This window comes from Grammomys surdaster, unplaced genomic scaffold (assembly GCF_004785775.1).
Source record: "Grammomys surdaster isolate TR1022 unplaced genomic scaffold, NIH_TR_1.0 126153, whole genome shotgun sequence".
In the NCBI taxonomy this organism is placed as follows: domain Eukaryota; kingdom Metazoa; phylum Chordata; class Mammalia; order Rodentia; family Muridae; genus Grammomys; species Grammomys surdaster.
In genome coordinates this window covers 4,352,041-4,407,317 of record NW_021620961.1, presented here as the reverse complement: position 1 = coordinate 4,407,317, position 55,277 = coordinate 4,352,041, and the positions used below count along the sequence as shown (strand labels likewise).

General features: G+C 36.0%; 1 pseudogene; it reads right to left on the bottom strand.

The window, feature by feature from the left end:
- Positions 1–22,430: 22,430 nt before the first annotated feature.
- On the bottom strand, positions 22,431–23,845 carry LOC114612281 (annotated as a pseudogene).
- Between the last annotated feature and the right edge of the window lie 31,432 nt (positions 23,846–55,277).

The window sequence follows — 55,277 nt, the reverse complement described above, 5'->3', positions numbered from 1 at the left end:
AGGGAGGGAGGGAGGGAGGGAGGGAGGGAGGGAGGGAGGGAATTTAAAAGCCTTCTTTGAAAGTTGCCTCTGTGCTTATAATCTTTCTTTTTTTAACAATTATTTTTTATTATTATTTAGTTTTTTTTTCCTTATCTGTTTACATCCTGTTCACTGCCCCCCTCCCTCCCAGGCACTCCCTCCCATAATCCTTCCCCTATCCCCTTCTCTTCTGAGCTGGTGGGATCTCCCTAGGTATCATCCTCCCCACCCTGACACTTCAAGCCTCTAGGACACTAGGTGATTCCTCTCCGACTAAGGCTAGACAAGGCAGCCCAGCTAGAAGAACCTATTCCACGTACAGGCAACAGCTTTTGAAATTGCCCCTGTCCAGTTGTTTGGGACCCAGATGCTGCACATCTGCTACATATGTGGGGGGAGGCCTAGGTCCAGTTCATGTATGTTCTTTGCTTGGTGGTTCAGATTCTAAGAGCCGTAAGGGTCCAGGTTAGTTGACTCTGTTGGTCTTCCTGTGGAGTTCTTATTCCCTTCGGGCTTGAAATCCTTTCTCCTATTCTTCCCTAAGAGTACCCAAGCTCCATCTATTGTTTGGCTTTGGGGATCTGCATGAGTCAGCAGCAGGGTGGATCCTCTCAGAGGAGAACATGCACTTGTACTCGCGTATAAGTGGATATTAGCCATAAAATACAGGAACCATGTTATACTCCACAGACCCGAAAAAGCTAAACAAGAAGGCCCAAGTGAGGAAGCTTGAATCTCGCTCAGAAGGGGGAATAGTCATCAGGCAGATGGAGGGAGGGAACTGGGAAGGAGAGGGAATGGGAAAGGACAGGATATATGGCTAGATGGCCATGAAAATTAATGGAAATCTGCAACTAACTGGGTTGAGGAGGTGGGGCAGGGGGAGGGCATCTCCAGGACTAGGCAGAGACCTGGGACCCTTCGGTCCTCAGGCTTTCATGACACCTAAATAAACACAACACAGACAATTCTAACCCATCACCACATTTGACTATAAACTTGAGGTACTGCCTAGGTACCTTCTTGACTACAACTTCGGTGTACTGATACTGAGGTTTCATCTCAACTATGATAGTTTCTTATTAAGCGTAGCTGATCTTTCAACTTTAGCTAACTACCTTCTATTGCCCCAGAGAACCAAAAATTTCCATCCAATGATGTTACTTCTTGTAAATCAAAATTGAATTTTCAGCCTCGAAATAACCACAATTTAAGAATATAGAGTCTTGTTTAACAGTTCTTATGGTAACAAGAACGGCCATGTTGTAGTCATTATAGAACCCTTCTACTTACCACTAAAACTTCACAAGCCAGGCCTCAATTGTCTGTGAATATTTCACTATTGTCTTCTAAATAACTAGAAAATCTCATTAAGTTCTGAGCGTAAAATGGAATTTCCAATTCAAAGTTCCAAAATACCCCACCTTTGACCCCAATATACCTCCAAAATACTCTTTGACCCCAATATAGCCCATGGCATGAAAATACCATGGTCAGGTCCATTCATGATAGCAGCGTCTATATTCCCCATAACCATTTTGTTGTAGTTTTCCTCTCTGTTGCTGTGGTAAACATCATGACCAAATCAAACTGGAAGAGGAAAAGTGTTATGCAGCTTAGAGATTCAGTTCATCATTAAGAAAAGTCACCCCAATACCTGGAGGCAGGAACTGAAGCAGAGAAGTTCTTTGTTTTTTTTTTTTTTTTTTAAAAATACTGTGTTTTTCTTAATAAAGAAAAAAGTTGAAGGGGTACGTTATTTTTAGTGCACTTCTTGAGAGTAATGGAATTTCTTTCAACAAATGTTGTTGAGTATTATTATTTGCAACTCAAACCCTGTTACCAATGATAATACAACAGCATAAAATTGAATTACATATAATAGTTTGTACTTGGCATCCTACAATAAAAATCACCCACTTTAAAATAATAATGAATATTCCTGAATATAATATTAGCTTTATGTTCATAATGTATGAATTTTAGAACTGAATATATTTCCATATTCTAAACTGTAATATAAATTGATAATTAATATTTTATTATATTTTATTCAACCCAAAATATGATAAATTTATAAATCAATACTTATTACCATATGAGTATATTTGCACATCCAAGTGGGAAACTTTGATTGGTCAATGGCATTTCTCTGTACATATTAATATTTTGCTTCAGTGACAGACACTTTACTGTACTGCTACTTGCCCCTAGTTCTTTTATGATTATGTTTTAAATTTTCCTTATTAATGTGAAGTGTGCAGATAATTGAGAGAAAGAAGACACTTTTAAACTTTCATCAAGAGAAGAAAAAATTTTGGAAGAGGATCTAGGGCTTTAACCTAGGGAGGTAGATAAAGTGTTTCTTGGCAAGCAGTAAGTACAAGATCCTATGTGCTATCCTGATAAATTCATAAACTATGTATAGTGGAGACACCCTCACATTTCAGCACATTGATGCAGAAGGATCAGAAGTTCAAAGTCATCCTTGTATGTATAGTAAATGCAAAGGAAGTCTGGGTTACCTAAGGCTCTGTCTCAAAGGCAAGGTTAAGAATAATGCACGCGATATTTACATTTATCAATGAAAGGGGCTCCTTGGAATCAGCAGTTTCATTTCTATATTAGCCTGCTAACTTTGACAGTGGAGGAATAATTCTTTTGTTTCATACTATTCACATGGCTTCAGGCAAACTCTGAACAACCTTGTGAAGGTTGTCAGTGTTGAAAAGAGATTATGAATGCAAAAATAAGAACAAAGATATCTAGTTAGTAAGAAACCTTGTTGTATTTGGTAGACAATGCTAAGTTATGACAATGGTTAGTTATTAAAACATTCATGGCCATTAAAGCCACGGTCTTTAAAAAAAAAAAACAAGAAGCAAACATGGATCTTGTAGTTAGATTTTTTTTTTATTCAGCATAACTATTCAATTTGTTTCCTCACTATCATTTACTGTCTATGTCAGTAGAGTTATAAATTCTATTTTCACATACATAAATAACCTCAAACCATAGGATGGTGGTACTTATTTCATTTCATAATCAAATACAATTTTATATTAAAATATATGCTGGCTTATACTGTTGGAATGATGGCAGTTCAAACCTAAAAGTTGTTATAATACATTTAACTAAAGTGTTCTTTTGTTAGATGAGATAGAAGAACACTTTCAGGATAATTTCATTGCTAGTACTGACACTGGACAATCTTGAGAACTCTAAGAATATGTACACATATATAATGTACACATATACACATACATACATCACACATACACACACACACACATACACACACACACACGTACACATACACTATTCTACATCTATTTCTTTGGTAACAGTACAATTCGAAAGGATATCTTTTTGCTAAGAAAATCTTCAGAATAAACAAGTCATAAATAAATATAGCACATAAAGAATGATAAAATTATTTAAAATCACTGTACCAGTTCTTAGCAATAATTACTAGAAGAGGTTCTAGATAGAAGTAAGACAAGAAAGCCTATGAACCTGGATTAAGGATCTCTCTAAATATTAGATGTATTAAAAGTGTTGCCTCTAGGGTCATGTAGAATATATAAATAACTTTTATCAAAAAACACTGGAAATGAACACTAGACATACAATAGATGTCTTGTGGTGATTAAGATATTAAGAATGTGGATCTATGCAATGACAGACAGTAAATGTTAACGAAAAACAAATCCAATGTTAATGCTGGAGAAAAAAGAAAAGAAAAACTAACTATAGGTCATTGTTTGGTCCTTATTTTCTTAAAACAAACCATGATTTTAATGATCATGAATGCTGAGCTACATCTGTAGTTTCTATAGATTGGCACATAAATAATAAAGAAAATTCAAAAGAAAGGGAGCTGTATAGGACATAACCCAAGTGAGGGGCCCAATTAAGGAGGTAGAACGTCTTGGAGATAGATACTTTAAGGACCCATGTAAGGAGATGAAGATAAAAATGACAGGATGCTGTACAACTGAGAAATTTGAGAAAATGTATTTCCAACAATACCTCCAGGATATCAAGAGTCCCATGCACACAAAGTGTACATACAAAATAAAAGGGAATTCTGTTACAGAGATCTTAGTTTACTTATGTGTTTAGAAATTTATGTATTACATTGCATACAAAAATTTGCTTTTATTCAAGTTGTTGGCCACAAATTTTTAGTAATAATGGCAACACTGTAGGAATGTTCAGACAATATTTTATAAGTGAATTTTCAGAAAGTACTTAAAGAGAAGAATAATGTTGCAATGGATAAATAAAAGTAAGTAGTACTCTTACCTGTAAAAGTTGTAGTGAAGGTGGTGCCCATAAATATGTTGGAAAATTTCTGTAATGTTATGAATATATAAGTCAAGGGAATATAATGTGACACATAAAGCATAGGAGATATTTTTACAATTAAAAATTTAAAAGTCATTACCTAAAAATGATATTTAAAGTAGAGAAGGTGACTTTTTCAAACTTATTAAAACATCTAAAAATTTAACGAACTGATTCATATGAGAAGTTGGGGATTCTCTCAAAAGGTTTAAAATCAAGAGACATTCAGTACTAAGTTGAAGCTTTTTGGCAGATGTCTGTGAGAGAGAGGGGACAGTGATTATGGAAATTGACACAGTACTGTCCTTTAAGGTGCACTTGGCAGTTCCTGGAATCACTTAGCACATAAAAGAGACATGATAAAATGTTCCCTAGCTCTTGTATTAATGCTATTCTTGTGTTAGGAAGGAGAAAAAACTGGCAAAATGAAGTGCTAAAATTGCTCATAGTCACAGAAAAATTAACCTGTTTGGCAATTCTACTACATGGTAAATTAGCAGCCATGGACCTGTAATGAATCAGATTCATGTCAAGAGGAAGATATAAATGAAACATTAATTGACATAAACCATTAGCATTTGCATATATAATGTATGACTATTTTTCAACCTAACATGAACTATCATTACATAGCAGATGCCAAGAAGAATGACTTGATGTGAAGCTTAGAATAGTTACCTTTGCCTCAGATGAGCTTGTCTGGTCTCTATGACTCTATACTTCCTTGCTTCTTTGTATGCAAAACTGCTCTGCACTGCCAGCCCACATCTGGTCTCCCATAAATAGGAATCTCTTACTTTAAAATATATGAGATTTCTTGTTAGGCTTCATATGGTCTATGAGTTGTATCATGGGTATTCTGAACTTGTTGGATAATGTCTAATTGTCAGTGGGTACATACCATGTATGTCCTTTTGGGACTGGACTACCTCACTCAGGAAGGTATTTTCTAGTTTCATCCATTTGCATGCAAAATTCATGATGCCCTCATTTTTAATAGCTGGATAGTATTCCATTGCGGAAATAAAATCATATTTTCTATATCCTTTCTTTGGTTGAGGGACATCTGGATTGTTTCTAGTTTCTGGTTATTATAAGTACGGCTGCTATGAACATAGTGGAACATGTATCCTTGTTATATGTTGGAGTATCTTTTGGTTATAGGCCCAGGAGTGGTAAAGCTGGTTTTTTTAGGTAGATCTAATTCAGATTTTCTGAGGAACCACCAGATTGCTTTCCAGATTGGTTGTACCACTTTGCAATTCCACCAGCAATGGAGGAGAGTTCCTCTTTCTCCACATCCTCAACCAACATCTGCTGTCACCTGCGTTTTTGATCTTACCCATTCTGATTGGTGTAAGTGGAATCTCAGCGTCATTTTGATTTGCATTTCTCTGATGACTAAGGACTTTGAACATTGCTTTAAGTACTTCTCAACCATTTGAGATTTCTCAGTTGAGAATTCTCTGTTAAGCTCTGTAGCCCATTTTTAAAATGGGTTATTTGGTTTTCTGGAGTCTAACTTCTTGAGCTCTTTGTATATTTAGGATTTTAGCCATTTATCAGATGTAGGGTTAGTGAAGATTTTTTTTTCCAATCTGTAGTTTGCTGTTTTGTCCTATTGACAATGTCCTTTGTCTTACAGAAGCTTTTCAGTTTCATGATGTCCCATTTGTCAATTTTTGATCTTAGAGCCTGAGCCATTTGTATTCTGTTCGAGAAATTTCCCCCTGTGCCAATGAGTTTGATACTCTTTCTCACTTTCTCTTCTATTAGATTCAGTGTGTCTGGTTTTATGTGTCGGTCATTGATCCACTTGGACTTGAGCTTGGTTCAAAGAGATAAATGTGGAGCTATTTGCATTCTTCTACAAGCCAACAATAAATTATACCAGGATTCTTCAATCGCACTTAGAAGGGGGAACAAAATAATCATGGGAACAAGGGTGAGAGAGGATCCTGGGTGAGAGAGGGGAGAAAGAGGGAAAAGGGGGAATAAGAACAGGTATGAGGAGGAAACAGGAGAGAATCTCAGAGGGCCAGGAGAATTGATAGAAATATACAGTAGTGTGGGGTGGAGAACTCGAGAACCTCTAGAAAGTCCCAGAGAGCAGAGATGCAGGAGATTCCCAGGACCCAACGAGAATGATATTAGCCAAAAAGCAGTGTAATAGAACCTGAAGAGACCATCTCCAGTAGAAAGACATGAACCCCAGTTGAGGGATAGGAGTCACCTACCCATCTCAAAAGTTTTAACATAGAATTTTTCCTGTCTAAAGGAAATGCAGTGACAAAAAAATGGAGCAGAGACTGAAGGAAAGGTCATCCAGAGACTACCCCTTCTTCAGACCCATACCATGGACAGACACCAAACCCCAACACTATTCCAGATCTCAAGATGTGTTTACAGATAGGAGCCTGGTATGGCTGTCTTCTGAGAGGCTCTGCCAGCACCTGACTAAGACAGATGGAGATACTTAGAGAAAACCATTGAACTTAGCCTGGGGACCACTATGGAAGAGTTAGTGGAAGGATGGAAGGATCTGAAAGGGATTGCAAACACACAGGAAGAACAACAGTATCAATTAACTGGAACCTTCAGAGTTGCCAGGGACTAAGCCACCATCCAAAGAATACATACGGTCTGATCCATTGCCCCTGCTATATGTGTAGCAGAGGACTGCCTTTTCCGGCCTTATTGGGAGTGGATGTGCTTTGCTTCCAGTAGCTTAATGTTCCAGAGAAGGAGAATGCTAGTGCAGTAAGGGAGGAATGGGTGTGGCAGCACCTTCTTAGATGTGAAGGGGATGGGGGAGGTGGAGGATGCTCATCCAGGGGGTACCAGGAAGGGAGACAATATTTGAAATATAAATAAAATAATTAATAAAACTAAATAGAAACTAAAAAGCCAAAAAAAATGCATGAGACTTCACACTCCACAAAAAGTCAGAAATTAGAAATAGGCATAGATTTAAGAGATTGTCCTAAACATATAGTCTGTCAATGATAAGAGATGCTAGGCATGGAATATGCAGATAAAAAGAGCCAGATATATCCAGATGATTCCCATGTATCCATGCCATGTATGAACACATGTCTAAGTCATCATTCTATGATACAAATGGTTTGGTCACTTTCTGATATGTACAGAGATCACTTCCCAGAGTGCAGACCATCTTTGTGATATGAGTACCAACATGTTGTCCTATTCTGAAAGATATTAGTAAGATGGCTAATTATTTTTACAAATAGCTTGAACAGTGGTCTTTTGTGTATGTGTGTGTGTGTATGTGTGTATGAATTCACATGAGTATGTGTGTTGTGATGCAGGTGTGTGTGCATGTGCCTGTATGTGTGCCTGAAAGAGAGAGAGAGAGAGAGAGAGAGAGAGAGAGAGAGAGAGAGAGAGAGAGAGAGAGAGAGAGAGAGAAAGAGAGAAGACTGGGGCCTGAACCTAGAGCCTCATGAATACTTGACAATTTTCTTACCTCTAAGATATATCCCAACTCTTTTGTATCACAGATGGACCAAAACCCTTTTGATGTGAGTATAAGTAGCTTGCTTGAGGCCTATTCTGTAAATAAGAAAAGAATTCTTGTGATCTTATGGTTATTCTTTGTTAGTTTATTGTTCATTTTGGAACTTAAAGACAGTGTCTCTCATTGAAGCCCATACCAGCCCAGAACTCAAGACAAAGACCTAGATAGCCCTGAACTGAACTAATAGCAATTCTCCTGGCTCAAAGGCCTGACATTTCATGTCTACTAAGAATACAGATCTGAGTCATCATACCTGTTTTGAGAAAAAAAATCCCACATTAAAATGTAAAGAAATCAGCCTAAAGCCAGATTTTGAAAGAAAATAATACACAACTAAGATGATACAAAAATAGTCAGGTTAGATATGCCTGTACTGAGATCAGAACTTACACATATCAAAGCCTTTCCCCATAAGTAACTATGTATTGATGCTCATAGTTAAGCCTGCTGGCTTCCTGAGATCTATAATTCAGGAATCATATCTTTTTCTCTACTCCCCTATTTATTTCCTTACCAAGAGGGAATTGTTTACCATATTCTACAGTTATGTCTGCCTATTTTCTTGATCTTACTTCAGAAACTGTAACTTTCTCTGAAATAGGAATTGTTCAGCTCCCCTGTCATTTTTTAAATGTTTCTTAACATATTTTCTGAAGTGATTTGAAAAATTAGATCCATGTGGACAAATTTTAAACCACATTGTCTAGAGGAGAAAATATCTTTCTCTTTTAAATAATTTATTTATTTTTTCTCAAATCATAATTCATTCACACAGGGGTTATAAACACAGAAAGGCAAGATGTGGGGAAGGGGATGACACTGGAGTGTGGGTGTTCAGTGGGAATACAGGTATCTTTCAGAACCGGGTATCTTCTGGGTGAAGGTTCAGGGGACAAGTCACTATGACTCTGCCTATGACTCACTTGTCCTTATCTAAATTGGTATTGTCTGCCAAGGCTACCTATTTACAAGTTCTATGACTACTCAGGCTTGTAAATTTCCACAAAAGGTGCCTGTTTACAATAGCTTATAGCCATCTGTTTCAATGTTTTTCCATTGAGACCCAAGACTTGGTGTTAGTATACATGTATGACAGGCCTATGGCCGAGTTTAGGCCTTCAGTGTGTAAGCAAGGCTGCCCCTGACATCTGCTCCCTTCTCAAGTATAGAAGGGCTGTGGCAATTCTAATCTTGCGAAGGCGGGGATAGAGGCCTGACCTCCAGTACTTGAAGGGAACCTTGTAATGACTCTGGTCTCCCTGTCATTGTCCAGTGAGGCATGAGGGCCATACCCATCCTGATGTCTTTTTCCTGGAGAGGAGATACTTTTGACATCAACCCCTATGCAGTCAGGCTTGTCCCTCAGGGAACCCAGAGAGATATCATCATCTTTTATTTATATTCCCTTGCAGTGCTTAGCCTCACAGCCTAAGCAAGAATTCAGATCGCCAATCAGAGGGGGTTCTGGGTGGCCCCTCTCTGCTTGGCCTAGGGGCAGAATTCCCCCCTTTTAGGTTGGGTAGAGATGGGTTTTGGGAACACCCTGTATAAAGTAACAACCTCATCTTGAGTCTCATGGTCCTCCATAGCTAACTTCTGATAGTGTATCTGAATAGGTTTTGCTACCAGATTATTTATCTGTTGCTTCAGAGTTAGTCAGCCTGTTAGAGGCACAGGGACCAGCAGAAATAAGCAAAAAGAACCCAAATAAGGAAGTAGGGTTGACAATCTTGGAAAGGGTGAAAACCAATTCTTGTACCAGCATTCATCTGTCTCTTTCTCTCTCTGATTTATCTCAGGGCCTTCATTGACCTATTTCATGCTCTCTTTAACCTTCCCTGTCTTGTCTATGTAAAGGCAACATTCTTCTTTAAGGGCTGTACACAGTCAAGAGCTGTACACAGCCTTTTCTATTGTAAGAGAGAAAATCAAGCCCAATAAGGATCTTTGCGATTTTAGGAGATCTCTTCAGACAGTGAAACGAGGGATTTCTCCAGATTAGTGATGTCAATTTCTAGCTGTTTGATGTTCTTGTCAGTGCCCCTTCAAAGGTCCAAGTAGTATAAGTTCAGAGGCCAGCTTCTGGATTAGAACTTCTAACAGCAGACATCATGGGTGATTCATTCTTACCTGGAAAGGAAAAAGAAGGGCATTCTCAGGGAGATTTCTCTTCCCTGGATGTCAATTGTTATTCATCTTATTTAAGATTGAGCCTGGCTTTGTGGGGGTATCTATTTATTTCATTAATCTTTTTGGTAGCCAGTTAGCTGTGCCTTCTATGGTATCAAACAGGCATATCAATCCTCGGCCCTGTAAGGGAATTGGGTCTGGGCCATTCCAAGAGAGTCCTTCCCCATAAATGTAGTAAAGTTTTTGCTGGTCTCGGTGGTGCCAGAGGTAGTCAGCAGCAGATTTGCCATGAGCTCTCAGTTTTAGAGAGTTAAAAGTGAACAAGGCATGATGGAGAGTATTTCAGGAGGACTCCTTCTGGGGGGGAACTGTTCACCCTCTTTTGTTTTTAAAGCCAATTTTTCAGAGTTCTTGTAAAATCAGGTCAGAAGGGCCAACAGTTGTTCCTTCCACACTCAAAGAGTCATGAAGACCCTATTTAAAGAAATATAAATCTTTATTAATAATCTTTTGTCAAAGGACTGTTATAGCACCGCCGACAACTAATCAGACTATGTAATATATCGATTAGTAATAGCTTCTTTTACTTTTTGTGAGATTACTTCTCTTTTGTCAATTAATTGTTGAGGAAAATTAGGATTTACATCTCTCTTGAGAATATTGAACAGAGATTTAAATTCTTTTGTGGAGAGCTTAAAATAGGATCTTAGCCAATTAGCAACTCCTAGAAACTTTTGAAAATAATTTAAAATGAGTAAACTCTCTCTCTCTCTCTTTTTTAGAGTCTTTATCTGTGTTTTTATTTTTTGAATATTATACATATTTACCTTTCAATGTTATCTCCTCTCCCATTCTCCCCCAAATCCCCTTATCCAATACCCCCTCCTCCTATTTTTATGAGGGTGTGCTCCAAACATCCTCCCAGTCCTATCTCCCTGCTCTCGAATTCCCATACAGTAGGGGATCCAAACTTTCAGGGACCATGGCACCCCACTTCGACTGAAGTCTGACAAGGTTAGCCTCAATTACCTATACAGGTGGAGACATGAGTCCCTCCCTTTGTGCTTTCTGGCTGGGGGTTTAGACTTTGGGAGCTCTGGTTGAAACTTTTGATACTCCTTTTAGAAAGGACCAAAGCACCCACACTTTGGTCTTCCTTCTTCTATGTGAGTTTTATGTGGTCTATACATTGTGTCTTAGATATCATGAGCTTTTGGGCTAATATCCACTTATCAGTGAGTGCATACCATGTATGTTCTTTTGAGATTGGGTCACCTTACTCAAGATGATACTTTTCAGCTCCATCCATTTGCCTAAGAATTTCATGAACCCATTGTTTTTAATAGCTGAGTAGTACTCCATTGTATAAATGTACCACATTTTCTGCATCCATTCTTCTGTTGAAGGGCATTTAGGTTCTTTCCAACTTCTGGCTATTATAAATAAGGCTGCTGTGAACATAGTGGAGCATGTGTCCCTGTTGTATGTTGAAACATCTTTTGGGTATATGCCCAGGAGTGGTATAGCTGGGTCCTCAGGTAACACTATGTTCAGTTTTCTGAGATACTGCCAGACTGCTTTCAATAGTGGTTGTACCAGTTTACATTCCCACCATCAGTGGAGGAGTGTTCCTCTTTCTCCACATCCTTACCAACATCTGCTGTCACCTGTGTTTTTCATCTTAGCCATTCTGACTGGTGTCAGGTGGAATCTCAGTGTTGTTTTCATTTGCACTTCCCTGATGACTAGGGATGCCGAACACTTCTTTAGGTGCTTCTCAACCATTCGAGCTTCCTCAGTTGAGAATTCTTTGTTCAGCTCTGTGCTCTGTTTTTTAATAGGGTTCTTTGATTGTCTAGAGTCTAATTTCTTCAGTTATTTGTATACCTTGGATATTAGCCCTTTGTCAGATGTAGGGTTGGTGAAGATCTTTTTCCAATCTGTTGGTTGCTGCTTTGTCCTATTGACTGTGTCCTTTGCTTTAAAGAAGCTTTGCAGTTTTATGAAGTCCCATTTGTCAATTCTTGGTCTTAGAGCACAGGCCATTGGTGTTCTGTTCAGGAACTTTTCTCCTGTGCCCATGTGTTCCAGGCTTTTCCCCAGTTTCTCTTCTATTAGTTTCAGTGTAGCTGGTTTTAGGTGGAGGTCCTTGATCCACTTGGAATTGAGCTTTGTACAAGGAGATAAGTATGGATCAATTTGCATTCTTCTACATGCTGACCTCCAGTTGGACCAGTGCCATTTGTTGAAAATGCTGTTTTTTTTCCACTGGATGGTTTTAGCTCCTTTGTCAAAGATCAAGTGACCATAGGTATGGGGGGTTCATTTCTGGGTCTTCTATTCTATTCCATTGATCCTCCTGCCTGTCTCTGTTCCAATACCACACAGTCTTTATCACTATTGCTTTGTAGTACAGCTTGAAGTCAGGGATGGTGATTCCCCCAGAAGTTCTTTTATTGCTGAGAGTAGTTTTTGCTATCCTGGGTTTTTTGTTATTCCAAATGAATTTTAAGATTGCTCTCTCTATCTCTGTGAAGAATTGAGTAGGAATTTTGATGGGGATTGCATTAAATCTGTAGATGGCTTTTGGTAAAATAGCCATTTTTACTATATTAATCCTTCCAATCCATGAGCATGGAAGAACCTTCCATTTTCTGAGATCTGCTTCAATTTTTTTCTTCAGGGACTTGAAGTTCCTGTCATACAGATCTTTAACTTGCTTGGTTAGGTTCACATCAAGGTATTTTATATTATCTGTGACTATTGTGAATGGTGTCATTTCCATAATTTCTTTCTCAGCCAGTTTATCTTTTGAGTAGAGGAAGGCTACTGATTTGTTTGAGTTGATTTTATAACCAGCCACTTTGCTAAAGTTGATTATCAGGTTTAGGTGTTCTCTGGTGGAAGTTTTGGGGTCACTTAAATATACTATCATATCATCTGCAAATGGTGAGATTTTGACTTCTTCCTTTCCAATTTGTATCCCTTTGACCTCCTTGTGTTGCCTAATTGCTCTGGCTAGGACAAAGAGACAGAATCTTTAACTCTTATTTTCAAGGATCCGCTTCTGACATATCCTCCGGACTCTCACATTGACAGGACTGTCCATCTGCAAATAACTGGCCCTCGATTCTCTACCAGCTTCTGAATCTAAAACCATTGTGTACTAAAAGTTTTACTACTTTATTTATATATTTTTATTTTAACATTTTTATACAACATAATTTGATAATTATTTACCATTTCCAGTTTCTCACAGATACTCTCCACCACTCTATTCACACAAATTATGTTCTTCTTCTCTATCTCCCTCTCCTACTATCTAAAAAATCAAAATTAAAAACCATAAAATTCAAAACCAACAGAATAATAGTAATAATGACAAGACAATACAAAACAAAATCCCAGAAACCAAAGCCATGGACTCTGTTTTGTGCGTGTACAACTACACCTAACTATGTGGCCTGCCCCTTAATGTTAGTTGGTTTGCCCAGTGATATTGTACTGGCAAAAATTGTTTTTTTTTCTTTCAAAGACAGTGTTATATCTAAATGGATTATTGATCAGGACTGGATCTTTGTGTCCAGGTCACCTTCTATTTCTGTGAATTTGTTTGAACCTGTACAAGTCTTATGCACATTGTCACAGTCTCTGTAAGGATACGTATATAATAATACTGTTGTGTTTGGAAGACACATTTCCCTTGGAGTTGTCCAGACTGCTGTTTTTGCAATAATTCTGCCTTATCAAATTCCTACATCACTGATACCTGAGGAGAGGACCTTGGAGAAGATAATGTGTATATAGCTGAGTACTGGAAAATTTATCCATCTCTGTGCATTACCCAATTGTGGGTCGCTATGTTAATTGTACTGCATGGAGTTTTCTGATGCAACTTGAATGATGTACTTATTAATATGTATACAATGTATCACTAGGAGTCTTTTTTTTTTTTGCTATGATCCGTTAAGAGAATATAGTAGGTTTTCTATAAGTCTATGATCTATCTAGTTTCAGATTCCTGACTATTTTAGCAGTGTCATTCATGGCTTTTATCTCATGAAACTTACCTTAAATTTAAGAAAAATTTGGTTGTTTGTGCTCATACAACTTATGCACAATTTTTTTACTGGTAGATCACTGTTAAAGCAGCAGAGCCTGTATCTGGATGATATTGATGAGTGTCTTTTCTCTAGTAGATTGAGGAGTCACTTCCAACACCATGAGTGTAGTTAGGATAGTCTCACCAATGCATTAATAATTCAACATTATCTTATTTAACATGAAGTAAAATCTGATAATTCTAGGCAGTAGACAGTTTCTGTCATTCAAACCTCACAGAAAACACACAAAGCTTTATCAAAATGACTGCTTTAAAAATGTTATCTACATGGGGACTTTCCTCAGTCCACTCCAAAATTTCTATTGTTATATTTGTTCATCTCATGTTTAGATAGGAAAGTTGATGGAATTTATATGTATACCATATGATGTTACATATGTGTAAAACCACACAACAAGCCCAACATTCCTCTGGTTCTTACCAACTTTACATGCCCACTTCTACAATAATGCCAAAGTCTAAGATTGGGAGATGTTTTATAAATGTAGACATTGTGACAGAACTGTACATCTGCATATTTTGATCAATTGTAACACAATAATTGACTGTAGAGTATAAGATGGCAGTCCGGAAATTATACATGCAAGTGACATTACACAATTAGCAGTTTGTGTTTAAGAACAAACACACACACACACACACACACACAAATATACACACAAGTTGATGGAACACTGAAACATGTGTGTATGCATGTGTATGTATAAATATGAATATGTGTATATGTGTCTGTATACATATATGTAGAAGTAGATATTAATGTAGGTGTAGGTATAGGTGTGTGTGTTTGTGTGTCTGTTTGTAACAATTTATATAAATAGAGGCTATGAATTTGAAAGAGAGCATTATTATATATCATAGTATTTGGAGGGAGGAAAAGAAAGAGAAAAATAATGTAATTAAGCTATAATTTCAAAAATAAAAGAAATAATTCTAATAATATATCCTTCACAGAACGTAAAAAAGTATTTGAGTCATCATCTTTTGTAATTCTTTCAGTTTCTCTGCATTCAGTTTACAAATGAATCAGAGAAATCTAATATTAATTAAACTGAGTTTTCACATTTTCCTAAACTTTAAATTGTCAATCATGAGTAATTATTACTTTTTGTATATCACTCCTAGCTCTCATGTTGCTTCGGCATATAAAGATTATCACCTACAGTAAATTGTTTATAATAAGCATAACAGTAAAATCAGACACATATAAAGAAAACCCAGTTATTGCCTACAGACAGGCATATTGAATTCAGTGTGATCCTCAAAAGTAAAACAAGAAAAAAAAATACAATTTATCTTAATAATTTTCTCTCTTGCTTTTATTTTCCTAAAATTCAAAGCATGTTAGCTAAATATATAATTCTCTAAGATATTTTCCAGGACTACTGCATTTTAGTGGCAGGTCATGACTAGTAACAAATTTCCTACACATGGCAAATTATTAAAATGTAGCTCTTTTCTCATGGCTTCTTTTCATACTGAGTGAATCTATCTAAATCACAAAGGCAAAATGGGTTTAAATTTCCAGGTCACATCTCTTCTTCTTCTCGCTCTATAATTGACACCTTACTTGCTTGGCCCCAGAGCAAGGGCTCTTTTCTCTGATGACAGTATTTGTAAGTGTGGTGAAAGTAAAATATGATGAGATTAGATATTGCAGGAGACAGTAAAGGCGACAATTCACACTGAGAAAAGAGTTACACAAATACTTAAACCAAGAGCTCTCCATAGGGATTCTGGTTCTGCTATTTTACTATTATTTTTTTTTAATCTTGAGAACAGATAAAGAATCACAAAGGTTTAGGTTCCTCTTTTAAGGAAGAGGCATCCATGTGTTTCTATAAAATATAATCACCAATCAATCTTTATACGTTTTCAGTAGAAAGATGTGTATAAAATCTGTTCACAGCAGGGCCTAAAGCCTAGTAACTTTAAATTAAGAGTAAATCCTCTCATATTAGTGGAGAAATGATTGTTAATAATTATAAAGAGGAGAATAATAACAGAATATACACACAAAAAGACTTTGCATAATCAGCATATTTGAACTGAAGCTTATGAATTATTTTATTTATATTACATGTGTACTTATTACAAAACATATATCACAAATAAATAATTAGAAGTAGAATTCATTTGATTGAGGTGAAATCAAAATAAACTCAAGGTATAACCAGTAATTAGAGGTTTATTTTTGAACGGAACAACACATGAAAATCTAAGGCAATTCAGTAATCATTCAGAGTGGCATTAAAAGTAGTTTTAAAGTTTCTTTTTAATTATATGAGAATATTAGTTTTTTTTTAAGTTGCATTTTAATGATGGGAGAATTATAATTTTAAAAATAAGGCACTATTTTGTTAAGCAATCTAACCTGAAAAATACACTTGTAGGATTATGTGCATACAATTAAAACACAAGCAAAATGTGAGCAAATTAACACAAAAATTAGCTCTTAAAAAACATCAGATATGTAATTAAATTCCTGTCACATGATATTGTATTTTATAAAATAGTCTGAAATATATAAGACTGATAGTTCATATTTTTCAAATTGAAAATCTGATATGATTTAAGGCCCCACTTCAAATATTAATAACAATCTACAATGGAAATGCATACTCAAAGATGAAACTTTATTTTAATTCTAATAATTGCTATTAACAATAAAATGATTTGCTTCATGAAAATTTCTTCCATGATACTTTCTTTAAAAGCTAAGCAGTCACTGAATGTAGTATATAACTAAAGTTTCATGTTGGAAACATGGTATAGGTTTTTAAAGGTTTTTATTCTTTCTGTGGACCTGAGTTCCTCATCATCTCCATGACAACTAACAGTTATCTGTAATTCCATCTTCAGAGGACCAGAAGCCTTCTTCTGGTCTAGAAACAGATGTGCCTATAGGCTCTTGGGTTTTCTCTGTCTACTTTAAATGTCTATTGTTTTTCTCATTCAGCTTATGTGTAGACAGTTACATGAGTGTACTTCTGATATAACAATAAGATGCAATATCACAATAAACTTCCTAATCTGGCTCTTACAATCTTTATACATTTTCTTTTGCAATATTCTGTGAACATTAGTTATGACAGCTGTTTTATATATGTATCTACTGATACTGGACTCTATAGCCCTGTATTTTAATTGACTGTGGCTCTCTCTAATGTATTTTGTACCAAGAGGGAAATTGCCAATATTCACTCCACCATTTGTTTGCTGAGGTGTGGGCATTAAATATATCTGTGGAAATATTAAGAAAATAGTTACAGATTGTTCTGGTCTAGTAAATAATGGCTGTGGGTTCTCCGTTAAGATCCATGATGTCACTAGCCTGGGTAGTTGACTAGGGTTCCAGAATGAGTCATGATTTCTCTCCTGTTGAGATTGTCTTAAGTCCAATTTAATAGGTGTTTGTCACCTCCAAGGAATCACTGTTGTACTCATAGGGTTATTATGTAATGCTGGTCATTGGAGTTGATTCTAATCACAGCTGGACCGAACCATTGGTTGTCTCCCTCATTTCGGAGCACAGTACTTTCAGGCATCATGAAAGGTAGTCCTCAGGAGGGAGGCATCCTGGTAAGTTCCATCTCAGGAGTCTGTGGACTCTCTTAATAAGATGGTGCCTTTAGCAAAAGGTACCACCTCTAGAGAGCAACCAAAATAATAATTGTAGCCTGTAGTGTTTTTGGAGTTTGAGGAAACCATGACTAACTACTGAAAAGGGGTTTCATATCTACTTTGAGTATTTTGTTAGGTGGTCTTTGGCTCTTGTGAGGATCATTTTTAACATAAATTTGAAACTTTCTTGTGATCTACATGTTTGTATTAATATATTGAGTTATCTGTCTTTTAACTCTTTTATTTTTTAGGTAGTTAATAAAATAAATCCTTATGTATTTTTAGGTAACTTTATCGTAGGGAGTGGTTCTGATTCTTTGATCAGGAATCTGCATGTGAACACTGAAAGTCCTATTTACCAATTAGTTCTTGATAGATCAATAAAGATGTTAGTAGCTAATGGCTAGGCAGAATAGGCAGGACTTCCAGGTTTCCACAGGCAAGCTAGCAGACACGGGAAGAAAGAATTTGATGTGCTTCAGAGGAAGAAAGAGCCAACAGCCATTTGAGATCTCATGTGGAGTGACCATTGGCAACTTCCCTAATTGGGCCTATGGTAGCAGGCAGAGATTTGAAATACAACTAACCTGAGGCCACATTTAGGATGCTGAGCTAGAACTAAAGGTAACTGAGGAACTGAGAATAAATAAAGCTTTACAATTAGAAATTTCTGCTTGCTAATTATTTTAAAATCTATTTTGCACTTATATGTATGCATTTCTGGTGTGCAAGTGCATTTATACTTATGTGCTCATATATGTAGAGACCAAAGGTTGATGTTGAGGATCTTCTCAAATTCTCTCAATTTTATTTTCTGAAGCAGGGTTACTTGTGAATCTAGATCTTAGCAGCTTACCCAATCTAGCTACCCAGTCTTCTTGAAAGCTCTTGCCTTCACCCCTCAAGGTCTGGAATTACAAAGGGTTTCTGAATTTCAAACATGGATGTGCCACATGCGTTAGACTAGCCTATGATTTTAAAGTCTGTTTTTTGAACACACTGAGTGACTTTTATAATGGAGCTCACTGTGCATTGGGTAGTTACAATCAGAATACTTGTAGGGATACAGCGCAATAGGAACCTCTTAGTTTCTCTGTTATTTAATTTCTTGTTAATTTTTGTTATTATAACATTTTGATTTTCTCTTGTAAATTTAATGCCATATATGCATGGTTGAATATTACTGGTCTGTTGGACTAATTAATTTTTTAACTTGAATGACTGAAAGTCCATGATCGCCTTTTATTTTACAACAGGTCACTATAATCCAATTAAAAATTCACTTGATCCTTAACATTAACAATTCACACAACTTTGTTTTTAATTACTGCAGAAAAATTGAGATTTTAATCAAGCCAGATGTCAACTGTTTAAAAATAACTCTCAGATATTCAAGGGGATATATGTAATTTTTAAGTATTTTTACATGTGTATGGTTCAAATCCTAAAATAGATTATATGAATCCTGTGGGTGTACACATTAAACTCTTCCCTAATAGAAATGCTCATTTTGTCCTCTTCTACCTAGAGCGCACATTTGGTCTATTTCATCAGAAAGATTTTTTTTCCAAAATCAAGGGAGAGACAAGCACACATATGCTATGTGTGTTTGTTTATGCATAATGTGTAAATATATAAATACAACCTACTGAGCCTGATTTGATGTTTGTGCTTTTATGGTTTCAGGGCTCACCATTTTGTATTGGAGAACAAATTCATCCACAAATTGATGGACCTGCCTTTCTTGTTGCTCATCAGCTGCCAGCTGATTCTTGTTCATGGGTCACAACCACTGAGATTTTCTTCACTCCACTATCATGTCTATCAGCTCTTGTTTATAGAGAAACTGTTTCACAGCAGATTTCTTGTTCTTTCTCTTCTTATAATCTTTCTGGTACCACATATGTGATATTCTCTCAGAAGCTGATGCAGGAGTTGATTCTTTGATAAAGGATGGGAGCTTCACTTACCTGTATGTATAACGAACAGGTTTAGAATTTAGTTAGAAATTATATTAGTCTAGAAAAGAAGTGGTAATAGCTTCTCTGTGAAGATTTACATCTTCAATAGCCATGTGATGGTTGGCTACATTTCTAAAATCAGGCATAGTTTCTACCATGTGTGCTGGATCTGCAGACCAATTATATGGCTGTTTCTTACCACCTACATGTGTGAGGCATTTGTTGTACCTTTATAGTTATCTTGCCATGCTTGTTATTGTTATGACACATAAATGACACAACTGAGTAGTGCCACTAATTACTTCCCTCTTGGTAGCATGCATTGTATTTTCTGGTACCATGAGAGATAGATCACAGGAAGGATGCTATCAAGTTTGATCCAGCAGACAAGAATTACACTAATTAAATATCTTAAAATTAATATCCCATTCTTTGTTATATGATAGAATACAATTAAAATATCCTTATTTCTGTAAATATTACTATGAGTTTTATATATCATTATGCAGATACATTAATGTGGATTGTAAGGAATAAATTAAATACCATTTTAAATTTGTTGGACATATTTTGTAAAACTGAAATTTCTCAATTTATGAGACTAGTTTTTAAAATATGGTAATGATAAAAATATTTATTAACTGATAGTATGATCATTAAATTTAGGTAAGTATTATTTATTAAGGTATAACAATTTTATTGAATTCTTTTATATGACTTTTATTTATATAAACAAATTTAGTAGACTGGAGATACAGTTCAGTTGTTGCAGTGCTCATCTTGCATGCTGAAAGCTCTAGGCTCCCTCCTCAGCCAACATGAAACAGGGAGTTATGTTGTCCTTTGATCCCAGCACTTAGCAAAGAGACAGAGAGATAGAATTTTAAAATAATTCTCAGCTATATAGGGAGTTTGAAGCTTAACTGAAACACATGAGAACCTTTCTGAAACAATGGGGAAATGTTTAGAATTCCACTTATTCAAACAAACAATCTATTTAAATTAATGTTTTCATTTCAAATGTTTCATATCCTTGGATGTGTGTGTTTCTCAAGACACTTCTTGGGCAGCTAGATGCACTCCAGGGCAAATATACATGTGAACCAAAAGTAATTCTTAAAAAGAAACAAAGCACAACGAGATATAAATTTATTTATTTTATTTGATAAATTACTTTAAGAGAGGTTTAGAATAAACCCATAGGTAACAGTGTCAGAGCCTTGTCTTCACTCAATGTCAAAAAATGGAGTATGTACGATAGAAGACAATTCTGAATTAAATACAGCAGTTCTTGATTTTGCATATTCATTTTCACCTAGGAAATCTATACTATATAGAGGTAGAGGACAGTAAAAGTCAAGAAACTGAATAACTTTAATGAAAACAAACACTGATACATTATCACAGTGTTGGAAGTATGAAAGACATTGTCTCAATTTTAGATTAAAGAAAATCAACTCTATTTCAGTGCCATTACTCTTATAAGTTTCTAGAGTACTTATAATTTTCTGATTTTTCTATTACTTCCTCTCTCTCTCCCTCCCTCCCTCCCTCCCTCCCTCCCTCCCTCCTTCTCTCTCTCTCTCTCTCTCTCTCTCTCTCTCTCTCTCTCTCTCTCTTGATTTCTCTCCTGCCTTTCTCACTGTGTGTTTGTATGTTATTATTGATATTTTCTTTTCTATTTTTTAATTTCTTAAAACCAATAGCTATTTAATAAAGTTAATAATCTCACTTGGCATGGGGCTGGTGAGGTTTTAGCTCAGTGGTAGAATGCACACACAGCATGCTTGAAGCCCTTGGTTCAATCCCCAGTACCACATATAAGTCAGTACTTGAATAAATAAATGCATCTTCATACTTGAATGAAGTGGAAATTTATTGACAGCATTACAAAACAAGCTAAGGCTGAAAGCTGCCACAACAGGAACAGATATTGGTGTAGTTTCCTTCCTGGAGAGGGTGTACACTCAAATCATCAGAACTAAGATAAAACAAAGACTAGATTGTCAGTAACTAACTAAGGACTACATTTTATCTAGTAGTAGGAAAAAATGCTAAAGGCAAAAATGAGATGTTTACAAGTATTTTTTGATGCTACATTCACAGAAGTAAAACAAGCTGTAATTATGAAAACTCCAGACACCTGATATAGATGTAACGTGACTATTTAAATTTTTTCCATCAGCCATAATTTGCTCTATCCTCCACTCTACTTGTGCTACAATTACACGCTCATTGCTTCTACACTACAGAGTCAACAGTCAACACCAACAAGGCAAAATAGTTAGATCCCAACAAGACTTAGTGTACGTCTGCTCCACTCAAACTAAGACACACCAAGCCAGAATTAAGAACACCTGTTGACTTTTGAATCTGTTCTTTTTAGCTGTCATACAAAGTTAAGCCCTTATTTGACATTTTTCACTTGCAATGTCCTTGCTGCTGTCTTTTTCTGAGACATTAAAATTAACTTGTGAAAACTGCAGAAAACAATGAAATTGACCTTCAATTCTGAGCCTGCAATCTTATTCTGCTTAGACACACTCCTCTGTAGTACATCCCACCAGCATAGGGACCCCTTTTCTTGTTCTCTGTTCCTTTGCTCTGAAGGCACTTCTGGATAGCATAATATGTGCTCTTTGGATGCCTGGACAGTCAGGACACCTATGGCCATTTGGACTTCTCACTCCTCTCCTCCTTCTTTTCTATGGCTAATATAACTTTCCTGCTTTTTGTCCACTGGGGAATCTCCAGGCTTGATGCTGTCATCGGCGGGACAGAGCCGTCTTCGGCTTCGGGCTCCTGGTTGGTAAAGCTGCATTGCTGGACGATCCTTGTTCCTTATGCGGTCTCTCTTAATCACTTCCTCTTTTTTTTTTTCATTTTTTTCTAACGCGCATATTGATTCTGTATTCTCACTCTTCTTTCCTTTATCTCGAAGTGTCTCTTTCTCTCTCTTCATTTCTTCTTCCTTTTGCTTAAAAGCCTTCTCTTTCTCATAGTGCTCCTTCTGCTGCTGCCTCCGGTGCTCTTCTTCTTGCCGCTTCAGCCTCTCTCTTTCTCAGATCATGCGCTCCTGATCTCTTTCATAATCTCGGTCCCTCACTCTGTAATCTCTGACATACTCATCATCAGGCCTCTTTGGCTTTTCATCCTTCAGTTCGACATCAGAACATCTGGACAGACTGTAACTGTGCCCACAGGCTCTTTCTTCATTGAGATTTTCTTTGTCCAGTCTCTTGGTTTTGTCTCTTTTATCAAGTTCTTTTTCATCTTCTTTTTCTGGTTTTCTGAGCAGATTTTTCTGATTCACAGCTTGTAACAGAAACCTGTGTACCTTAATCTTTGGTTCATCCCTTATTTTGTCCCTTTCTGGAATTCTCTCTATCTTCTTTAGCTTTTCTATATCCTTTCTTTTTGGTTTCTTCTCTTCTTTCCATTTTCTTCTCTCTTCTTCTCTTTGCCTTTTCCTTTCTATTTCCCATCTCCTTCTTTCTTCTCTCTTTTCTTCTCTCATTCTCTGTTTGTTCTTCAGGAAGCTCAAAGTGGGGTTGTCCTTTTTGCTATTAATTCTCGATTTTTGGCTTCATTTTCCTTCAGCAATGTCTCTGGCGTAGATGTCATTTTCTCATTGTCTGTGGCATAACTCTCCAAAAATTTTCTGTATTCTGGATCATCCTCGATAGTCCCAACTTTTATATCTCTTTTCTTAATCTTCTTTTTTTGCAGCCTTTTGAAAGGGTGCAAATTCTACTATAGCATGATATTCCTGACCTTTATTGTCAAGGAATACATAGCCATCAAATCGGTCCCTGAATAAAAGAATGTCTTCTTGGTTTTTAAAGTTGATATATGCTCTGGCATACATATGAGGATAAAGGCTAGTGTCATTAGAAAAAAACTCAAAATAATCATGTTCAGGCATAGGTTGAAGATGCTCCTGAAGCTGCTCCTTGGTCAGAGTGGGAAGTAATCTTCGAATTACCACCTGCTAATCCCATTTCTACCAGTGCATGAGACAGAGCAAAGCAATTTCCATTCAGTTAGATACAGAAGAGCTACCCGGGAGTGGAAGAGAGCAGCCCCATTCCCAGCCATGCTCCTCAATCAGTGTGATATTTTATTTTCTTATAAATTTACAAAAATGTAATTTTAAAACACACTAAGTTTGGAAATATTCAATTTCATAGTTCCACAGAACATAATAAAAAGTTAATAATTTTCCAATTTAGTACTTCTGTTTTTCTTGCTTAATGATGTTAGTACAAGAGGTATGACAGTTGCTATAAAGTTTATTTCTAACTGGATTTTTAAATACAAATTCTATTCTTGGTGGGGAATTATTGTCCAATTTAATTAAAATCAAATATAGTTTGTTCATGTTCTGATAAAATGTTACTGTGTGAAGAAAATTTGAATATGTATATGGGTTACATATTAACAGGAATATGAGGCCTCATATTATGACCAAAATTATAGGATATGTGTTATTTGTGACTTTTTCTTATATTACATACATATTTATGTAAAGATTGCCATTAGTTAAAAATATCACCTTAAAAATCTGAGGCTCTAAGTCCTTCTGTAGTGATATCAACTGCTAAGTAAATTCATGAAAACCCAGATATACTTTCATTTATTAAGATTTTTCCAGTTGGGAGGGTGTGGAGAAAGAGGAAGACTCCTCCATTGTTGGTGGGACTGCAAGATGGTGCAACCACTTTGGAAATCAGTGTGGCGGTTCCTCAGAAAATTGGACATAGCATTACCTGAGGATCCAGCTATACCACTCCTAGGCATATACCCAGAAGATACTCGAACATATAACAAGGACATATGCTCAACTATGTTCATAGCAGCCTTATTTATAATAGCCAGGAGCTGGAAAGAACCCAGATGTCCTTCAACTGAGGAATGGATTCAAAAAATGTGGTATATTTACACAATGGAGTATTACTCAGCTATTAAAAACAATGAATTCGAGAGGTTCCTAGGTAAATGGATGAAACTAGAAATTATCATCCTGAGTGAAGTAAGCCAATCACAAAAGAACACACATGGTATTCACTCACTGATTATTGGATATTAGCCCAGAACCTTGAAATGCCCAAAACGCAACTCACAGGCCACATGAAGCTCATAAAAAAGGAAGACCAAGTGGGGGTGATTCAGTTCTTCTTAGAAGGAGCAACAAAATACTCAAGGGAGCAAATATGGAGACAAAGTGAGGGACAGAAACTGAAGGAGGGGCCATTTGAAGACCTTTCCACCTGAGTATCCATCCCATGTGCAGTCACCAAAGGTAGATGCTGGTGTGGAAGTCAGGAAGTGCATGCCGATAAGGGCCTGATATGGATATCTCCTCAGAGGCCTTCAAGAGTCTGACATATTCAGAGGCAGATGCTCACAACTAGCCATTGAACTGATCATGAGGTTCTCAATGGAGGAGTTAGAGTGAGGACTGAAGGAGCTGAAAGGATTTGCAGCACCGTGAGGAGAGCAACAATACCAACCAACCACAGCTCCCAGGGTCCTAACCACCAGCTTGGGAGCACTTATGGAGGGATCCAGGGCTTCAGCTGAATATGCAAGAGTGGAGGGCCCTGCCGGGCACAGGTGGAAGGAGAGATCCTTGACCTCATGAAGGCTGGACGCCCCAGGGGGTGGGAAATTTGAGGGTGGGGAAGTGGGAGTGGGGGGGGTAAGTGGGGGTTACAGCTGTGGAGAAGAAGGAGGAGGGGTAAGGGGATGGGGGGTTCCCGAGTGGGTGGGGGATGGGGTAAGGGGATAACATATGAAATGTATATAAAATATCCAATAAAAAAAAGAAAGAAACAAGTAAAAAGAAAAAAAAAGATTTTTCCAGTTGACATTATTTCTTACTAATAAAGATTGAACAAAATATTGCATCTGCCTTCACAGTACTTATACCTTTACATAGATAAAAATGATGCAAATATAAAAAATTAAACTTGTAACTAAAAATTAGAAAATAAAAATTCATCATATTTAGAAAGAAGAATAAAGAAACTTCTAGATGGCAGGCATCTGTCTGCTCTTTTGAATAACAATAACAAAAATTAACAAGCAAACAAAAAAACAAAGATTTTTCATCATTGAGATATAAAAATTACCTAAGAGACTAAAAAGATTATCAGGTTAAAATGTAGAAGAAAATTTAGATAAGTGAAATCTCAAGTGTCAGACAAAAGAAGTAGCAAAATCTGTTTGAGTACCTGACACCACATCACTGAGGATAAAGTATGTGTGGTAAAGAGACGTTATAAGGAAAGAAGGCTGATCACAATCGTGGAGCTCAGGTCATGCCAGACTGCTGCAGGGACAGAGTGTTGGTAACATTTATACATCAGCTTTACTCATTGAAGGAATTAACCTGAATTTTCTTATGCCTTCTTGTCCAGATGTGTTGCTTGGTCTAATGATGTTGAATCAGAAAATATCAACTGAGCTTGACATGGTTGTCAATATCTAATGCAGTCCAGAGATGATGGATTCAAAGAGATCAAGAATTCGAGAGTAATATAGATATAGAGATAGAGATAGATAGATATAGATATAGATTACATATATATCATATATTATTATATATTTTAAATATATATTCATCTTATTGATGTAAACTCTTTGCTTTTTGTTTGTTTCTTGATTTTTGTTATTGTTATTTCCAGGAGCAGGCACAATGCCTGCCATCTAGAATTTTTTTTCTTTTTTCTTTCTAAATACCATGGATTTCTAAATGCTGTGTGTGTGTGTGTGTGTGTGTGTGTGTGTGTATGTGTGTGTGTGTATCTCACAGAGTATATATGTTTATAAGATAGACAGAAAATAAGAAAGCACCAATTGATATACACATTATATAAATAGAGATGTAAATATAAATATACAGTATAGATAGATAGATGATAGATAGATAGATAGATAGATAGATAGATAGATAGATAGATTGACAGATAGATAGATAGATAGATAGATAGATAGATAGATAGATGGATGGATGGATGGATGGATGGATGGATAGATAGACAGACAGACAGACAGACAGACAGATAGAAAGATAGTTCAAATCAGTAACTTCTGAAAAAAATCAGCTAATCTAATTCTAGTGCAGAAAGTGTAGTTGCTTTTGTTGTTGAAGTATTCAGTGTTGCAGAGAGCATTGCATCTCAAGGCTAATGATTCACAAAATATCAATACTAATTGAGAAATACAGCAAAGTGAAGATTTATTCTATCTTAATTTTAAGTATTTGGAAGTACTGAGAGTCAGATCACTCATGGTTCCTTTAAAGTAATGTTAATTTAATAGTGTCATTTAAATCCATTTTCAGTATAATAAAGTGATTCTCTAATGATGAATCATAATATTTAACGTTTCAATTGAGACATGGGTTAAATATGGAGGTCTAATTATTTTAATAAAGAGTTTAAAGATTTACTAGCATTCTAAAATTAAAAATCTGGCCTAAATTAATAATTTATTGACTGAGTAGCCCTTTGATTTGTCAGAAATATCATATACTGATGAAACAAAGCATAGAGGGTTTTTTTTTTTTTGGTCCATTTAACTTTCGATGCTGAGCAACTCTACTAAAAATGCACAGCTTGAAAAAAATGACAAATGACGACTTGTCTCACATTGCCACACTCTTAAGCCTTAACTCCTAAATGAGTCCTTTGCCATTTAGTCTCATTTATTGTGTATTCATAAAACAGACTTTCATAACAAAACAAAATGCTAAATAAGGCAGTTATATTTGAAATATTCACACTAAGATTTTTCTTTCTCCCTTTCTTTTTACAAATGAACAATATGGCAAATGGAACTAAATATTTTAGACATTTATATCTTAAGAATACAGTATCTATCTATCATCTATCTATCTATCTATCTATCTATCTAACTATCTAATATTAAAAGCTATACTATTGGATATTTAATCATAGGCCAAACTGATGAATTATGAGCCAAATTTACGGTGACAAAGAAAGTTTTACCTTCATACAATTTGAGATCTTTTGAAGTATCCAGAAACCTCATTTTACTAAGAGAATTTTGATATGTAAATGTAGGAAACTGTGTGTTTATGTTTTCTTCTAAGGCCAAAAGCGAGTGAATACACAAACACATCAACAGGCTTATGGGAGCAATGGTTATGGTTAAAATCTACAGAAAGGAAAAATCAGTAGCATCAACACTCTGTCTTTCCTTCCCCCTGAGAGGCAGTCAGTAGAAGAGATATCAGAGTCCCAGAAGAATCAAGCGGAAGTCATTTGTCCTTAGAAGTTTAGAAACGATCTCCTGAGCAACATGCTAAGGTGTTCCGAGCACCAGCCAACAGACTCAACATGATGTTTGGGATATGGGAATCCAGGCCGATTTCTCCCGTCTACCTTCTTGATGTAAGCTGTCGTTTGGTATAGAACACTTGATACTATAGTGGGTTTGAGGACTGTGATTCAAAATCTGCAGTTTCAATAATATTACACATCAAATTCCTGACCCATTAATGTTCATGTCTGAATTAGGATTCAAATCCAAGCTTTAGGGCTGACCAGGTTGTTTGAGTTAAGCACTGCATTAGAAAGTGGCCGGCCCTCTCCTGGAGTTTCTATTTCAGGAGTTTAATTTTGGATAATGTAACCCACACTTATTACTTTGAAGTATCACGGGTAATACTATATTTCACTGTGAGAGGGAAAACAACAGGTATTAACAATCTGTAATTATTACTGTGCTCAGTTACCTTTTTTAGGTTCTATTTTTATATCTCTTTGGCAACCTGCATACACTTTTCAGGAAGTTCTTCCCTATTTCTTTCCACAGAATCATTTACATTTTGGATTAGTGTAATATTGGTGTATGGAAGATTTGAAATGTGGTTAAATAAAATATTCTAAAATAAAGATATTAGCAGATAACTTATGTTCTTTTAAGTCTCCTTAATGTATTTCCCATGACAATAAATGATCATGTTTAAGTGCATTTTAGTATTAAGCGACTAGCTTCTAATAGATTTTGTTATTTATATAAGGCAAATAATTTTATGAATTAATACATAAACATATGAAAGTTACTCATTGTATGAAGAGGGCTCATATTTTTGTTAGTGATACTAAACCATCCTCTTACTTTAGGTGTAGATGACAGCTGTATAAAGAACTAAAGAATGCAGAATTTAATCTCTTTTAAATCAAACAGTTATCTGATCATTTACAATAGCAAAAAATATATAAATACTATTCTTTTAAAACATCAGGATATTTTTGTCATGTTCATAATTGGTTTCTATATTCACATTGTCAATAAAACTCTGCTTTTCAACACCTACAAAGAACTGTGACTTTCCTGCTAGCAGTATGCATAATTGGTTGCAGAAGAAGTTACACTCAATAACAGTTATGTGAGACTTAACAGTAAATGTCCCAGTTCAAAGAAGCTGAAGACATATCTTACTCTTTTACTTCTCTCACTGTTTAAGCTTACTATATTTTATGTTTCTGGTCCTCTTTGGTGACATTGGATATTTCTCCACTTCTCCTCTTTTTATGTACTTTTTATATTAAAGTTCTTAGCATTTCTGGCTTTTTGTCAGACAATGAATATCCTGTGTGTTTAGTCACTCTATTTTTGTTAAAAAACATCATTACTTTGCCCCTTTATCTCAAATCACGTATGTCTATTTATATGAAAACAAAACCAAAATATGTTATCAGGTCAAATGTTAGCGATTACTCATGGATTTTATGAGAAGTTACTAAATTTATTGAATCCAATCTAAAAATGACTGGAAATTATTAAATCATTGGTGAAGAACTCAGAATTGGGGATAAGCAGTCCAGCAGAATGATGAGGACTGCATAGGTGCAATATGACATCCTTGAAAGAGGCAAGTGAATACATGCAAAAAATAAATGATTGATGTTATAGAATGATAGTTTTTTTTTTTGTATATGAGTACACTGACACTGTCAGTATCTACAACAGAAAAGGACATCAAATCCCATCATAGATGATTGTAAACCAAGATGTGGTTGCTGGGAATTGAACTCAGGGCCTCTTGAGGAACAACCAATACTCTTAACTATTGAGCCATATCTCTGGGGAAGGACTGAAGGAGCTGAAGGGAATGGCAACCACATAGAAAGAATAGAAATATCAACTAACTGGACTCCCCAGAGATCCCAGGGACTAAGCCATCAACCAAAGAGTATACATGGAGGGACTCAGGGCTCCAGCTGCATATGTAACAGAAGATTGCCCTATCTGACATCAATGTGAAGGGAACCCTTGATCCTTTGGAGACTTGATGACCCAGCTTAGGAGGATACTACAGTGGGAGTGGGTGGATGGGTTGGGGAGCACCCTAATAGAGGCAAAGAGGAGGGGGAATAGGGAGGTTGTGGAGAGGAAACCAGGAAGGGGAACATTTGAAATGTAAACATAAAATAATCAATCAAAAATAGAATGATATTTAACTTTTATCTTTATTTGTTTGCCTCTGCATTACAGTTTTTTTCCTCAATAATGAAGGAAATGGTGTAATACCAGATTACTGACTTTCTATGTATGTGTATATTAAATTTGGACTGGAATGTGGAGAGAATATTCCAAAGACATGTAAAAAAGGTCATTCTATACTCAGATATTTCACTGTTTTTTCTAGCGAAATTATTTTTAATATCATGTTATCAGATCTGTTCTCACTGAAGGCTGAGCCAAAATCTTTCCTTCTTGCAAATCATTTCTCATAGATAATTTTCACAGAAGTGATAATTGATTGACATACTCCTGTGCCACTTGCTCTGCACAACTATTCCATTCTACAAAGTTGGGATTATTTCTTCACTTTTTGTTTAGAAACATATCTTGAATTCTAATATTTTCTTTCTCATGTCTCATTGTAGGATAAATGAACTTACAAAAGGCAATTCTCTGAGTTCTGTGTTCTGCATTACTCAATTCGACTGGAATATTAGAAGACTTGAAGTATATAAGAGATGAATATCATTGTCTGTCTGTCTGTCTGTCTGTCCTTCTTTCCATCCATCCATCCATCCATCCATCCATCCATCCATCCATCCATCTATCCATCCATCCATCCATCTGTCCATCCATTCTTCTGTCAGTCAGCCTATCTATCTATCTATCTATCTATCTATCTATCTATCTATCTATCCATCCATCTATCTATAGAGATAGAAATCAGTACAGAAATAATGGAACCCATTTATCTCTAAGGGTTGGTCAGCTCTGTATAAAAGTACCTGTTGAAGTGGGAATGTTCTCATTAATGACAAGATCCATAGTATGGTGTGTCACATGACCAAGTGCATTGACAGTGCTTAGGAAACTATGCATAGCTGAATGTACAGGAGGAAAATAAGTGTGTGTGTGTGTGTGTGTGTGTGTGTGTGTGTTTGTGTGTGTGAAAAGGTGGTATATAGGAATACCAGCAATCTCAAGTACCCTTGGACTCCTGAGATCTCTCAAACTACGAGGCACCAATCAGGCAGCATAAAAGGCCTGGTTCACGGCCCCGAACCAAAATACGACAGAGAGCCTGGTCTCATCTCAGTGGGAGAAGAGGTGTGTAACTCTTTAGAGACTTGAGACCCCAGGGAGTGAGGAGGCCTGGCAGAATAGGGGGAGGATATACCCTCTTGGAGACAGAGGAATAGTAGAATGGAATGAGGATCTATAAGAGGACAAACCTGGTGATAGCAATGACTGTATTTTAAAAATAAAAGTAATAAAAAAATTGTACTATATAAATACTTTCATAATGTTCCTGTACAATGTATCTAAAGACCTGATATTCTTTGTGAAATCCCATAATTCTAGCCTCTATAAATATTTATTTAAATTTCAAATTTTTATGTCATTTTAAGTCATTTAATTATTCATTTGCTCACTGATAGTATTGCTTTCTATTAAAACTATGCTCATTGCAATAAAGTACTGAGTATAGGGTGCTTGTGTCCTTCTCAATGTGACAGGTGACTTCTCTCAGAGAAAACAGCATGCTAGGTCTGGGAAGAGTTTCAGTAATTTAATTGTGATCTAGCATCTAAAATTAAATACTCTGTCACTACCTCTTTATGTTACTAATTCAGTGTTTACTTTATCAAATCAGTTTCTTTGGGATAAAAGTTGACTTCAATTACAAATATTGATGTATTTGCATACTGACTATGGTACTCACTGGGAGATGATAACCATGTGTGTATACATAACACATGTATATACATGCTAAAAAATTAGAGAGAAATGGTGTCACAGCAGGAATGGGCCTTCTTATACTTTCTACTCCAGTATCAATAGTATCCTGCCATCTGTTATATAGACCCCTTCTTTGGGATTTATGAAACTGTACTCTTTCATTGTCTAAAGTCTTTATTCCATATATCATAGAAAAATTATCCTCCCGTCCCTGAAGACTTTTCAATCACTACTACAGTTCATTTCATTTCTACAACCACTCTGAGAGCTCCAGTAGTTCTTTGAAAATGGACTTTCTTAATTGTACTTGAATTGCTGCCACGCTTTTGATTCACACAAAGGATTTCCTCGAATGAATGATTATAGTTTAGAAGTCTAAAATATTGCATTTCTTTCTGAGAACACAACCTCTCCACTTTAGATCTTAGCTTCTCCACTTCCTCTGCAGCTTATCTTTCGTCTTGACCTGACCTCTTCTCCATGATGCCTCCAAAAGAAGAAGTGACAAAGAAACACTGAGAATAAAAAAAAAAAACTTTAAAAAGTAAGCTATTTTAAAAATGTAACAGATATAATTTCAATAGGTCTATAACAGTTTCCTTTGATGTTGGATATATTTTCAACAATGTCTATTTTATTCCTATTGCCTATTTAAAATGTAACATGTTGGAAGTGAAAATAGGCAAACCCAGTGCCACCAAGAGAAATATGTTTCCATTTTCAGGTAACTGCAGATCAAGGCTGAATATCCTGGTTCATGTTTCTTGGCTTCTGTTTAATATTTTATATGATTCTGACAGTGCTATGGGCAAGAAGAAGGTAGATTGAGAATTTTCTCCTATGAGCCAGAACTATAAGTGCTATTATTTTTCTATTTTTATAAATATTATATAATATTCTCTTAGTATGTGGCAAACATCCAGATCTAACACAAAGCTTTATAGCTGAAGACACTGATAACAGTTTTGGTTGATCAAATAAAAAAACAAAAAATGTTTACAAACAAAATCTGGGAAACATCACTAACATTATCAAAATTGTGTTGGGACTGTAGGAATAGGCAATTGAGAGTGCTGGCTATTCTTGTAGAGGACTGAAGTTTGGTGCCCAGTAACCATATAGAGTATTTCACAATGACCTACAGTTTCAGGGGACACATATATGTATGAACACACAGAGAGAAATAATCACACATGTGGTACACACACACACGCATAAAAATAAAATCACTCATTAGCAGGATGGGCTGCTCCAGTGCCAACAAACATCTAATGTCCACCAGATACACACTGCCCACCAAACCATGCTGTAGAGGCTGTGGCACACAAACATTTGCCTTACCACATTCCCAAGAGAACTACATATTTGCCTTGCATTTAAAGTAAAAAGGTATTTCTGAGATTGAGACCATAGAAATCTGTAAGAAAATCTGCATCAATTTTCTTTGTCATTTTGCTTAAGAAGAATGTCCTTGTATTTCATTTAATTAATCTGAACACTAAACAATTTATTTGAGTAGGTAGTAGGGGTAGTAATAGGGTGTAGTAGGGGATATGGTAGTTGTAATTTGTTTCTTTTTTAAAAGACAATATTTCTTTGTGTAGGTTAACCTGGAATTCACTTTGTAGACAAGGATGGACTCGAAATTAGAGATCTGCCTACCTTTGGCTCCCAGGTGCATGGATTAACAGCTTATGTTACCACCACTCAAGGTAATTTCTGTTTCTACAACAGCTATCTCAATACAGAGCCTAGGCTAGCCCTAATCTCCAAGACTTGAACAAGCCAAAGTATCTAGGATAACAGAATCTTTAACTACAATTAGCACAAAGTAATCAATTTTATTACATTAGTTTGTGGTAGGAAAGAGCAATACCTTATTTAAAAATATAGAAAAAATTCATTCCTCCTTTTATGACAGGTTAATTTTGTTTACAATAAGGTTCAGAGTATATCATGAAAGAATTGAAGAAATAATTTCAATTTTAACTTTGTGAATAATTCAATAAATGTCACCCTAAAATATGTCACTGAGGTATTCAGGTTGCTTAAATCTAAGGGAGTTTAGGGAGTAGAAAGGGTTGTGAGGATATTCTATACATTAATGTTACAGATATTGTGACTTCCACTATAAACTGCTCATCAGCAGTGGGATACTAAATTTCATGACATATTCTGAAACTGAAAATTTAGTAGCTGAGCCTATAAGTAACCTCACAGAATAAAGATTGACAGGAGAAAAGTTAAACTCATTGATTGCATTCTGCTTTATAGTAGAAGAGTACACCAAAGCTTAGAAATGTACAGAAGCCCTGTATGTATAGAAGTAATTTTTACAAATAATGTGGATAGGAATAATAAAAGTTATGGCCAGGCAACCTAGATGAGGGTTAGTTGTGGAAGAAGAATTATCCTTAGAAATGGAAATGTGGTAGTCGTTGATATCGTTTGTCTGGAAGTGATCAGGACTTTAGTTACTTCTCATAGGATATGATTTAAACACTGATTGGTGAGATTTCATTGGGAAGGATTCAGGACATCTGCATTCCATTCAAAGTATCTCTCTTTGGTATTCGGAATATAACAAGAGGACAAGAACAGTCTCAATGTAGCATCTTTAGGAATACTTTTTAATTTTTCACATGAATTCTGAGAAAACTTGAGATAGTACCTTAGCAAACCTTGAATGCAGGGAAAACTTGCCTCATCAAAAAGCTCATTCATTACTTTGGGTCCAAAATGTATCTTCCCTGAGCTGTTATTTACAATAATAGCTGTTTAATGATGAGGAAGCAGGTCAGTCCTGGTTAGGATTCTGGATTTATTTTTCCCTACAGTTTCAGGATGTGGTCTATCAGGGTGGAGAAGACATGGCCACAGGACTGTTAGGCATTAGGTCTCACTGCATCACAGGCCAAACATAGAGTACAGATGTATGTGGCTCACATTTTTTCTAACTTATTTCTATTTTAATGGTATTTTGTTCACTTTTATTGAATTCTCCCACAGATATATAACATGGCTGGATCTGATCAAGCTTTCATATCTATCCTTCTATCTCTCCCTGGCCCACCTACAACACCCCCCCACCTTATGTGCTCTTTCTTCTTTTTAGATTTGATAATACTTTGCCAAAATTTACATGACTACTAAATTTCATGGATTTTCCCTGAGCTTTATTAGTAACAATACTAAACTTGTTCATATCACTCTGTATATTATTTTTCATTAGGTATTAGGGTTACATGATATGCTTATCCTCTCTCCTTCCCCCTTCATAACATTAACACATTATTAGTTAAAACTGTTCCTGATTCTTTTATTCTTTATTCTTTATTCTTCATTCTTATAAAAGTATCACTTTCCACATGTGGTGACCAAGAAAGGGAATGTTTTCATCAGCTTCCTGAAGTATACTAAACTTACAGTTTCCAAAGGCACTGTTTTGAAAAGCAACAACCCTTAAAAATAAATCTCGCCAGTCTTGCAGCTACATAATAACTTTCCCATTTATAATTTAGTTGACTTCTAGAAACAACTCATAACCAAATAATCGGAAATATAAAACAAAAGGAAAACTTGTAAGTTCATGTTAAGCACGAAATATAAAAATAAAGAACAAGCAAAGGGTTTCTGAAGCCATCTGCTTCCCAGGCACCATCTGGGAAATATTTTTATCAGTGGTCAGAATCCTCTGGTGAAGAGTGCTTTCTGTATCTGAACAAGATCTGTGGCCTCCGCTACATATGTAGTAGAGGACTGCCCTGTCTGGCCTCAGTGGGAGGGATGCACTTGGTCCTATGGAAGCTTGATACCCTAGAGAATGGGGATGATAGGGGGTGATGTGCGAGTGGGTATGTGGGTGGGGGAGCACTGTCTTAGATGCTAAAAGGAGGGAGATGGGGTGGAGGGGGGAGTAAGGGAGACAACATTTGAAATGTAAATAAAATAATAAAAAGGATATGAAAAAAGATTAATTTTGAAGAGAGTATTATTCTTTTTAATTTTGCTTTTTTAATTTGTTCTTACATACCAAATATGAGATTATGTGTATGTAGGTCTTTGTATGACTATGGAAATGAGAATATCAGTATCATCAGGGAGCAGGGGCTACAGAAACATTTAGAAGTGGAGCTGTAGACAGCTATCCAGCATGGATGCTGGGAATGAAACTCTGAGCGTCTACAAGACAGTATGTCTGAGGGTTCGCTCACCCTAGAGTTTCACTTTCTTAGTACGTGTTCACAGTTCTGTCCTCCTTCTCTTATGATAGGCAATGACTGAACACACACACACACATACACACACACACACACACACACACACACACATATCCATGGAGACAAACACACCCACATACAGACAAACGCAGAGAGAGAGAGAGAGAGAGAGAGAGAGAGAGAGAGAGAGAGAGAGAGAGAGAGAGAGAGGAGAGAGAGAGAGAAACATACACAGAAAGAACCACACTGACACAAACATACACACACAAACACACATTCATTGTCGGCAGAGCAGACACACATTCTCTAAGAGTAGTGCTTCCTCTCTCGTGGGAAGTATAATAAGGAGCAAAAGGCCTGCTAGGAGCAAAAATCTGGGTGAAACCTTAAGAAAAAAATGATAGGATAAGAAAACCAGGAGTATCCAAGTATGTTAGCTCATCTCAATAAATCTTTTCTTTTTTTTGTTCCTGCATTTCAATTGTTGTTTTCCTCAGTAAATGTTCTGGTGCATTCCATGGGACTCAGCTAACATCTGGATTCCAGTTACCATTCTCTCAATGAATGTGTACCTTACTGTGCTGCATAGACCGGCAGGTCAACAAGCCCCAGTGACCTTCATGTCATCTATTTCCAACATTCTGTGGTTACAGCTGTGTCTGGGGTCATGACTGGATTTTCATCTGGGTTGAGGGATCAAATCAGAACTCAGATGTATTCATCATGCATTCTTACCCAATTAGTCATCTATTTAGCCCCAGTTATTTATTTATTTATTTATTTATTTATTTATTTATTTATTTATTTATTTTAAAAATCAGCACAAATAAGCTTAGACATATGTGTGCAGTTCTGTTTCCTTAATATGAAAACACGGCAAAGAAGTAGGGTTGACTTCCAGAAAAATAGAAAAAAAAATGCTTTTTACCCAATCCATGTCATTTTCTAGTCTAAACACGTTTTCAGAATTTAACATTATCACTTGTCGTTCTGCAGTTTCCTTTAAAATTCTTTTCCTCTTTTACCTACTGAATACACCAAGCTTGGTTGCCACTTGGCATAAATGTAGCCAGAAACTCTTTGTCTTGGTGTGTTCTACCAGGTATAAGGACATTTCCTCATTTTCCTACACAGGTTAATTTCTCCATCCCTACTGGAAGATTCCTTACTGTACAGGGAAGTACAGCAACTCTTTCCTTATGTATATCCACACATATGCTATCTGTAAGAGAACATAGCTGAGTGTAGGATTATTCAATGTCTTAGACAAAAGCAAGTTGTTAGACGAAGTATAAGTGTCAGCTGCATGCCTTAGATTGGATTTTAGTTCTCAGACTGTGATTCTATATAACACAGGGAAATAAGTCAGTCAAGAGAGTGTTTCACATTTCCTTTTATGGTGTTTTTCTTTTTTCTCTGGGACTGTTACTGTGCAGAGTGAGCTAACTGGTATGTAGTGATCGAACATGGGGCAATGGCATTATTAATCTTCTCTTCTTTGCTATTGCAGTATAGGACCAATTGTCATCTTTCAAGTCCTAAGTAGAAAGATCTCTGCAGCTTTGCACAGCATTGTTATTTCTGCCTTCACTTTGTTTGCTTTTTGCAGTGTAATTGCCCTTTACTTGTTATATTTCCTTATTTTAAAATGCAGTATATCAAAGGCGCCAGGAGAAACAATTTAACATGAGACACAAGACATATTTGTAGGAAATAGAAGAAAAATACATGAAGCAGTTAAAGGGAACTGAAGATGTGCATACAATTACCTACTATGACAATGTATATTTCTCTTAGTTTTTGTTTTTGTTTTTTTTTTTAGTTATCTCAGCACTTCATGATACCATCTTCAAAGTCGACCGTATAATTGGTCACAAAACAAGCCTGAACCAATACAAGAAGATTGAAATAATCCTATGCATCCTATCAGATCACCATGGCCAAAGACTAGTCTTCAGTAACAACAAAAACAACAGAAAACCCGCATACCCATGGAAACTGAACAACTCTCTACTCAATTGAGACAGGGAAGAAAGAAAGAAAGAAATTAAGGACTTCCTGAATTTAGTGAAAATGATGACACAGCATTCCAAAACTTATAGAACACAATGAAAGCAGTATTAAAAGTAAAATTCTTAACACTAAGCACAATTGTAAAGAAACTGTAGAGATCTTACTCTGAACAGCACACCTGAGAGCTCTAGAACAAAAGGAAACAAACAGACCCAATGGGAGTAAGTGGCAGGAAATAATCAAACTCAGGGCCAAAATCAACCAAAGAGAAAATAAGAGAATCGTACAAAAAAATCAAAAAAAAATCAAAAACTGGTTCCTTGAGAGAATCTTTTTAATTAATTTGGAAACTTTTACTAAAATCAAAAAAGCTGTAGAGCTAGTCCATATTTATTTTTTGAAAACTGAAAAAACAAAAACAAAATTACTAATCATTTTCATGTTCTTCATCTTGCTCTAGCAATGTAGAGCTAATACTTTTAAAATTAATTAATTAATTAATTTGTTGTTTTTTAAATCCCAAACTCTGTCCCCTTCTGATTCTCTTATCACACAATCCCTTCCTGATCTCCCATCCTCTTTTCCTCTTGTGGGGGGTTGCTATCCCTCCACCATGATACATGGAATTTTTGTTGTAACTTGAGACCCATCCCATGGGAAAGCCTCAATCCCTGACACTATTTATGATAGTCTGTTATACTTGCAGACATCAGCCTAGCATAACTGTCTTCGGAGAAGCTCTAGCAGCTGAGTAAAATGGATACAACGACTCACAGCTAAACTTTCGACGGTGATCTGAGTCTCTTATGGAAGAGTTCCGGGAAAGATTGAAAATCCTGAAGGGAATAAGAACTGCACAGGAAGACCAACAGTGCCAACTAACCTGGAACCCTGGGAGGTCTCAAAGACTGAGCGACCACGTAAAGACGTATATGGGCTGGACAGGAAACACCAACTCATGTGTAGGGGACATGGAGTTCAGTCTCCACGTGGGTCCCCCACCAGAGCAGGGGCTGTCTCTAAAGCTGTAGCCTAACTGTAGAATCCCCAATACGGCTTCCTTGGCCTCAGTGGAAGAAGATGTGCCTAATCCATCAGAAATCATCATAGCTGTATTCTCAGTCACAACTCATCCCTTTTATCTATTTAATCAACAGAGAATTTTGACGTTGTAGTAGTCAAATCCATGATTAATTACCCTGACCTCTCGTTTCTTTGAAACCGTTAAGTGAAATTGAACATTGACACTGAAGTGTTTAAAATGTTCTTGCTATTGTTATAAAGGCGAAATACACATATTCCTATAATATATTTAGAAAGATTTTTGAAGTAAATTTTATATCATCTTATTGTGGTGCCTAATGAATGATCATTTCTACCACTATTAATGGCTTGGTGTTGACGAAATATTTTATTATTATATTACAGAATGCTTTCTTCCAAGGTAATATTTTGTCAGCCTATCTGACCACTTGACCCCTGCTGTCACTCATTTCCTAGTGACTACTTACAGGGAACATAGTTCCTGCAGGCACTCATTTCCTAGTGACTACTTACAGGGAACACAGTCCCTGCAGGCGAATGAATCAGCTATTAGAAAACAACAATGGACAACTGTGGAAGCATCTCACTTACACTATTTAATGAAGCAAATTTGCCGGTAGTTATTTCCCATTACATTGTAATTTAAAATTGTTCCAAAATAAAAGTTAATAGAATCAATTTCCGACTTCTTTCCCAGTTACATTGTATGAACATCAAAAATATTACAGCACAATTCATAATTTCTAATTCTTTATGTAATAAATTAATTGTTGGAAATAGAAATAGTTTTATGTTAATTAAAAATAGTGTTAATATAAAAACATGAAATGGTACCGTTTTAGTTTTTATGTTTACACTGATGTAATTTCCTAATCATTACTTTAAGAGTTCTCAATCATTATAAAAATGCTACTATTTCTTCTTCCAATGAATTAACTCCATGCAGTATCAAGAATATTAAGCACAAAAGGAACTACTGAATATAGAGTTTCTTCAAACCACCCAAATACAAATTCTGTTATTTATAAAGTTAGTTTACAAAATGTGTTTGAAATTCTGTTTTGAAAGAATATGTATTTCTAAACTTCGTTAATAGTTTATTGCTTCCTTACACAGAAATACTTTGCAACTATTTTATATAATTGTAAAATTAAGGTTTATATATTCACAGAAATGTTCTCATTACAAATGAATGTCTAAATATGTTATAAAATCTTATAGTTATCACCTTTCTAATCTCTTCATTGGTTAAACTTCTTGAAAGTTATGTTCAAAGTTATTGATTCCAAGTCTTCTACTTAATGTAAGGAATTTATGTTTCGACCTCTTTTTCTGACACTATAAATTTACCCTTGAGTACAGCAGTATTGCTGGGCTTTTTGTGAAAGGTGGTCTAATTTCACAGTTCAGCTGTGTGTACATGTCATCCTTGCTTACACTGATTCAGGTTCTTTTCTAAGTATCCTTCTCTCTCCTTGGTTTGTGATACTTTGGCTTTGTGAGAAGCTACCCATAATTATTCAGGGCACATAATTCTTGTGCCCTTTCTGAGGTTCTCGTGATAGGTTTTCTTGTCTTTTCACTGACACATTTATACATGGAGATTTCCCCATTTTAAATGAATTTAAGACTACCTATTGCACATGTTAGATCTGGTTCTGTCTCCCAGTTCCCCATAAGACTGAAACTCAAAATATATTTACAAACACCTTGACTATATAGCTAGGCTCTTCTCTGACTAGATCATAACTTAAAATAACTCATTTATTTTAACTTTCATTCTTCCATGTGGCTGGTTACCTATGCTCAGATTACATTAAATCATTCTGAGTGGATCTAACACTTGTCTCTATTCCAGAATTCTTTCTGCCTGCTGGATGTCCCATCTTCTATTTCTCACCTAAGCCACAGGCCATCAAATTTAGTATTGACAGGGACCACATCCATACAGATTAAGATGTTCTCTCTACAATCTAGCTATATATTAGAATCTCTAAAATACATTCATCTTCTAAAGATCTTAAAGATCTCAAAATCTATGCCCAAGAGTCTTCTGTGAAACTAAGAGAATTTTAAAAAAATGCTAAATTTTTGGATGATTTCTTTATTTTGCTATTATTCATGATTTATCTATTATATTGTTTTCTCGATGAATAGCCACTGGAATGGATATTTTCAGAGATACTGTAAAGAATTGTCTACTCAAAGAGATCTAGGAGATCAAGGAATAGAAATAGAAAAGAGGAATAGAAATAAAATACAGTGATAACTCTGACTTTGGCCATGTTGACAGCGGCTCTTAAGTCTTCTCAAATATAAGCAAGGAGGTGCTAACTCTGGCAATAGCATTCACTGCTACAAGAGAAGGGCAGACACTGAATGAAGGTTAATGACCTTGAGAGATATGTATCCTTTTGACAAAAGCAATTCTTGAATAAGTATCAGTTGAGTTAGTCCTTGATCTTAATGATACAGCAGCCAACACAGCAGCTGACAATTTTCCAAAGAGTTAGACAAAAGAAAGTTTCATTTTTCAAGGATAGCATGTATAAATCAATTAGTCCATTGCAGACTTTGATGCTCAACTCAAGAATCAAACCTAGCTGAGATTAACTGAAATCTATGTCATTTACTTTCTTGTAAAGACTTAGAAGCAGATGGTAAGAGAAATGCCAACAGTGCAGTAGTTGAAGAAGGAACTTACATTATTTCTACCAAGTCTATACTCTCCACACCTTCTCCTAGATTCAACATTATTCTAATTGATTATAAACATATTGAGTGAAACATATTCTGCTGCTGTCCAGTTTGGTCCATTTTTAGAATGTCGTGTTCAGGATGGAAGGGTGCAATCTATCCATTTGCAATAAACAAAACTGACAGGAGAGCAGTAAAAGACTCTCCAGCGTTTCACATGAGGATTAAATTATTTCTTTTCTGACTCCATTGCTTAGCATATACCTACCTTTGCTTTTACTGATGGTGGCATTGTTCCTTCACATAAAGAGATATATTCACCGAGGAGTAATCATAAATTAAAGCTCAGTGATGCTCTGCTCTGTGTAAAAGTCTTTCTTCTCAGGCAACAGGAAATTCAGATCCACAGGAACTACAAATATAGAGAAAGTTTCATTTGAGAAATGACAAAGAGGATACATTTATTATCATTCCTGGATTTGAAAACATACATATTCTACTCACTGAGACAAAAAGAGGCACTACAAAATGATAATTACTTTGAAATACATTCTGTACTGTGGAACATAGAAACAATGAACAACATCACTTTAAAGTATAACTTTCAAAACGATGCGGTATATACAAGTCAAAAACTGAATTCTTCGGTAGTTCTTTTACAATAGTCCAAAGTTATTTCTCCATGCTCCCATAGCATGCATAACTAGTGATTTTCAATATAAAGATTCCCCTTTTCTTGTTTTTTTGAAAGATGTCATGACATTTAAAATATATTTCAAAGATGTATTTATTTTCTTCTACGTATGTGAATGTTTGCCTGCATGTATGTATGTACATCAAGTGTGTGCCTGGTGACCTTGGAGGTGGAGGGCATCAGATTCCAATGAACTGGATTTTTAAGTGGTTATGAAATACCATCTGGGTGCTGGGACATGAATCTTTGTCGCTTGCAAAAGAAACAAGTGATCTTAACCATGGAGTCATCTTTTCAGCACATGTTGGAAAGTTTACTTAAGCTAAGTTTACTTAAGTAATTAAGTTTAGTTTTTGAGATTCTAGACATTAGTTCTTCGTTGTGAGCCAACTCCTAGCAGAAAGTGGCTATCGACTTTGCAGTGATCGTGGACCATATATTTGAAGGTTGATACTTTTCCATCCTGACAAGAGACTTGCAAGCAGCCTACATATAATATCTGAGCACACTCTGATAAATATCTTGTTTTGTTCTTTAGTGCTTCCAGCTGCAAGGCACTCTTGGTAAAATCTCCAGCTGCACTCCCCTGCTTGTGTTTATATACACATGACTTTCTTTCAATAAACGAGCCTTTATCAGAAAACTTTGTCTTGTCTCCATTCTTCACTTCCCCTCTTGCAGACCCCATTGATTGACCCGCTGACCAGGTCACAGTCCTCTATACATCATGTCCTCATCTCCTCCTGCATTTCCTCCCGTGCCTCGCCTACAATTTGACCCAAACTAAGGACTTCTTATTCTTTAAATATCCTCTTATCCTCTCTCTCTCTCTCTCTCTCTCTCTCTCTCTCTCTCTCTCTCTCTCGGTGTGTGTGTTTCACATACTGTTTTGGTAACCATATCATTCAGATTTCCTGTCACATAGAAGAGATACTATCTTACAGCACATAACTTGGCTCTCTTCCTCTTATAAATAATTTTAACCTCTTCAGTGATATTTCCTGAGCCTTCAATGTAGAAGTTATGTTTTGACTGTATCAACTGGAGTTGGAAAAAAGACTCACAGTCAGTAAGTAGTTCCCTATATTTTGATCATTCTTGGATTCCTGAAATGGTCATCATCCACTTCAAAAAGAATCTTTGATGATGGATCATAAATATACTTATCAAGGAAACGAAGTTATAAATCTTTGTCTCTGGAATTAGCTCTCTCCCAATTTCACACAACAATCTTACTATTCAAAAATTATCTCTTGTTCTCCATGTACAACTAATTTCCACTTCACTGAAAAATAAATAAGCAATTCAATACTGTTGATGTATGAGAATGCAAAACACAAAGAGGATATGAACAAAATGTTAATGCCACACAAATAAATGACTAAGAAATCAACTTGTGACTGAGTTGACAGTGAATGTATTTAAAAATATGACTATGTTAATCTGGTAAAATAATATGTGTATCACTACATATCAAATAAAATAAGCTTCTTTTGCAAGTATTCTGCAGGGTTCTGTCTGAATCTGTATTAACCATACTGGTGTAACTTGGATGTCTCAAAGGCTACTGACTTCGTACCTTGTAAACCTTCAAAATGCTCAGCTTTTCCTTTCTTCTGATCCCACAGTCCTTACCAGTTAGCAATAATCCCATGTCTTAGAAGATAAATGCTTATATCATAGAAACTGAAAGGAAGGTATTATTGGGTACTTCAAATTTTAATAACCGTCCACTCTAAAATGGCATCTTCAGCAGTTAACAACTCTTCTCCTAAGGGTTGCAGACATAATTGACTATTTCCACAGTACTCTTGCCAATTCAGCCCAATTCCAGCAATTCTGACTCACAATGATTGTGTTTTACAGCTCACATCTCATGTACAGAGTCCTCACATTCTGTTTTGTGTAGGCCCCACACTGTCCATCTGAAAATTTTTATTTTCTTCTCACCCTAACTTTAACCACATCTCATTCAGTTCATTACATAATGTCAGCAATGACACTTTAATTAATGCACAGGTTAATGAGATGTGCAGTACTCACACATATTTTATAAGCATTCAAATTTTAGACAATGGTCCCACATTTATACAATGTGTATCCCTTTGATTTTTTTAAAACATTTATTACTGGATGTGTAAATATATGTGTAAATATATAAATATATATGTAAATATGTATTATGTATATGTGAAAATGGGCATGTAGCCATTAGCACATTTAGGGAGGTCTGATGGCAACTTTCAGAGTTCATTTTCTCCTTCTACCTTGTTGACCAAGTCTCACCGAAATCTCTGCTATTTATTTATTTGTTTGTTTATTTATTTATTTATTCCTTTCATGCTAGCCAGCCTTGAAATCTTTGGGCCAGCATTCCTGTTTTCATATTTCTCACCACACCACAACAGTACAGAGACTATAGATGTGCATTACCATATCTAGCTCTTTGTAGACCATTGTAGACCAAATTCATGTCATCAAGCTGTGTGTCAAGTACCCTAAATTGTGAGACCATCTCACAGAACTGCTGACTTTTGCTTTTAACAGTAATATATGCTGAATTCCTTTGCAAGAACTACCATAATAAAATATAATAAAGTTCCTTAAATAACAGTGTCATGAGGAAAATTTTTTTCAACTTGACACAAGTAATGTTATCTTGGAAGAGGAACCTCAATTGAGAAAATGCTTCCATGTAGATTGTTTGTACACAAGTCTACAGTGCATTTTCTTAATTGCTGGTTGATGTGGGTAAGACCAGCTCACTCTGAGAAGTACTATTCCTGGACAGGTGTCCTGAGTTGTATTAAAATAAAGTCAGTGAGCAAACCATGGAAACATGCCCTTTTGCTTTATTTCCTGCCTCCAAGTTCCTGCCTTGCACTTCTACCCTTGGTTTCTCTCGGTGAGCAGCGACTTACAAGCTAAAAGAAACCTTTTAGTCCCCATGTCACTATTGGTCATGGTATTTTATCACAGTAATAGAAACCTGAGCTAAAACAAACATAAAGTTTGGAACTTAGAAATCAACAAGCTTGGGTTCTTTTGTTTTGTTCTGTTGTTGTTGTTGTTGTTGTTTTTAATTTTTCCTGAGTACTGTCTCCTCATTTAAGATGACAATTAATGTAATCTGCACCTTCATCTGATCTCTTTTCTGAGAGTGCCTATGTCCTAGTCTGGTCTTTATGTCAACAAATAAGTACAATTTTACTAAGAATGTCTTAGTCTGGATTTCTATTGCAGTCAAGAGACATCATGACCAAACCAACCATTTATTTCAGGCTGGCTGGCTTACAATTTCAGAGGTTTAGTCCTTTATCTTTTCAGCAGGAGTAATGGCAGCAACAAACTCAACATGGCGCTGAAGAAGAGATTAAGAGTTCTACATTTTGATCTGTAGGCAGCAGAAGGAGTCTTTGTACTACACAAGGCATAGCTTAAATACATTTGATCTCACACACTTACCACTATACAAAGTCATTCACTCCAACAAGGCCATAGTTCCTAATAATGTCACTCCCTATTGCTCAGCAAACACATAAGTCTATCAGGGCCATTTCTATTCAAACCACCACAAAGACTCACCTCTATGATTGAGTCTAACTTTAATTAACTCTTCAAATTACTATCTAATTATAGTCACTGTTTTAAACATTAGGATCAGGATTTTAGCATAAGTTTTAGAAGACAGAGCATGTGCTTGCCTTTGAATTACTCATATAAGTCATTCTCCAAATTGTTCTTCTGCTGCCTTAAGGTTGTTTATGTCTGTCTATCTGATTTTCACTGTTTATTTTCTTCTTTAATATTGAAAATTGAATGTCACTGTACCTCTTCTTGCTTCTGTAGCAACAAATTTAACGCTCATCCCTTAGTCTTTAGTTGCTTTCTGTATATTGCACCATAATAGTTATTGGTTGATATTTAAATAGTAGCTTTTTTCCATTTTCCCACAAAACAACAACTCTTATCATAGTCTATAGTAGATTCTCAATACTAAATACAGTATACATCAAATATTAAAGTCATTATTAAAAATTCAATCATGTTTTTATGGCATGGTTTGTTATTCAAAAGCAGAGTGTGTTTTTTCTCATTGCTCTATCTCATGTAGCACCCAAAATTTCATGTTTGCTTAATGATATCTGTATAGCTATTTCTAATTCAAATTTATTAATGTGACTACTTAAAAATACAGGCCTGTTCTCAAAACTATAGCAGAGATATTATTAGTCAGGATTACAGAATCGAGATACATTGTTGCCATAGCTTTAATAACCCCTCTGAATCTCACATTAAAATTAATTTTCATTTTAATAGAATTAGGAGAGGGGACCTTGAGGATATAATTAAGTGATAGTATACTATGTCATGAATGAAGAAAGTCATTATCACAAGACTACTTGAGTTATCACTGGCATTGCTATTGATTAGACATAAGTTTGTCTTTCACCTAGCCCTGAATTATACAAAATGTGTCATATTCCTTAACATTCCCGTTTTCTTTTCCTATGTTTTCTTCCCTTCTTCCTTTTCTTTCTCATACTTTCAATCATATTGTACCTTCTGCCGTTGTTTGAAAACAAGAATAATTCCCTATGGTATATTTTCCTCAGTCTGGGATGTCCCAGCTTAACAACTGTGAGCCAAGTAAACAATTGTTCATAGAATCTCCAATAAGTAGGATTCCATAAAATCAACAAAATATAGGTTAAAAATTCTCTTCCTTGTCCACTATTGATGTTTTTATTGTTCTTTTAATACTAGAAATAATATCTTCAGAATTCAGTGTTAAATGGAGGTCAAAGTAACAATTCTATTTTGAAAAAAAAAGGAAAGTCAATTTTTTAATATTAATTATTTTCGTCAAACAGTGCAATGAGTCTTAATAAATTATTCACATTAGTACCTGTCCAGGCTGCTTATCTTCATTAAGTTTCAATGAGAATGAAAGACACATTAAAGAATTATGTGAAGAAAGAGTGATATAATGCACCTGAAAAGTGATTTATTATGAAATAAAATGAGGTATCACAGAAGACCAGAAAAGATACAGCTAAAATTTGAGAACACCTATCTTTGTGCATTATTATGAGGAAAGAACTACAGAAATTCAAAAACAGAAGGGAATATAAAGAAATATCTAAATGAGTATATGGTTTTCAGAGATGAAGATTTGAAACAGAACAATATAAATACTTGTGTTTTGAACCAAAGACTAGCAACCTTAAAGCTCTGTAGAGATTATCTCATGCTATACACTCACCTCAAATAAAGCTTGTGCTATATATTTATGCCATATATGTGTATGTGTGTAAATAGATAAATAGTAAAACTATTGTCATCCTAAATTCCAAAATATCATGTAGTGTCTTTACTTTTTTTCACTGTGTGTTAGTGCACTTGATTTTTATGTGAAATTCTACAAAAATTAGTTTTCTACTTAAGGTCAACAAGGTTCTAATGAAAACATATAGATTTTCATTAGGTTTAATACACATTAATTACAAAGTACTAAATCAAAAAAAAGTAGGTCCTAATATGTTTTAACTAGGTGTTTTACCATAGTATTTCAAGACAAGGTATGAGCATATAGATAAATATGAAGAAAAGAAAACCAAAAAGTATAAAAGATGATGTTTCAGTAAACTGAAAAGATGCATAAAATACCATTTAATAGTTAAAAAATATATACTACAAAGTGAGTCCATAAGCTCAGTTTACTCTGAACATATAACTATTTTTGTGGTATGTTGGTGGGTGAAATTGACAAGAATGTGAAGAATTTCAGATTCTAAGTGATATATAAGATGATATAAGGCCTGAATAAAACTGTTTTCTTAAAAACTCAGGTTGGCTATGGATGGGGAGGGGCAGGTGAACATTCATAACTTGCTGCTTTAAGAAACAGCATGATTTCTGAGCTTTACAGTGTCTGTTTGGAAAAGAGGTTAACAGGTCTGGCTTAGAGTACTCAGCTTGCTGAGAAACTGCATGATCTAGGCTACAGCAGAACTCCTTACTGTTTTCTCATGAGAAGAAAGAAGAAATTAAAATGTCCAAAAAGTAGAGCCAGCTTAGGGCTAATATGTCCCACCATTGCCTTGTACTGATGATAATTTATATTGTGCTTCTATAAGTGTTATTATAGAGGAGGGGCCAAGAGAAGTCAACTCACTGATATCTGTTCACTTCATCTTGGGATCTCTACAGTTTATCTAAATTGACTATTCAAATGCCTGACAGTGCTGAATATTTTAGACTCATATCACTTTCTCTTTTTCTTGGTGTCTTGGTATATTCTTAATTTGTAAAAGCTTGTCTTAGAAGTTACTATCTGCAGAACTTCAACATGTGTCTGTTGTAGTTGTATTGGTACAGAGGTGAATGAATACACATATATCTATCTATCTATCTATCTATCTATCTATCTATCTATCTAACTATTGTATTAGGCATTTTATATCACACCATTTAATTCTTTACAAAGAAATGTCAGATTGCTGAAATACTTAATGCTATTTTTCTTTGATTAATATTCAAGTGTAGCTCAACTCTTTTCTCCCCTATCATGTTCAATGATGCTTAAATTGTAACTTTTACAAGTTTGTCACTGGCTTTCTCTAAATAACATTGCATTGTGTTTAGTAATTCATGATCAGGAGTTGGTTCAAATATTATGTCCTTTATTGTTTAAAATAAAAACATTCACTTAGGACACAGACCACCATAACAAGTTTACTATAAGTTATTGTAGATGTATTAATTTATTCATGACAGAATCTAAATGATGTTTGTGTTGCCTCATATCACCATTAAAATATTTATTCTGATTTTTATTGTATATCAAATAATATGAGCTGACATTGTGCAATATTTTAGACAAATTGTATCAGTTTAATTAACTCTGATAGTGAACTCATTTCTTTTTTTTTTATTGGATGTTTATTTACATTTCCTATGTTGTCCCCTTACCCCATCCCCCACCCACCAAGGAACCCCCAATCCCCTCACCCCTCCTCCTTCTTCTCTGTGGATGTAACCTCTATCTACCCCCCCACTCCCACATCCCCACCCTCAAAATTCCCACCCCCTGGGGCATCCAGCCTTCATGAGGTCAAGGTTCTCTTCTTCCACCTATGCCCAGCAGGGCCCTCCACTCTTACATATTCAACTGAAGCGCTGGATCCCTCCTTAAGTGCTCCCAGGCTGGTGGTTTAGACCCTGGGAGCTGTGGTTGGTTGGTATTGTTGCTCTCCTCATGGTGCCACAAACCCTTTCAGCTCCTTCAGTCTTCACTCTAACTCCTCTATTGAGAACCCCATGATCAGTTCAATGGCTAGTTGTGAGCATCTGCCTCTGAGTATGTCAGACTCTTGAAGACCTCTGAGGAGATATCCATATCAGGCTCTTATCAGCATGCACTTCCTGACTTCCACATCAGCCTCTACCTTTGGTGATTGCACATGGGATAGATACTCAGGTGGAGTGGTCTTGAAATGGCCCCTCCTTCAGTTTCTGTCCCTCACTTTGTCTACATATTTGCTTCCTTGAGTAATTTGTTGCTCCTTCTAAGAAGGACCGAATCACCCCCACTTGGTCTTCCTTCTTTATGGGCTTCATGTGGCCTGTGAGTTGCATCTTGGGCATTTCAAGGTTCTGGGCTAATATCCAGTAATCAGTGAGTGAATACCATGTGTGTTCTTTTGTGATTGGCTTACCTCACTCAGGATGATAATTTCTAGTTCCATAAATTTACCTAGGAAACTCTCGAATTCATTGTTTTTAATAGCTGAGTAATACTCCATTGTGTAAATATACCACATTTTTTGAATCCATTCCTCAGTTGAAGGACTTCTGGGTTCTTTCCAGCTCCTGGCTATTATAAACAAGGCTGCTATGAACATAGTTGAGCATATGTCCTTGTTATATGTTCGAACATCTTCTGGGTATATGCCTAGGAGTGGTATAGCTGGATCCTCAGGTAATGCTATGTCCAATTTTCTGAGGAACCACCAGACTGATTTCCAAAGTGGTTGCACCATCTTGCAGTCCCACCAACAACGGAGGAGTGTTCCTCAACTCATTTCTATTAGCATCAAGACTTGAAGGGAAAGACCTCCCGTGGGGTGGGCGACTCGGTGCAGGGACACAGTGTGGATGACTGCGCTGCGGCCCCAGGGGCTGTGGTGTGCCTGTTCCGGAGGAGCAGCGGTGGAGGCAGCCCGCGGGGGCGTGGCTGCGCAGGCAGCCCACAGACCGCTGTGGCAGGGTCCTGAGAGGCTTTTCCCACTGCTGAGTTTTCCCACATACATGAGGAAGTCCCAGGTTTCCAGGAGACAAGTAGAATCTGTGGAAGAAGTTTATTTATCATGCTGTGAAAGTTGTATGTGGATGTGCGCCCCCTCCCAAATGCCAGGAAGAGCTTTCTTATACGGGGAGTAGGAAAGAGATGGGGGCTAGGGAGGGGAAAACTTAATTAGCTATGCCTCCCCATTTAGATAATTCATTAATATGTAAATCTCAAGGCAGAGGCCTGTTAGTCAAGCTCTCTACCTGTGTCTTTTTTTTTTTATTGGATGATTTATTTACATTTCCTATGTTGTCCCCTTACCCCATCCCCCACCACCCCCTCGGAACCCCCAATCCCCTCGCCCCTCCTCCTTCTTCTCTGTGGATGTAACCTCTATCTACACCCCCCCACTCCCACCTCCCCACGCTCAAAATTCCCACCCCCTGTCTTATTTGACTTGCCATACAGGTTAAATGGAGATGAAACAGTGTGTTAGGTCCCTGGGTTCTGGGGGCGTGGGCAAACACCTGCAGTCTCAGGGTTCCAGGTGCATGTCAACCCAGGATGTTCTACAGCCCGACAAAGACTATTTTAAATATTGTCCACTTTTTGCTTTTTAAATACTCAATTGACTTTTGTGACAGGCTTGTAGGTATCCCAGGCTAGTATTAAAATCACTATGCGGTCAAGAATAACCTTTAGCTGCAAGCATCCGCCTCTGTATATGTCAGATTCTGGCAGAGCCTCTCAGGAGACATGTATATCAGGCTCTTGTCAGCTCACAGCTAACCACTGAAATGATCATGGGGTACTCAATGAAGGAGATAGAAGACTGAAGGAGCTGAAGGGGCTTCTGATCCTACTGCTTCTAGCTCTGAGTACTGGGATTCTGTGCCATCATCATTGTATTTTACAGTCATGAAGCCCACAGAATCATGTATCCTTGGCTAGCAGTGCACTCACTTTACTTTATCCCCAGACCCCCATATTTTCATTAATAGAAGTAGAAATATTGACTAAGGATTACCTAAATGCACATGTACATATGCATATGTGTGTGCATATATATATATGCTGTATATTTATTAACACAATGTAATTTCATTTATATAAAATTTGTGTTCTAAGACTTTAAAAGTTCTCTCAAACTTTTGTTATAAAACACAACTTTTGAGTAGTCACATTCTTGAAAAGTGTAGACACAGGAGTGGTTTATGCACATTTACTTATGAATTCAAGTCTTATTCTACCCATTTGGCCTTAGGAAGATTATACATCACACTTAGCCATGTTTTCCTCACTCATTATATGTAGAAAATAACATGGTTTTAGCCTTAAGACATAGTGTTTATAATTATTAAGTCACAAGTTTACATATGCAAAATGATTATTATTGATATATAACTGGACTTCATTTAAGTCTCCCTTTTAATTAGCTAATAAATAAAATTTCACTTAAAGTGTGTTCCCTTCATCATTTTCTGAGTCAGCAATTCAATTTTGGTGAGAGAATAGGTGGGAGAAGTGTATTGAATCCTGCTGAGAGTGTGTGCACCTGTTCTGGAGTGTGTAGGGTGGGAGTCACTGGCTGTTCTAGCAGTCAGGTCTTCTGCGACATTTGTTCTACTTAGATTCACATCTCAGGCTACAAAGCATTGAGAAGTGCAGTAAATTCATGGTGTGCTGTTTTCCTCGAATGTGTCCTTCAAAGCATGGTGTGTTTAGTAACACCAGAGCCATTTCTCTGTAACCTTGGACTCATTTAGGCCTTTAAACCTTGATCCTTGGCTTTTTTTCAGAATCTAGAAGCTGGCAAGCTAAAGAGAATATTGAATTTCCTCAGTCATTGAGACCTTCAGACCTTATTATATATTAGCAGTGATTTCCACAAAATTGTGAATGTGAGTGTATTTTATATATATATTTATAATGACAAGACTGAACAAAATATCAGACCATTTTCAAACATGACTTTTATTTCCAATTATATATTTTTAATATTAAATTGATTATCTTGTGCTAGAATTCTTCAAGTCTATGAAAGCAAGAAGCCTATACTCATAATGTAATTATGATTAGAATAACATGCAGCATAATATTTAATAAAGACTATTGTCTTCAGTATTTGTACCATGCCACAAGTGTTTTTATGTGCAACTGAACATTCAAAAACCTAAAGAAAATAAGTTTGAAGATTAATACATTATGCATAAGTACTGGAAACCTTGACTATGTCAATATGACATGGATTAGGTTAGATAACTCATGTTGTATAGAGAAGAGAATTACACACAAGATACTTCATGTCTATCTACTACTTGATGCTATTTCTGACTTTATTTATATACCTTTTGACTGGAAATAAACGCCTGGAAATATCTCAGAGATCGTGATACAAAACACTTTCACAGCATAGAAAAAGTCATTTCATCTTTTCTGCTGTTCTATGTGAGTTGTTATGTTATATTAAAAGAAAAATATTCTTAGAAAAGTAGAAATTGCTTACCAGTTACTCCTTACATGACCTTGGAAAGTAACTGAGATGTTCAGAGTCATAAATTGTATAAACACAACAGGAAGAGAAGGAGAATTATTTTTGAGTTTTAGTCTATTGCGTTGTTTTATAATGCTACATTTGGTTCATGAAGACCTGGTTACCCCATACAGGAGAATCTTCATGTACTCCAGATGAATCTATGTGACCTTGCCCCAAGTTAATTCTGATTGGTAAATAAAGATATCAACAGATGATAGTTGGGTAGAAGAGACCAAGAAGAGAAGAAGGCAAGGGAAGAAGAGAGAGAGATACCATGGATTAAGAGTCGAGAGATCATGGTCCCAAGTGCTGGACAATTGGAGTTAAGAGCAACAGATGAAACAGTGAGTAATAACTAGTGGTTATCAATAGGAAAGTAGATTTTAATAGCATGAAGGGTAGATATCTGCCCAGCTCTTGTGCTTTTAAGACTTATTGTTAATAATAAAAATTGTGTATCTTTTATCCAGGAACTGAATAGTCAAAGCTGAGGCAGAAACCTCAGGTCAGGATTAAAATTTTCTACAACAAATTATCCCAGAAACTCACCGATAAATTTGATTACTACCTAAATGATCAATACATGTTTCTCCTTTTCTTATATAATAAATACATGCCATTTCAGAAATAAAATAATATGATCTGATCCCATATGGAATCATTTACAGGTAAGAGAGGGAATAATTGAAAGAATATTTTGTAGAGTATTTGGAAATGAAATTGGATTATATACAAAATTAGCCCCAAATCACATCTTCCTAGTGTGACTACATTTTACTTGTGGTTTCCCTGTATTGTGGAATTACGTATACTTATTAAAATCATCATCATCAACAACAGACATGCTAGGTGGACTACAGAAATCCCCAGAGCCCTCATCTCTTCATAAAGAAGCCACGTGCCTAAAGAATAACAGGTGCAGGAGAATTTTTTCCCTAGGGAAGAGTACACTAACTGATTTTCCTGTAGCAAATGATCAATCCTGGACACATACATACAAGTAACACTATACAGTCTGAGCCTGAGTGTACTTGTATTTAGAAATATGTATGTACCTATGGGGATACACAAATGTGTGTAGCAATAATTAATGGAAAAAAGAGAGTCTATTATAGGACGATTTACTAGGAAGAATGGGAAGTTGACAATGATGTAATTATATTGTAGCCTCACAAAATAGATGAAATTATAAAATGAAACAAAAGTGGAACATTCAAATGCTGCAGGGCTAAGAACCTGCTGTATGCGAGCATCCTTTTGGGCAGCTGATGTGTGAAGAGGTTCTGTGGTAGAGAGTATCAGACATGAGAGCTGTGGGTGCCCAAAGTGAATTTCCAGTTAGCAGGAAACCCTAGCCCGCAGGAATGCTTTTCACACTCCTAGTGCTTGTTTGCTTTCATCTTTCGGGGTTGGCTAAAAATCTGCTGACTGAGTATGCCTGCTGCCAGACAAAAAGTACAACAGATTTTACTTCTCTCTTCTGGTTATAGACTTTACTTCTTCTCACCTATCTTACTTGGGCGTATATTTATATGCAATCAGTACCCTCATTTTTAAGTCTTGATTTACATGTGATGGATGCCTCAAACATGATGATTTAATTTAACTCTTCATATGAAAATTGTTGTTATTTTGGTATTTTCTTGGCCATATAAGCATTTTCATTAATATAGAGATGACTGTGTATGGTGGTTTATGGCTCTAAGGCTCAGAATACTAGGCTAGCATGAGCTAAGTGATTCTGCTTATATATATATATATATATATATATATATATATATATATATATATAT